The 71,903-nt window shown below is 45.2% G+C and overlaps 2 protein-coding genes across 7 annotated transcripts in view; one reads left to right on the forward strand and one right to left on the reverse strand.

The window, feature by feature from the left end:
- Positions 1–1,087: 1,087 nt before the first annotated feature.
- LOC115320539 (presequence protease, mitochondrial) lies at positions 1,088–53,750 on the reverse strand. Its single transcript, XM_029980764.4, has 28 exons — positions 53,596–53,750; positions 53,203–53,296; positions 52,926–53,032; positions 50,968–51,119; positions 50,781–50,895; positions 48,152–48,248; positions 47,677–47,837; positions 44,970–45,096; positions 42,366–42,454; positions 42,151–42,279; positions 40,930–41,043; positions 35,603–35,699; positions 35,383–35,517; positions 32,832–32,970; positions 32,617–32,733; positions 31,675–31,804; positions 29,781–29,901; positions 29,253–29,329; positions 28,016–28,181; positions 25,910–26,010; positions 25,711–25,822; positions 23,600–23,712; positions 21,030–21,083; positions 19,784–19,855; positions 19,315–19,429; positions 11,819–11,952; positions 9,979–10,071; positions 1,088–2,345 (listed from the first exon to the last, which is right to left on the reverse strand). The coding sequence occupies exons 1-28, from the start codon at positions 53,637–53,639 to the stop codon at positions 1,211–1,213; spliced, it is 4,140 nt and encodes a 1,379-aa protein (XP_029836624.2). The 5' UTR covers positions 53,640–53,750; the 3' UTR covers positions 1,088–1,210.
- Positions 53,751–55,437: 1,687 nt separating this feature from the next.
- Positions 55,438–71,903, forward strand: part of LOC8041312 (rap guanine nucleotide exchange factor) — a 397,988-nt gene continuing 381,522 nt past the window's right edge. For all 6 annotated transcript variants that reach the window (XM_042292313.1, XM_042292316.1, XM_042292315.1 and 3 more), the window contains exon 1: positions 55,438–55,574. The gene's annotated coding sequence lies outside the window, so the exon portion shown is untranslated. The remainder of the gene's footprint in view (positions 55,575–71,903) is intronic.

Consider the following 71,903-nt stretch of genomic DNA (forward strand, 5'->3'; position numbering starts at 1 on the left):
TTTACAAAGATTGGAGCTACGAATAATAAATATTAGTTATAATGTCGTTTTACCTACTTGCATATATATCACACTAAAAAAATATAGACGCTCTCTTTTGAATACTTTGAGATTGAGCGATTCAAAAACGCCGCACACAACGATCGTCAAGACCTTGTCGTTCTTTCCCGCTTCTTCGAGATTTTTTTTTTTTTTTCTTAGAAACTAAACATGTCAGGACATTAAATTAATGATTGTTCTTCTTGAAACATGCGTCACGAAATATAAAATTTCGAGACAAAATAAAAAAAAATACGACTGCACCTCGTTGCCTGAATCCAAATGACACCAACCCTATGTGTTCGTTTTTTTTTTTTTTTTTTTTTTTTAACAAATTACGTTTGCGAGGGGATGACACTACAATTTTCGATATTGCTCATGGACGCAAATTTTAAGGCCACGGGAATAAAAAAAGTCCCTTTTCTACAACGTGAATATTTGTAAGTATAACTGCTCTACTTGAAACGGTCAGACCTAGTTAATTTAAGCTCTTATTTCAAGTAAGATAACATTACAAATTTGGCCTTTTGCGCAATTTTTTCATAGGCTTTTTCTCGACAATTCTTTAACACATCTTAGAAATATGTTTTAGGCCGAAACGTTTTGTAAAGTAATTCATGCTTTGTTCACTTTTAACAAAAAGTTAGATCTCAATTATGTGTTTTCTGCATTGCGCCCGGAACTTTTCAAAATAAGTCAAAATTATGCAAGTTTAGTGCGGCAATTAAACAAAAATAATCATCCTCGATTTTTTCGAAATTTCCCTTGATGATTCCTTGAAAACGTGTAATTCAGAATCAGCCAAAAATATGTTGCATTACATTGTTTCAAGTTTAAAAAAAATTACGTTTTGTTAGGTATGTGCTGCGGTCAATTACCGTTGGAGGCTTTCCGTTTCAAGGGACCCTTATTCTGAAGGTTATCTGCAGTCTGACACTTGCGGTTCTTTCAAATGTTCAACACTACAACTGCTCGATATTCGAAATCCGGTCAGAAGAAACAGGACTAGGTACGACCTCCCCGAACCCAAGAACTAGCCACCACAATATTGGGCTTCATATCAGATTTATTGAAATACTGACTAAAGTTGTTTTAAATTTGATTATTTAGTAAAAAAGAAAAAAAGATGCATATACCGCAAATGACTATCATTATTCTATCGGCTCTTCATCTACGCTTGTTCCGCGATGCTTGCTTCTGTGTCCACCGAGTCGGTTGAGAACAGCCTCATCTTAACGGTGCGTGCAAACAAGGTCTCGCCGTCTTTCTCCGTTGCCTTGAGGGCATCTTCGTGAGAACGGAACTCGACGATCACCTTCCCGTTCGGTTTGCCGTCTTTTCCTACGATTTTGACCACTTTCGTGGGCTGAACGGGCCACAAGAGGTTGGAAACTGCGTTCTTGGAGAGCGGCATCCCGCTTGCCAGAACTCTGTGGCCCTTGGAATGCAGCAGCGATTCTGCGTCATCCTCGTTCACGGCACCGACGTGTCGCCTCGCGGTACCGGTACTCTTGTCAACACCGCTGTTCTTGGGACGAAACGCTCCGGCGCTTATCGCCGAAGTATCGCTTTTGTCTATCGGAAGGTTAGCGTACGACGCCAAGCTAAGAATGTCTCCCTTGACAAGCCTGTCCACAGAGTCTTCAGCCACGGGGCAGAATTCGACCTCCCTGGAGCCAATGTTTCGATTCCGTATCGTCAGAGCCCTGCGGGCATCGTCGGCGCTGGCGAACTCGACGTAAGCAAAGCCGAGGTTGCTGCCAGATTCCAGCAAAGGTAGGGTGACGTTCGACACTTTGGAGCGCGAGAAAAATGCCCTGATGTTGTCCTCCGAGGCCTCCCAGGGAAGCCCACGGAGGTGGAGGACCTTGGTCGATGACGACGCCGGTTCGGGCTTCTGGGACATGACGTAGTAACGAACGTCGGCGGTGTTGGAGGGGAACGCTTCGATGTAGCGACCGAAGATGGTGTGCTCCTTCCAGGGATACTCCAGTGCCTTGTTGTAGTCTTCCTGGGATTCGAGTTCGACGAACGCTACTCCCGTGAGTCGATATCCCTTGCTTTGGAGGAGGACGCCTTCGGAGCCGCCGCTGACTTTGAAGCCCGCACCGGTGAACAGTTGCACTACGTCCGATGAGGCGACCTTCCGCGGTAGGCCCCTGATCCTTAGGATAAAACGGCCGTCCTGGATTTTAGGCGGTTCCTCGCTGTAGCGCCGGTCACCTTTCTTGAAGACTCGGGTGGTCATCGTCGTCTGCGATGCTGGCGATTCTTCCGTCGGCTCCTCCAGAGAAGTGCTGTTGCCGCTGTAAGAATCAAACCAAACGGTTTTTCAAATGACTCGCAATAATACTTTCGTACCTCTCGAATCCTTACAAGAGAGCCTCCGTTTCCATCTGAAAGAAAAGCTAACAAGAGCATCTCAATTAAAATAAAAACATTCACGATTAAATTCACGTTAACAAAACTTTTAAGAGAGAAAAAAAAAAAAAATCTTCGAGCAGAACTAGCAGGGCTAGCTGAGCTTAAAACATAAAAGAACCTCTCGTACACGTAAACTTACTAAACAATCAAACAACCTTCCTCGTGCCCACGTGTACGAATGGACCAACGGGTGCCATGTTCAAGACGAACAGTTTCTTCAAAAGTCAGGAGCTATTAAAACTCCTCTCTCTCTATCTCTCTCTTACATCATCGTTTAACACGAGTAGACTTTTCTAACATGCATGTGACTGCGCAACACAGCATGAATTTGTTGTTTGCCTACTTCCTATACTTGGAGGGGTAAAAAAAAAAAAGAAGGAAACGCGAAAAAATTGACGTTGCCACGAATAAAAGGCTTTCCTGGGATTCACAAAGACTGTTGGCTCTGTTCAAACAAGATTATGCCCGCAAGCCCGAACATATTTTTTTGTGTGTGTGTTTGCTAATTGATATATATATATATATATATATATATATATATTACTCTTCAACACGTGTAGAGAATTAATAAAAAGATTTGCAAAAAAACATTATTTGAAGAGAAGCAAAAACATTCTGAGTGCCCAAGAACGGTACACTCGATTTTTGAAGCCTTTGTGTCCTGTTTGGTGACACCTACTACACAAACTACAAATATCAGAAATCTCAAATGTTTTCCACTAATATTAGATCATTGGAACTATTTATTTAAATATGTAGAGCATTGTAGAGGTTATATATTTTGCGTCAATAATGCGCAAACATGGCTTTTTTGACGTTTTGCCTCTATAGTCGGTTACAAGTCAAGAAGGTAGGAGAAGCTCCTCCCACAAGTGTGATGCGCCCGTTTCAAATCTCTCCGCAGTCGAAAGAAGAGTTCACTGGAAACGCTCCTTGTTCCACTTCAATGATTCCCACTTGTCTCCGATCCAACTTTTTTAGAAAGCGACCTTTGTATTCATCGGAGAGGGAACCGAGCCCCTGAAAGCAGCCTTTGTATCCATCGGGGGGGAAGCTAATCCCCGAAAGTCGTATTTGTTTCCGTCGGTGGGGGAGAACTCTAATCTCCCTCTCGTGGCTTCCACAATGCTAAGTCAAAGTCGAAAGATAAAGCAAATATGTACAGAAAGGCAAGACCCTCCTCGCGCGTTGTCCGCGACGTCACGGAAACGGTGGGACGCTATTGGATGCAAAGGTGGCGGAGGGATATCTGATTCCCTTTGAGGGGCATTTGCCGCTACCTTCTTGACCTGTAACTGACTATAGATTTCTGAGCCGTTATCATGAAAAAGTTGAATAGCTACAACAGTTTAACTTAGGTCATATATTCTTATTAAAACATTCTTTCGAATAATATATAAATCATTACTTTATCTCAAAAATGTTTATGTCGCGCCAAACTTGTCGTAAAGTACGAAGCTAAAAAATTTCATGGAGCGAAAAACAAAAACATGTATATATATTTTTTTTTCTTCAAGGTTACAGCGCGGAAAACGGTACCTTTCACGGCGGCATTTCTGCCCAATGCCACAGATGCGATTATCTTTTGATTCCGTTATTTTGACTAGATATATGTTTTGTGCTGTATTCGGGCACCGGGTTCAAGTTTAAGTATTCTTCTAATTAAAAAAATACCCGCGTTGCTTCTCCCTTTAATTAATGTAACCAATAAACCTGTTTTGCCCCTTAAAAATACAAGTTCTAGGAGCTTTAGCTGAACTTTATCCACAAAAGCAGGACGAAAACAATTGTAATTGCTACTACATCTTTTAGAGCGCAGCTCTTAAGGCCGGTTCAGACACTTGCGTTTGAGTGCGTTTGACTGCGTTGCGTCGAGAACCGAAAGCGAGTCACCGGCACATCTGTGCTTCGTATGAAGCATGCAATCCAATTCAAGGAATCATCTTAGCACGCGATATAAGCAGCAGGGATGTCCTGGTTTCTCGCTGCCGCAACGCAGTCAAACGCAACTGTCTGAACCGGGCTTTAGGCGCCCGTTCCCGGCCTGAGAGGCGTCGGCGTCGCCGTAACCGCGCGGTGCATTATGGGACATTTCCCATGATGCAACGCGCGGGGAGGAGGGAGGGGGATACCATAAATGTCCCATAATGCACCGCGCGGGGAGGAGGAGGGGAGGGGGAGGAAGAGAAGGGAAGAGGGAAGGAGGGGGAGGAGGAGCTTGAAGGATAAAGGGAGGACGAGGAGGGTGGAGGGGAGGAGGAGTAGCAGGGAGAATGAGGAGGTCAGAAGGAGGAAGGCGGCGCTCCCCTTGGTACCTACCTTCCTTCCTCCTCCTCAAGAGCTGCGCTCTAATTCGGCTTACAGGGTGTTGTAAACGTGTCATTTTTTTTTCTACAGAAAGAAGTAGAAAGGTAAGTACAGTGGTGCAAATTATATGTGAATATTTACACCTATATTCGCGATAAAGTGGGAATGTTTGAGCCCAAACTTGTTACTATACTATTCATGACGGTTGTACGTTCGGCTGATCAAGGTAAACCTATGACTTCACTGGCAGACTTTCAGTAAGACGTCTGTTAAGATTAAAAATATTTGTAACTATTGACCTCAATAAAATAAACATTCAAAAAATAATGAGTAAAAATATTGGGCACACTAGTTGCCTACGTCGGCAGAAGGGCGTCTTGAGAGGTCCGTCTTTTGTCCCTCTTCATACCAGACTGACGAATTCCGCGAAGCACTCACCTGTGCTGCAATAATTATAACAAGTGCTAGATTATCGGTGAACTCCAACTGTGGCTACAAATGGGAAATGCACGAACTTGAGGATTTTGCCCGATCCTCTTCGAGGGATGGACATCCATATCTTACACACTGCGAACATTTTTCTGCTATGCTGTCAACGTTTCGTGTTCACTAGTAATATAATCACCACATAATACACTACATAAGCTACAAGTCGTTGCCATGGCTGCAGATGGTCTGTCAAGACGCAACTACACGGGACTGGCAACCCCTTCGTTTGTTTATGACCGCAGTGCGCGTGTTGTCTTGTCTCACGATCACAAGACTCCACGACCTCCCGAAAGCATGACTGGAGAGAGAAAGAAGGAGAGATAGTACATTATTAGCCTTTCTATGAAGCAAGGTACAGAGAAAGTTTAAGCACGTGGCAATCAGGTTCTTTGAAAAGATAAGTACACCAGGAGAAAACAGGCGATAACTACATGTGCTGTGCGGACCATGTCGTCTATGGTTCCCTAAAGCCCCTCTTTAGGTTCACCAGGGGGCCACCCCCGCCTTGGGTGGGGTTGATTTCTGTCTGAGCTGCCGCAATTCTCATTTAGCGCTAATTAGGTCGGTGCCGCTAACATAGCGCGCGTCGCCTTTAGAATTCGCGACATTTCGCTTTCGACCCTGGCGTTGACTCCTGGGGAGTATATTGTCAAAATCCTAATACATAACGTAAAAAAAATTAATTGCAAAAATTAATTATGCATTTTTAAATGCTCCTTTCCCGCCCAAATAATTTTTCTTTATTGCAAAAATAAAAATTTGCATCGCCGAATGCTTATACTCAGCCTAACTGTTACCTCAAAAGATATTTTATGAAAATTTCAATGAAAAATGGGACCTGTTTTTGCCCATTTTGGTAACTGGCGCCATTCCACACGTCCATCGGCCACCATTTTCCCCTTGAAAATGTAAGAATATCACATATAACTTTTGAATAAGATAACGGTTAGTCCTGAGGCTTTTGAATCTGGTTCGGATCACCAACGCTACATTTGGGCGCGGAAAATGAGCGTTTGGAGACGCATAATTTATTTCTAAAAGTAAAAAAAAAAAAAAAAAAAAAGGTTTTTTTTTAATATGTATTAGGTTTTGTTTACTGGACACTGGATGGATGTCTTGACATTAAGGTCGGATTTTCAAGTGTTTTACTCGAGCTCACTTTAGGTGCTGCATTTTAACAGAATGAGATACCATGATACTGACTCCTGAGGTTACTTGAAGTGGGGTCCTTTAAATGCAATACTAAAACTGTCAATTTACTCAGTATTATCTACTACAACTAGCCTGTTTCTTCACAGAATATAATAGATTGTTATCTTGAATTTATTGAATAAGTGCAAGTCTCCTAGCCCACGAACTGGTGATTGGTCAACTGAGAATTTGTACTGCGGCAGCAATTTACCGACCGAAAATAAACCGACGAGTGGTTCAATAAAAGAAAAACATGTAATCACCTATAAATGCTATACCATAAAAAATAAAAAAAGAGTATTAGGCTGTTGCATCTGAGCATCTTAGCAGTTCTCAGCAGCCTCTTGAATGTAGTGCTCCAACTCAGCTTTAAAAAGCAATTGCAGGATTGTTTTTTAAAGCTCAGTTTCAAGATGCAGGTAGCAACTTGATCAAGCTATTGCTCAGAATCGTGTTTATAGTAATATACTCACTGCATTGAAGAGTAGAAGATGTTCAGTTGCCACTCCTCAACAAATTAAAATGTGTAATGCGAGAAAACATGCATATAACAATACCCACTGAAGCTCATTTGCCCAAAGCTGTTAAAGTTTCTCTAAAACTAGGTTATAGCAACTTCATCTGAAATGTATTGAAGCTACAAATACAGTTACATTCCTACATATGTATCTAGTTACAATTAGTTACCCACAAAAAGTAACCAAGTTATGTTGCAATTACTTTTAAAATATCTCGTTATATCCTGGTGTGCTGAAACTGCTCAACAGTTCAATCTTTAGCATGGAAAAGTTACTGGAAAAATTCTGTCTTAAATCTGCACTCTGCTCATGGTAGGGTCTGAGGCAGCTACAACACATACTGATGTTGAGACTACATAGATGTGAATTTGTGTACTTGTCAACATAATTTTGGAACATATATTACAACTCGTTCCAAAAATGTAACTAAAGTTAGTTATAGTTATTGAAATTTTATTTTAACTTTGAAACTATTTATTTACTGAAATATTGACTTAAACCATTAGCTACATTATAGCGTTCCATTTGTCCAGCGCATGCAGTCATCGTCTGCAATAGGGCCTTTTGTAAGCAACAGGAGTGTTGTGAAGTCAGCATTTGCTCATTGTGGCTCTAGTTTAGTTTCACTTGATGACTTTCACCTGCAATTTTAACTGAAAATTGCCGAAAAGGGAATACTATGCATTACAGCCACGCAAGTGCCGTCTTTCAGTTCCTAGCTAGTAGCACAATAGCCACATGAACCGCTATTAACCGTAGTGCTCCTCCACTGCAGAACAGTGCACGTCAGAAAAGCACCCCTTACAAAGAAAGGAAAGCTCGCCAGTAAGGAGCATTTGCACACGGTGAGTAACAGATCGATTTTTAGCATTTGAATGAGCTATGTAACTTGGGTTTCTTGTGTAATTGGGCTGATCAGCAAATAGATTACAAATTTTTTGAGGGTAAACATATACCATAAGATAGCTTGCAAGTGCCCACTCAAAACTGAGAGATAATCACGGAACATGCGGGATGGATGCTTGTTCAGTCATCAATTTTACATATAAACGTACTGTGCATATTTTCTGAGATCTTGAAATATGGGAATGGGCGCTTATTGTGAAGTGGGCGGATCCGCGGTATTCTACAGTAGAAGGATGTACTTTAACAGAAAGTGATAAGAGGGCCTATCTAAAAAACCTCCAGCATCGATTTTCTGAAAAAGTGGTACAGCCAATTCCACTGTAAGGGCCCAGAGAGGATAGTTTTATCTAGGAAAGCTCATCTTTCAGTACTTCCGCGAGAATGCAGTTTCCTATTAGCTCTACACCTCTGGCAAACTCAAACCAGATACTTCGGAGAACCACGGTAGGGTATCATAAACCTCCCAGCAAGAAAAAAGACTCAACTGCCATAAGCCAGAAAAAGATCTACTGGTAAATCCTTAGGAAATGCGTTAGCACGACCGTTGGGAATCGCCACACACGTCCTCTTTTGGGAAATGCCAGTGCTGACCGCTTCACTTTTCCGTTTGGCTTTCTCTTTTGCTTCCCCTATTTCTTGCTGCCTCTTTTAGGCTTCGTTACAATTGTACACCCTTACACCGAATTTGATAACCATATGCCTAATAGTTACAATGATATAAAATATTTTCAACATATTGTGAGACAGTGACAAAGTAAAGGAGTTCAATGTTTGAATGCATTTTTCTCAGTTCCACTTTTTGCTGCAAATTTCATACGAAGGAATCTTTTGTTCGAAGGTGAAAGTATTCTGATACCACAATCAAGATGTTCCTGAACTGAAATTTACTCAGGAATCGGGCTATCTACTTTATTTTGTTTTAAGTTGAAGTTCACAGTGATAAAAAAATAAGTTTTCAAAAATTGACAGAGGACAGATGTGCATCTCATAGTTTGAGGTAATAACTCTTCCTGAAATATTTACATTTAAGCTATTAAAACTAGATAGCCCGAGGTCCCATATCCCCCACTTTATATTCAAGCAGTCAAAATGATGCTTAATAGCTTCATTTGCATATTGTAGATTTTTTAATGAAAAGTGACATATAATCGTATGCAGGTATGTAAATTTGTCCTAGAGAGCTGAAAGTTTGCACAGTAAACCTAAATCTAAAGCTAAATCTCCCCTGGAAATTGCATTCCGATCACTTGAGTAGTTCAAAAGTTTGACCTCTAGCCAGTGTCCCCCCTTAATTTTTTCTGGCTTCTGTCGCACGCAGACCCACATCAGCATGTTGCTTCTTGCACCGCATCTCGGCCAGCCAAGCTAGGCGTCGCTTCCGCTCCTGTCTCATACGCCCGCCTTGCACGCTTAGCAGTGGCATCCTCTGCCTGACGCTGCTTTTGCTGTTCACCGGTTTCCCGTGTGTGCATTGGCTTTTACCCCACAACGTCGCCTCCCTCTCGCCAGTGTCCTTCACTAATTTCATCCTCTCTACGTGGCGCACTTCCCTTTCTACTATTTTGTCCGCAGACGGACGGCGTCAGCTATTTCCTGTCATGTGGGTAATAATGCTAACAAATTAAAGTATGAAACTGCAGATGTTACACAAATGTTTATATGTTGACTTCGGCGTCGCAACACAAATTAAAATAGTCACAAAGGCGAGACTTACGAAAATGCATTTATTTGCCCATGTGCTAGAGGCAAACTGATGACACCAATTGTAAACTAAGTCCATAATCCACTTGGAGCCTAGAAACAGCTGGGTGGTATAAGATGATGCTAATAAATAAGGATAGAAACAATACAACAATGCTTTTACTATAACTAAAAATCCTTCATAACAAGTCTGGCATAACATCAGTGTAAATACTATATATGTGCAGATCTGTAAAATGCCTCCTAAAAGTTCACTTTCACTGTCATGCTACGCTCATTAAGCAAGAGACACTTTTGCCTGCTCATTTCATCAGAAATATGTTGAGATTGAAACATACCCAACTGTCCCTTTGGTAAAAAAAAGGTACAAAAAGACAAACAAAATATGCTGTCTAACACCTACTCTCGATGGACTAGCCACTGTTTCCCGGTTTCCGTGAAGCCGTTTTCGGGACCTATGACAGCTACACTGGACCTGCAGGATTCGCTCACGCTCCTGGAAAAGAACAAAAAATAAAAGAAAACATGAAGGCAAGGCTTGTGTTGACCAGAAAAATCTGCCTTTTCTCTCTTCCCTTCCATTTCTTCGTTGACCTCTATTTCTTCCATAGTGTAGCCTTCTTTTGGCATCTGAACTAAACAATTAGCCCTGTGCCAAGAATTAGGGTGTGCGAATACTCGAATATACGAATCGAATAGAAAGTTCCCGAATAATTCGATTCGTGAATCAAATTCCTAGTATTTAATTACTCGAATATTCAATATATTCGGCCAAAGACGCGCGGTCGGCGCGGAGCTGACAAAAAAGCAGTTTTTTCTCCCGATGTAAGCGCCTGTGATGTTAGACAGAACATGCGAAAAACAGCTCATGGTCCTACCATTCCACAAAAATCTAACGCACAGGTTAGAAAAAAGAAAAGTAACGAATGCCACCAACTTTATAGCATGCGGATTTACTCACGATCGTGACACAATTTTCCCTTGAATCACAACCGAAACATCCCATTTGCGCCGCTTCAAGAGAGGAATTGTCAGGAGGCCGGAATACCGCGCCATGCCTAATTATTTTCACGAGTAAAGCCCCTCGTTTCAAATTCAAGCACCGATGTAAAACACACTTGCCGCACTCACAGAAATTGGCAACTGCACGATCACAGAAAGAAAACCACGATAACCACGCCGATGAAACCAGCAGAGTTATCGTTGTGGTTCTTTTGGAACCGCAAGCCGCAAATTCTGATTCAGAACAAAACGGAACGAACAAATAGTGTGCCTAGATTTGAGAGGGTTTCCAACCGTTCGATAGCCACGTTTGAATTACGAACTGCGAGAAGGTGACGAAAAGACGAAAGCGTCGATCGGGATTGGGCAGGCAGGGCAGGGAGGGCAGGCGTCGTCGCCCTTCTGTTTGCTCGCCTTTTTTCACGCGACAACACAACACATGCGCACTTACGACCAATCTGCGCTGGAGCCGTCTCCGTGGTTTCAGTTTCGCTTGCTCCCTCTTTTAAATCAAGGCTCTCTAAAACAGGATAGGTAGACGGAAAAATGGATGCATAGCGGCAGTTGGACGGTGTCTTGCGCCACCTAAAAAAGTTTTTTTTCTTACTTCAGATTATATTGTTTAAGCCTGTTTACTCAGATTTAAGACCTATCTGGTTATTTATGTGAAATAAAATCCTGGGTGCTATTTTTCTTTCTTAAAATGGAAACCAAATATCACAAAATGCCCCTTTTTGGAGATATACAAATACCTAGTTATCAAAAAAAGGTTGTGGTGTTAGGTTGTGCTTTTAACAAGAAAAAAAGACATGCGTGGCTGTAACTTTGGTCATTTTGTGACGTTTAGGGTAGATAGATTATATTGAGCCATAAGATTGGATCTTTAGTGTCCAACAGCAACTGCTTTTATTTTTTTTTAATTTTTTTTTCACCGAAATTTTTTTTACATTTTAGCTTTTGTTTTATACAAGATGCATATTCTGCAACAGGCACATACTCTGCACATATAAGAATCTCATTCGCAGCACATTTTGAAAAATTCCTACAGATAAAATCACTATTCGATATTTGATTCAATATTTGGCTTTTTGTCTTGATTCAATTCGGTATTCGATTCGAAAACTACTATTCGGTATTCGCACACCCCTACCAAGAATGCAATTCTTTGTTTGTCGACGAATTCCAGTGCACTGAATTGTTCTTGTTTATTACAAGACTGATACATAAACACCATGGCTTACCTTCTGATGGCATCGATGACTTGGTCTTTGGTGTTGTTGAAGAGCTGTTGCCTGTGCTGCTCCTTCATCTGATCGGTGATTCCGTGCAGGAAGGTACCCAAGCCACGGGAGCCTGGGGCAATAGGACTGTCCACCTGCAGAGGACACTTGCACACTTACAAACAGTAATTATACAATTCTAAGAGTCCACCTTTTTCCAGACAAGGCGGCATGCAAAGAACAACCCTGTTTGGGGGAGGACCTTACAGTTGAGGTATGCTTAGCTTACAGTGACGTAAAATCTGTTATCTTTTTTAGCCTCGTGCAGCAAGAACAAGCAGATGCTAAGAATCACATAAATACTGCGATTAACAAAAAAAAATGGCAACAGCAACAGCATTCTTCTGTTGGCAAGATTGAATTCTTTTTCACTGGCTTTTCGTGTCAGTAGGTATGAGTTATACCGCTGAGTCTCAGTAATTTGATCGCTTCATTTTAATTTTTGGTTAGTTTGAAACATGAGTACAGTTCCACCAATTGTGCATGCACGCGTAGGGAAAAAAATGCATCTGTGTTCCAGAAGTCCGGTAATGAAAAAGCCTCGCGATTATGCTGACCACGCCTAGTTTATCGCTTATCTGCTCTTTACACGGTTACAGTGGCACGGTCAGAAATACAGTGAACATAGAAAACTAGCGGTGCTAAGCTGCCAGGTCAACCAAGCCAAGCACGGCAGCGTGTATGCACCTTGGCACCATTCCTTCAGAAGTTTATGAAAGCAATCAATAGCAGGCAACATAGTCATGCAGCACACATGGCTAACAAAACTGGGCTAGAGCAATTGTCTTGGGGATGTTTTGTAATCAAATACATTGATGTCAACAAACATGTCAAGGCCTGTGGTCTGCCTTCAGACAGCAAAATTGTGCAAGTGTAAGGCCAAGAAACCACTACATCGCTTTTCAAGCCAAATGCCGCTGACATGGACACTGCACTGAGCATCGCAGAGCACTTAATCTTTGGAGAAGAAAACACCAAAGCGCCCTAAGAAGAATTCTCAATTTGCGGAGCACAGTTACTGTGGCCCATGTCCCTCAGAGGAAGCAAACAAAGGTGAACAGCCCGTTCACCCAAGTGAGTACTGAATAAAATAAACTCATGGTCTCAGTGCATTTGATTAAGATTTCACTGCCCCTACAAGCTCCAAACAATTGAGAGTCATCTCTAATGACCCATGAAAAAGCTGAGAGAAAAGCTTGTAAAAGCTTTTGACAAAAAACATTCTTTGGTCAGATGTTCGACATTTCGTGAAGCCCAGATAAAAGCAGGGACACGAGGCTCGACACTGATTGGTTGAGAGATGGGAGAGGAGGAGTGAGGTGCTCGACGCTGACTGGTTGACGCAAAGGCCACGGGACCAGAGGGGTGGGCGAGAAGGAGCTCGACCATCTGTGCGCAGTGAGGGAGAGGAGCTCACGAGTACGGAAGGCACTGGGAGATCGTCAGGTTTATCAGCCCCATTAACGGTAGTATAGTTTCATTCTAGGAACAACTATCAAGTGCACACAGGGCATATGTTACACTATCTGATGAAGAGCACCGTGAACGTAGGCGTCTGGCAACTCAGAGTATCAAACACTTGTGACGCTAGAATGTTTCATGTATGCAATGCAATTGCCTAGCAATTTGCCATAAATTTTTTGTGTTAAGGGGGATTTGCCCGTGATTTATTTGCAGCCTTTTCCTCCTAGATGACGCAGAAAATTTCCGGAACAAGCGAGTTGCATGCTCGCAGCTGCACATGCAGGTCGGGTGCTCGTGGTGGGCGATCGGGCCACGGGCTGTTCACCGCCGATGTAGGCGAGCTAGATTTTGTCGGCCCGTCGTCCGCCACTACTGCCTGGGGCCAACGCCCAGAACGGGGCACAAGCAATATAATAATCAAAGAAATGGCTCTGATTTACGACCGGCTCAGAAGTTGGAACCAGTTTCGAACAATTCAAACATGTTTTGCGAACACCCCATTAGCCGATGTTGTTGTGCATTGGTTGTGTGCACTTGGGTTGTCAGCTTTCGCAAATGTGTTAATTGTTTAAAAATTAAAACAGCGCAAGGACACGGACAAGAACAGCAAGAACAGCAAGGCGCTGTTAAAAATTAAAACAGCGGCTTGTTCGTCTACCTCTTGTTCTTGTCCGTGTCCTTGCGCTGTTTAAATTTTTAATCATGAAATACCAACTAGCCCAAACTTCCACGTTAGTGTTAATTGTGTGCAGATGAAGGCGCAACTGACGTTTTGACATCATGTATTGGGTTTCGTGGCGTCGCTTGTTTCGTCTAATGAAATTTGGTTTCCTACGAATACGCTGCGGCGTGTTGTAATAAATGTTTTTAGCGCAAATTTTGCTGTTAATTTTTGCTCCACTGAGTTCAGCTGTTATATGTGAGCCTGTAACGAGTAGCGTCACAGTTTGCACGAGTCACGCTCGCAGGTAGAAAAGAGCTCCTGACCGTGGTGCCATTCTCAGTGCTTGTTCGCACGGCGCATGCTTTGCTCGCTTTCAGAGTCGACAAACACGTATGTGTTGAGCTGTGAAGATCGCATGCTGAATAGTGCATAGAGCGGGTTCGTTGCTCACTTTTCGAAACGACGAAAAATCACAACGGTCTGGGCTACGATTTCGTAAACATAGAGGGCGGTGTATAAGCATTTCTCAGCATCTGCTCACGAACACTAAAAAAGCGTTAAAAAAACAAGAAAAAAATTGTGCATCACATTTAGCGTTTTATTAAAATGCTAAAAATGGTTTCCTCTCTTTTTTTTTTAATTATTTTTATTTCACATTTATTGCACGGGCACTTGTAGCATTGGTGGGATAATCAAAGAAAGTTGTGCTTCATTTGTACACTAAACTTTCGTTAGTTCGACCTCGGTTAATTCGACTCGCCGCTAGTAGCAGCTAGAGCGCGCGCTCAGCCAGCGCGTGCTTTAGCTACTACAAGCGGCGAGCTTCCTCGCGCCACACGCGTCGAGCAAGCAACAATAGCGGTGATAGCTTTCAGCGCACCGAGAGGTGTAATGCCGAAGCTTGGGAAGCGCCGAGCGAGGGGTTTATACACATGGAAGTAGGCCACACAGCCTCGCCCCTAGGCTCACTTCCAGGCGACGCAGCCTGTACCGCGAGCCACACGCTCCTCTGTTCGCATTTCATTTTTCCCTGATAGTACTAGCGAGCCCCCCAAAAAGCCAGGAAGCCAAACCAGTGCTGTGAGCTGAAGTCTCAATCTAAAATTCACGTTTGGCATTTCTTACAAGTACCGACTACCACTGTTGGCGAATGCAAGCGACACATACCACGAAACCAGGAGCAAGAGCCGCATCGCGGCTCCCTTTCAGAGGCCACTCCATAGCCGCTTATTTTAGTGCTGCGCCGCCATTTTCTTCCAAGTGTCGCACTAGGCACAAACTCGCGCATTGGCGCATTTCATGATTTTATGCCACTGGCAAGGCGAACGCGTCAAGGGACTTTTTACTGGGGGCGTGTGACTCTTTGGTATGATCTAGAAGCTCGCAAAGTGCAAGGTTACGTGGCACGATCTAACCGTGGCGCCAGCTGTGGTCACTCTAAAATTGAAGGTGAAGCTCGTCGCATGGCGGCGAGACACAGCACGTTGCCATTGTATCACTATGTCATAGTACATGCGTCGCCTCTCATTGGTCCTATTTTTTCTGTGGCGCAGCAGACAAAAATCTCGCACAGATCATTCTCCAGCAAAATGGCAAAACTGATGTCGGTGGTATCAAACATAGGACTCATGCAGCGAGTCACCACCCGTCCAAGCTCGTGAAAACAACAACAAATGCTCTGGCTTGGGGCATTTGGTGCTGACGTCGCCATCTTGCTGAACACATTGAAAGTAAATCTAGCAGAAGCTGCCCTGTCAAACTTATTTGCACAAATACGCAAATGTCAAGACATTTAGGTTTCCCATCAGGATCCTAAAATCAAAAGAGGAGACACCTCTAGTAAGTACTACTATTCATTCTGTCGGTTTTGTCATCTAAGTAATTTTAATTTCAAAATTGCCTCAAAAGGTGCTCAAAACAGTCAAAAAAGTCATATTTCTAGATTTTTTTTATTAAAAATCTTTAGTGCTCTTGCAGAAAAATCGAAAAGTAGCAAGACTTTCATTACATCTTCATTTGAGCATCAAAAATAATCAATACTCCGGTACATTCCTGAAACTAAGGTTTATGTAGTGAAATTCGCCCATTGACTGATGAGCAGGTGAATACTCCTTAAACTAAAAAAAAAGCCCTCCAAAATATCTTTTCCCCTTAGTTTTTTTTTTTTTTATTGTTGAAAAAAAAAAATATTTAGGTTCATGTTTGTGCTCATTCCTGATGATTGAGACCAAGCAACCTTTCTGCACCTGAGGTTTAATATCATACTTTGCTGTAGCTTTTTTCTTATCTTTTGTGACACATGGCACGTGCTGGCCACATGATATGGTAGAAAGTTTTGTAAGGAGCATGCAGTAAGCGGCGCAAACCCTCAGAAATTGTGAGTTGAGACTAGGGATGCCGCGAACTTTTTTCGAATCGAAGTTTCGATGATCGAATCAAGCGGTTCGAAAGGTTCAAAAGATTTTGATTTTTCGAATTTTCTATATCGTAAAATTCGACGGAAGTCGAATTTTCGAACTTGTTAAGCTAAGAAGTTCGACGCTTTTCGAACCGTCGAACTTATTACGCTAAAAATTCGATCTTTTTCGAACTTTCGAACTTATTGCGCTGCAAGGTTCGATGCTTGTCGCACTTTCGAACTTGACTGACCAAAAAATTCGATGAATTTCAAACTTTCGAACTTATCTATCAAGAGAATTCGAAAAGTTTCGAACGTTCGAATTCTGAAAAGTCAGAAGTTCGACAAACTTCGAACTTTTAGGGTAAAAGTTCGACGTTCGTCGAACTTCGAAAGACCGGCGGACGGTTTCATTTGATTTCAGGTAGTGGTGTACATTCGTAATTTTTTTTTCTCGAACTTTTACACGCGGTGCTGCGTTCCTTACGAAAGACAATGTCGTTTATTTCAATGTTCTGGCATGCTTAGGTTTAAAGAAATAAATCCCCGAAGGGGCGAGGAAGGACGACGGGTTTTTGACGATTATTGTTTGTGCCAGATTTGAAGCACGCTGCAGCCGGAGCTATTTATGGTAGATATGTTATACTTTTTTAAGAATGATCTATGTATAGCCTAGGTAAGTGCCGTCTTAAGATGTGATTATTGTTATTCAACGTGAGTTTCGAAGAAATGTCCAAACATGTATCTGCATGCAATTATGACCTAAACTTGATATTTATTTTCGTCTAAGTTGTTTGAGGTACCGCATTTAAATTAACACCACAGACAGTACATATCATTGCCATCTGCAGAATACAAAATAATATATTCATTGTTTTTTCACGTTAAGGAATAAATTAACTCATGGGAGAAGATTTCTAATAGAGTTCAAGTTCAGCACGTCATTAAAAGAAAACTTTTTTTTTTCGCTTCACGTTCCTGGGACGTGTTTCTTTTAGCCTGTATACATTTTGGTAAAAGAAACTTGTTTCGAAGTTCTGAACCTCTGAATATGCAAGAATAGAACACTTCCGACGAATTCTTGATAGTTTTTTTTTTTTCCTGCTTTTTATTCCCGCATTTATTCTTTTTTTTTTTTTTTTTGTTACTATCGGCACAGGTGTTTAGGTCGAAAAGACAGCTTTGAACTTCCGAACCACTAAGCATGTGACGAGCAGTGCCATCTGACAACGAGTTTCTAACAATGAACATCTACGCAACCTTCTATGCAGTGTCAGATTAAAATAAGCTCGACCACGCCCTCTTTCCCCGTATTGTTTTCTTTAACAGTCCGAAATACCTGCAAGGGGAAGAAGGAGGCTGAAGCACCCCCCCCCCCTCCCCCTTCGCTGCCCTCTTTCCCCCGTTTTTCCTCTTTCGACGCCACTTGTATGGTAGAACGCTCCTCGACCTCGAGTTGTGTCGGCTTTTGTGCTTTTTGCGAGGCGATTCCTCCGTCCCAGAAAATAAACCTCCAGGAAAATTATAAACTTCACCGGATCGGATTACTACCAGCGTGCAAGGGGTGGCGAGCTAGTTTGCCAGGTCGCATCAAGGTTTTTCTGAGCCTCAACCTCCTGCTCGCCCCTGGCCGTTTCGAACTGGATGAGTCTCGTAAAACAGTGTGTTCGTGCAATCACTACTGCGTGATGCAGGTTGAAGACCCCCCCCCCAGGGCTGGCGGTCACAATTCTGCACTGGCAAATATTCTAGCACGTCCGGGACACTCGTCGCCTCATTTAATTGCCTGACCAACTTCGCAGAATCTAGATATCACACCCTAACTTTTCTAAACTTGATTTTGTGAAAACCAGTGAGTCGTGAAAACGTTATTTGAAACTGAAACTGTGGAAAAACTTGAAAATCGGACTTCGAACTTTGAAAACATGGATTAGAAAGAAATTCAAAATCTTCGAAGTTTTTTTGTTTTTTTTTTGAACTTAACGTTAAAAAAGAATCGAAACCTTCGAACTTTATGCAAGAAGAAATTCAAAATCTTCGAATTGTTCGAACCTCATGTCTATAAAAATTCGAAGCGTTCGAAGTTTTCGAATTTTTTTACAAACAATTTCGAAATCTTCGAATTTATCGAACCTGAAGTAAAAAAATATTCGAAATATTCGATATCGAAATTTTAGAAACCGTGAAAGCTTCGAAATTTTCGAATTCGAAACACCGCTGTGGTCAAAAGTTGCGAATTTTTCGAAATCGAACCTCGGTCGGTACGAAAATATCGAAATTTTTCGAAATCGAACCTCAGTTCGCTTCGCAAATATCGAAACCTTTCGAAATCGAACCTAGGGTGGTTCGCGACATCCCTAGTTGAGACAAGGGCAACCAGATGCACTTAGGTACTATTTGCACTTCCCAGCGATGCAGCTACAGTCTCGCGTACTCCAAGCAAACAACTCCCAAAGGCATTGCAACAGGCATTGTTTCAATGCAACACGTTTGTCCAACTTTTTCTGCCAGATCGAAATGCTGACTAGAGCAAAAAGTTCAAAACTAGTAAAACATAATTCATGCCTAGATGTTGGAACCAGACTGTCACCAACACAGCAAGTTTGTAATAATTTCCTAAATACATCTGGCGGGATATGCATTTATGTGCAGCAAACTGTTTGGTCTGCACAGATACTCGATTCATCTTGAAACAAGAGGCATCTGTTTTGTCTACTTCAGCAAGACTAGCATCATGTCCCAAACTTGCTACAAAAGCCAGGCGTAAGAACAGCAGCGATGTGAGATTCATTGTTTGCATTTTGACTAGCAAACATGGCAGGTGAACCGGGCACTTTATTTGAGTGGCAGCCCCCCACGTTCACAGAAATGAGCGAAGAGTTGGCAGACCTTGCAAGACTGCCTGATGAGAACAGGGAACAAAATGCTTGCCTTTGCAAAGCAGGACAGTTTGGCCTCTTCGAGATCCTTTTCCGTGAACTCGCCTCTCTCCAGCCAGGACACAGAGTCGGAAAAGGTGGCCAGCGTTCTTTCCAAGTTGGGATCCCTGTGCCCCACCATAACAGACGCAAGTTGTACATGTGTCGTGACACCGTAAGAACTTGAAGTGGGTTCGGTGCCCGCTTGCATTTTACTCGTAAATGACAGCAATGAGCACCAAATCTGAGCACATCAGCTCGTGCTGCATACATATAGATTCCAGCAAGCCACAATTAGTTTTGATAACAGCCTTTTCGCCATACTGAAGAAATGCAGGAAGCTGCACTATCAAGCAATTGGACCAACTGAGCTGGCACTCTTCAACACATCCGATGGGGTAACTTTAAACTATATGCAATATCATAGCAAAAAAGACAAAACTACAAGTAAATTCTGCTTTAAAAAGAAGACTGCAAGTCACCTGTACGAGTAGAAGCTGAAGCATCCACCAGGACGAACGATGGCTCCTGCTCCATACGCACCACCTTTCTCTCTGCAGACAGCCATAAGATGGACTGTATATAATACTTGCATAATCAAATATATACATATAGTCAAGCAATTCCGATGTGATCTAACCAGACATGCTAGGGAAGTTTGGCTGCAGAACTCTAGAACTGTGTATAGGAAGACTCTTTTCAGACTAATCCTATTCACCGACACAAAGAAGCAGCAGTATCTCGTGAGCCAAGATATCTTTAGCTGAACACAGGCTGGCTGCTGCCTTTTATTAGTACCAGGCGTGATCAAATGAAACTTGTTTGTGCCACGTCACGTAGACCAACACAAGAGGAGCCAAATGACGTTTTGATTATTGTAATAAGAGCAGACCAAAGTACAAGCGGGCAAGCGTTCATTCTTCTTGCATGTCTGGTTTTTGTTTGACACCAGTGAACAGATGGCCGGTGTGACTAGGAGTCCGTCGAAGGTTGGTCAGCGAAGGGTGATTCAGTTCTTTACAGCGGAACAGTGTTGACCAGTCAACATTCCTTGCAGAATGTGGGCAATGTATAGTGACAAATGTGTGTCAAAGAACAGTCACCGACGGGATGCAAATGTTTCACAAAGGACATGAAGAAGTGGAAGATCTCCCGTAGCTAGGCCAGGCGTCCAGTTGCGGAAGGCGGATGGTATCCACCACTTCCCCCCGCAGTTGGGTGCGTGTCTAAACGCGTACAGCAACCTCTTATAAAAAAACCTGGTGCACTCTTGCTTCCTCATGTATTGCTCCGTTTAATTCTGCCCCACCTGGCGATGTACCTTTAAGGACGTATAACAGAGGTGCACAAAAAGAATCTCATTTGACCACACCTTATATAGATACACCAGCCATAATCGTTGAATATTGTAATCCAGTCTTCCTCGTTTAAGCTTGTAGCTAACCAGAAGAGCACAGCAAAGGGGTTAGCACTGGACTGTTATTGAATGCTGATTTCTTTCATGCAACGAGCAACTCCAAATAAAGAAAATGTGCTATCATCACCATTCTCAGCACTGGTGACTCTTGTCTGAGTGTAAATGCGGCAAAGCACCTCAGACTTAAACATCTGTGATGCACGTCTATACAGTTTCACCAAGAAAAGCCACATCCTAGTGTCCTTGGAATTAGGAATGCGTCACTTTAACTGTAGAGCTATTTGCCTGGTTATTCAGATTGTGGAACTCACCTCACTTCCCGCAAAAGGTACTTGTGTGACAGCAATTGGGATGCAATCGAAAGGCTAGAAAAACAAATCTCTTATGAACTGAATGCTATAGAACATTCTTCTGATAAAATATATTTAAGAGCAGCAGGCAGCATTCAAAAGCCACCCTTTTTTTTTGTTCAAGAATACGCCATATTATTTAGAAGGCTTTATCAGGGTTCTCATTTCCAGCAAAGTAATTTCAAGGGGCAAGGGAAATGACATGCCCACTACATTCAAAATAAATAATTATAGATGAACAGGAAAGTGCAATGCTCCCAAACGCTTCTGCAGGCAACAATAACTTGCCCAGCTTTCAGGGTGTGCATGTGCTTTACCTGAGGCTATACAAGTTTCTTCTACTTCAATGTTTTCTTCTCTTTCTACTTAGATTGTAAGCAGACTTGATTGATATAGGAGAGTATTGCTGCTGGGGTCGAATCAATATTTATGGTTATTTCACATGCTTAAGCAAAATCGTTCAGCCTTTCCACTCTCGTGAAGAAGGAAGACCAGCAGAGCTGTACTCGATACACTGTGTGCTTCTTCTTCATCGTCTGTTTTTCGCGCTGTTTCCTTTGATGAATTCCCACCAACGCGCCCAACTATACATTCTTCTATTATAGCTGGAAAGGTTGCCGCCATCTACGAGCGATGGCGGGAATCATACTGGTTGTGTGCTTGCCGCCGTTGCTTATAGATGGTGGTAGCTGTCCGGATAGGTTTGTGTCGACATACACGGACACAATCCTGGGGAACCTAGCCCTTAACAGTTCCGCTGTAAAAACCTAACAAATATTTCCCAGATTATGCTCTTCAGCAGCCGAGGGCACGAACAGGTTATCAAATGTACCTCAAGTAGGGTTGTGTGAATACTATTTGAATAGTAATTTCAAATAATACACCAACCTGGCATTCGCTTCGAAATGAACTTTGATATTCCTGCTTGCTTAAGTGTTAACTCGGCGGGTTATCCCTGCCGAGTGCACCTCTCAGCGAGCACCTGCACACTGCGACGAAGCAATACACATGAAGCTCAAGGGCTCTGAGGGTATTGCTCCCCTGCAGTGCACAGGTGCTCGACGAGAAATGCACTCAACGGGGCTAGCCCATTGCAATTATGCAAGCGTAGTGGTGTATGTTAGCTGACATAACCCGACACAAGGAAGAAAAAAGGAGACACATAAAAGGGAGATACCATAGAGATGTCGGGTGTTGTCCCTTCCTTTTAAAGTCACCGACCGTTTTTTCGGACTCCAATAATTCGGACTTGTTCGATATTTGGACCTAAAGGCGGAACCGTGACTTACCCCACAGAAATAGTGTGTATTCAAGACCAATGTTTCGGACAGCTTGAAGTCTGAAAGTTTGATTATTCGGACAAAATCGCCCCGAGCGATCAGCGGTAAACACAAAGAAACCGCCATTTTGAATTTTGTGTTGGCTGCCAATGGATTAACTTGGTTTGGCAGCACTACTTGAGCACTTCTGAGTCCTACTGCTAGGTGACGCTATGGCAGCCCTTTTTTCCCCATTTAGCGGCATGTCATCATCATCATTATTATCATTTTGCTTTGTTTTTCGTTCCTTCGCGTCGCCAGTCACCATTTTGCGCTCGTGGATTTGCGCCTCTGATCTCGTTCAGGCAACGCCGGCTTGGACGTCATGGCCCCATCTGTTGTTCTGCTACTCCACCATAACGCTAAAAAAGAAGGCAGCGATTCTAAAGCTAACAGAAAATCGCCAAACGGAAACGGAGGCGTAACCTAAAACAAGGCACGTAGGCGTAACCTGAAACAAGGCGCTGTTCACGGCATTTTTAAGCCCACTTGGGAGTAATAAAGGCAAGTTTTTCAATCTGCTGATTTTTCGGACTACTCTATTATTCGGACATTCTTTCGGTCCCAGTGAAGTCCGAATAATCGGTCGGCGACTGTACATGTCTTCCTTTTTTGTCCCTGTTTGGGTAAAGTTATGTCAACTTTTCACTAGCTTGCCTGCACGCTTTCTTTTTTTTTTTTTTTTCAGTATACGTTAGGCAGCAATGTCTTGACAACCCACGTTCATCATTCGTGCTTCTTTCTTTGTTGTCATATCTGAATTTGAAGAAAGAATATTCGCACATAGCAAGCACATTTATAAATACCCTTGATTAGAATAGCTACGAAAATATTTGGTGTTTCCACGCCACATTTCATAACTAGTATCGTTATATTAAAATTAATTGAGCTTAGAAGTGGACTGTGGAAGGTTGGGAACACTCACAAGTTCAGCTGAACCTTCATTTAAACACGGTGTGTATGTTAGTGAAAGGCCTTGGAGAAACTCTCCTATATTCAATTAGAAAATATTTGGCCGAAACTACTACTATTCGTTTTCAACTCAAAATCCACTACTACTACTCGCATTCGCACAAGCCTAACCTCAAGGGGTTTCTCCAACCCTAGACACCTATGCAGCACACACAAGGCACACCTAGAGATGTGCAGGAGTACATTGGCAAACGTGAGAAAGAACTTCAAAATAGCACTAGGACGAGAAGCGAGAAATACCTCGAATAATCCGGATGCACATAGGGCACGGCATTGAAGCTTCTGGCACAGTAGTTGACAGAGAATGGAAACACAAAATGGATTTTGCGGTCTTTGGCATAAAAGTCCGACTCCTGAATAAAACGAAAAAGAGAGCGAAAAGCGAGACAATGTGCATTAAAATCGGCATGTACGTATCATTATGTGCTGACAGTCTTAATCGAAGCTGTAAATTAATATAAAAGTGTTTAAACTAATGTAGTTAGTTATAGTTTCACTAAGTAGTACTTTCCAAGTTATAATAAAGTTTATACAACATGTAACCATAATGCCAAGTTAATGACACATGAGCAACTTGTAGCTCAGTTCAATTAATTACTTGTTGGAATTATCTTAATAAATACGCATAGAGTAATCCCTTGTTATAACGGAATCGCTTTTTTCAAACTACCGCTTTTATCAAAACGTAATGTGGTCACGACCAAAATGCATATATTTTTTTTACTGGATTATTCTAAGTGTATCGGCGGGCGACCACGCTTATTATGAAGGCCACGGTGCCGAAAGCATGCAAGCCTACACGGGTACACACGGAGACCCTTGCGTTCCTTCCCCCCTTCTCCACGAGGCAAATGGCAAACTGGGAAAACGGCAAATAAGAAAACAGAGTAAACGGGTGATGGATAGCAGAGCATGCGAAGCCCCGCTTTCGATGCCGATGCCCCGACACGGGGACGCAGGCAGGGAGCAGCGGCGCAGCAGAAGCAGTGTCCATATTCTGACGCTACTCACGGCATCCGACTCTCTGTCCGGCGCTACTCACGGCTCTGCCCAACGTCGTAATCGGGTCAAGGGAGATATGAAGGCCGGAGGAAATCATCCCTTCGGGAGCCCTCGATGCGCGCCTGCAGAGTACTACACACACACGTGCGTCGTATGAGAGATTGGGAGTGTTTACCAAAAGTCCCTTAGATCTGCGAGGTTGAGAAAAGTGGCCAGCATAAGTCATAAAGAGGCACAAGAATTCGACATTCCAGCATCGGCTGTTCAAAACTGTCCAACATTTTGCAGAACAAGCAAGGTATTGGATGAGTTTGAGAAGTTTCTCATGCAAGAGAGCGTGCCCGTGACTTGAAGATGAAAAATAGCCAACTGCTTTGCGACCGTCAAATTTTCTCTCGCGAGCGTGCTTACCGACCCGGAGCACAGTTTCCGGAGCCGAAACGATTTCTACAGGAGTGTGTGAAGACATGTTGGCAAAGCCACCGAGGATAACTTTGATTCGTTCATGCTTGTAGATGCGAACGTTCCTGTTGTTGCTCCTGCCACGAGTTCTGCGATCGCACACTTTGCGTGCGGCCAGGGTAAACACAAAGCGACGTCGGAGAGGTACCTCGGGAAACGCCGACGACTGCGGAGACGCGAAACATCCTACGGCTGCTTCAAAACAAAGTAGCGTGCAGTGGCGGTGACTGTGTTCTTGCAATGCCTGGAGCAGTTTGAGGAGAACTGATGCCCGAATGAAATTATCGGCAAATTCCACTTAATTATTTTTTTACTCGGTAAAGTTGCTACAAGATCTTCATAACCAAGGTTTGTTTGATCAAACATATGATCAGAGTTTACCGTAGTGTTCCCGTCCAACTTCAAGGCCACTGGCACTGTTTTTTTGCCTCTATCGCTTTTATCAAACTACCACTTATATTGAATTTTTTGTTGTCCCGTTGACTTCGTTATAACGAGGGATTACTGTAGGTATTTACACCTGCTTAGTCTCAAAATCAGTGCAACATTTTGTTACTGCCCCAAACGGTGTCGTAAGCATAGTCCTGAATCCAAACAGAGCTATGCCAAATATTGTTCCTGGATTGAAAACTGAACCATTGATCAGCCGTCATGGCGAACCCCGACATCCTGGAATATTTTAGATGGCATCAGAATGCAGTCAGTTTTTATGAGTAACTGCAATTATAAATACATTTTTAAAATTGTATTTGTGATTTAGTTACATATTCAACTTGATTGTCTTTAAAGAGTAACTTTTACTGCTCTAGCTCTAACGTGCACGCATGCATTCTCGTTGGCATAGAAACAACCTTAAAAATAAGAGCACCATAACAAAAAAATCTCACGTCAACAAACTCTGGGCACGGAACAGTGCAACTTCCAGGCACAGACTCGAGCAATTTATCCAGTTGGTTCTCCGCAGAAGACAGCCCGGAGGGGCTTGCATTCAGAGAACACCTGAAATGGAGTTGGCGGTGAGTCGGACTACAGTGGCCTTGTGGCGTTGCTCGCAAACACCCCCGTGTAAAATAAAAGAGCCGTCACCTGATAGACTCCTTGTTGAGTAGAGCACAGGCAAGTTCCTTGAGTTGGGGGAGCAGAAACTTGCGACTAGGAGCTTCGGCCAGCGTCTTCATTTGCACAATCTGCAGAGCAGTGTAAGACCGGGAGGTTTCAGGACCCACTACTTCCACCCTCGCAAGGAAATCGCCACATGTCACTACCGACAAGTGTATAATCAGTGTTCCACATTGAGGCAAAAGCTATGATGACATCCTTTGCCTTCCAACAGAGGACAGTGGCCTTTCATTCAAATCTTCGAAAAGTCGCTTCTAAAGTTTTGATTCGGGTAACAAAGGGGTTCTCAAACTTCGCTATCTCAAGCAACCCATCCCTGCCGTGAATGGCAACCGAGGTACCTCTCCTGATCTTGACATTGATGCAATAAAATGGTGCAAAAGCCTACACAATTTGTAAAGAGTAATGCACACACTAGGGCCTGTTTGGGTAATAGTTACGCATCAATACATAGCTCAAATCCGATAAAATGATGCTCAAAGAGGAAAATACTCCACCTAGGGGTCGGGATGGTCAAGGAAAATTGGGAGTTCAGGGAACTACTGAAGACGTTCCGGGTAAAACCTGGGTTCCTGGTAAAGCAGTTTGAGAGACCATGATGTAACACATTTGGTTGATTTTTACAGTAGAGCTGTTAAGGGCTAGGTTCCCCAGGATCGTGTCCGGTATGTCGACACAAACCTACCTGGACAGCTACAGCCATCTATAAGTAGGGTTGTTCGTTTTCGGGTTTTATGATTTTTTTAAATCGGGGAGTATAAAAATCGGGTGATATTTTTCAAGCCGATATTTGGGGAGGAATCGGGTTTTTGGTAGAAACATTCCGAAATTCGGGTTTTTTCGGGTTAAATTTACAAATAAACTCAATAATACATTTTTTTTTTTTTTTTTTTATCAGAGCGTATTTTAAGCTTTTTAACGCTAAAGCATTAAAATTAGGGGTCTGTTTGAAGCTGGTAATCCGGGGGACATCGGGGCTTTCCAGCTCCGATTTTCATCAATGGAAGCACCGCCCACGGAATCCTCCTCTCCCTCAGGCATCAACAAAAACCCCGAACATTCGAGGGATAATCGTCTTCGATCACATAATTCGCTATGGAATAAACCTGTTAAGTTTTCCCGATCTGTTTACGCGAATGACTAGCTCGGACGTTGTTCGTGAGAAAGGTTGGACGCCAGCGAGATAGCCATGCTACTTGAGAGACCCTGCTGGGCGTTGACACCTCAGCGGCCGAAGGGGGATTGATAGTGCATTTCACAAGCTACGTGCAGCAGGGTCGAAGCTACGTGGCGCGCCGAGGCGGTTCCACCTGCACAGCGGGGGGACAGGAAATGTCCCTCCGAGGCGCCAACACCTATTGTCGCTTTTCCTCAGCAGGCCTCCGTAGAATGTCACATTGAGCTAGGCGCGCTCGTTGGTCGGTTGGTTGAGAGTCGTGTAGCGTCCACAGTGCTGCAAGCAGCTTGCGAAATGAACTATAGGTCACTGTTGTCCCGAGGTAGGGTAGCTAGCGTGTGTGCACCGCAAAGTCCGTGAGGCATAAAAAAAAAAAAAATTAGTTAGTTTTTGTGGTTTCGTAATTCAGGGAGAAATCGGGTTTAACCCGATTCTCCTGAAACATGTTTGGGGTGTAAAAATAGGGTAAAATCAGGTTTTACCCGGAAACAGACAACCCTATCTATAAGCGACGGCGGCAAGTGCACAACCAGTATGGTTTCCGCCGTCGCTAGTAGATGGCGCCAATCTTTCCAGATATAATAGAAGAATGGATTGTTGGGCACGTTGGTGGGAATTCATCGTAGGAAACAGCACGAAAAAAAACGGACGACGACGAAGAAGAAGCACACAGTGTATCGAGTACAGCTCCGCTGGTCTTCCTTCTTCACGAGTAAAAAGACTGAACGTTTTTAGCATCCTGCCTTCACAGCTGAAGTTGCCTTCCAGCAACGTTTTAGAGCAGTCTAGCAGTTTACAATGTTCATCAAAGTGCCACAATAAAATGCCTAAATGTTTTCTCAGGAAGGCAAGGCGCATTCACAGCTGAACACGATACGCAATAATGAGAAGCTTACGTGTGAAACGCCAGAGAACTCTTCCTGAAGTTGCGAAGAGGCGCTGAGGTAGCTTCCAGACTGCAACATTGCATAGTGGTGGCCGGCGTCAGACAGGGACTGGGCAAGGCTCGCAGCACACATCTGGATGAGCTGCGAAAGGCGTTCTTCGTCTTCCAATGTCAGCCTGGGTGATGAAATGGGGCTTGGTTAATTCACGACATATAATCTTTCAAAAAGGCTTGAGGTACACCTAAGCACTTCTTTTGAGTTGTGAATGCAAAAGCATGCAAGCCGCTCGTCCGCTCCATTTTTCGTCTGCTGTGTACTTATCGTCGTCGGTCAGCGTGCGTGCTCCCCTGGGCACGCTGACCTTGGATGCTCCGTGTTAACGGCGCGCCATAAGGTGAGCGGTCGTGGAAACTGACGAGCGCAGCGGCCAATGAGAGCCCCGTCGACGCGCGCCAGCCAATGGAACTGAAGGCGAAATCCATCAACTTAACTCCGCTCCTATTGGGATCGTGGAAACTAGGTGCCGTTTTCGCACTTCAAACTGATGACGTCGGCTCGCTCCACGGGACAGTTAATGCTTTCGTATTAAAAGTATTTCCAACTTGATTAACCTGTTTCATCATTTGTTTTCTTTGCCCTGGTGGCTGCTCGGTAATACGCCGGCCTATGGATGACCATTCTGTAGGTTGACTCTAGCAGAGATTAGCACAATCTGATGACAGCTGACTATAACTCTGGTTTTGTTTGCAAGTTCAGAACTCCCAGTCACCCTAAATTAAGTCGCAGTGCTTTGCTAAAAAATTAAGCTAAACACCGTTCCTTACCAAAGGACCGTTCATCAGCAGCAAAGAGCATGGAATGTAAACACTTGCTGTTTCCATCAACATTTTTGTTGTGTTCCAAGCATTTTCTTTGAATGAATAAAGTGATTCCTAGATCAAGATTGGCATCCCTTCTCAATGTCCAAAATACAAGTGCATTTACTCCTAATATTAACTCTGAAGCACACGAGGGCAGACACCATTCCGGTCTAGCCACCTGCTGGCTGCTGAAGTGCCGTCCCAATAGCGACACAGTTTTCTAAAGTTCAACAAAATGTTCCTTTGAACATGTAGGTAACGATCATAATTCTTCAATACACATTATACATGATCAAATTTAATGTAGTCCCACTAAAACATTTCGTAAGTGGATCAACACAATCTATTTGCTGAAGAGAAATAAAGAGAAACCTAAAAAAACTTGCCCAAGAAAGAGTTCTTTCCAGAGGGCAAACATAGCTTCTGTGTTGGCTTCAAGACAATGGGACGACAGCAAGATCCCCTGCAAAACAAAGAAACAAAGATGAAACATCCGATTTCATGCTTCCTTAAGGAGAGAATTTCATCAGATTTGACTTTGACGTATAATTTTGGGCACAGAACTATGCATAATACTGAAACAACACTTTTTTAATATTGAGAAACCATTCTCAAAACATGGGGAATGAGCAACAATGTTTTGCTTCAGGCTAGGAGAGCAACTGAAGGCTTCTTGGGATGGCGAGTGGTGGTGCGAAACCAAGGCTGCTTAGACCTCAGCAACCTAACCCAGAAATGCTTCAACCAAATAAGACACGGCACGCTGGAACCTAACGAAAGGTGGCAGAAGCAACTCCTCTCACTTTTCTTTAGAAAGCATCTACCATATCGAATGTGCGACAAGTCTTTCCTCCAAACTTGCATACAGCAGTCAATGAAAACTGGGATTCCTCAGAAAAGGGCTTTAGACTTACCTGTTCAAAGTGTCCAGCTTCATTTGGATGGTTTGCGACATGGACCGAGACCCCCAACCCTCCTGTTCTGAGCTCTACCTCTTGTGAAAACTTTCTGTAGTCTTTGTCCACAGTGCCCATTCTGAACAGACAACAAAACATGAATCAGCCACTACCCAGCCCTGTGGTCAAGTTGGCTACATTAACCCTTTGAGTGTCATGCCTGAGTATACTCGGGCGTGCTCTCACGTGGTTTCAGTTTCGGTTTGCTCCCTGCTCCTCTCAATTTGGCTGTCATTTTGTTAACGTGTATCGGCATGTATGAGCAAGCAATGAAAACAAATGTTTTATCTTGTAGCATCCCTTTCTGATGGCATGTAACTTTTTTAAATTTTTATTTAGGTCATTTTTGTTTTGGTATGCTCCTTCGATGCTACAGAATGGTGAACCTATGCCATTCAACCTCGCGCTTCATGGCAAACACCGTGATCTAGACATTACGAATGAACTTGGTATTCTATGACTGTGAAAGCAAGAAAGCTAGAGTTCCGAATAAACAAAGGTCGAGTAAGGCCGCTCGAAAGAGCGAACCCGGGATGCGAGGTCGAGGTGCGACTGCAGAGCACAAGGTGTTGAAAAGTGCAATATCAGAAATATGTCATAGGTTGGAAATATGCAGACATCTATTAACTTCACGCCCATAAAATATTGTTTTTTATAAATAAAAAATATTGTTTGCAGAGCATGCTACAACGTGACCAAGACCAAAACTTACGTTTGACAAGCGGTACAAGAAAATCCAGCACTCAAAGGGTTAGCTTATCATCAATAAGAAATTGAGAAAGAATATAAATGTCTCAAAAAGTTAACCTTGAAGAGACACGGACAGGGTATTTATGCTAGTGAAGGTTTTTATTTGTATCCAAAATATGAAAGCCCAAATACGCAGAACACAATTTGCGGCTCAATATTCGCTTTCTTGCCGCCCAAAAACCACCGATTGAGAACTGGCTGGTTTGAGTCAAGCTCACTCTCTTCTGCATGGTCACGTGCTGTTCTCTATGGTTTAGGCACACACACCAAATATAAACAGTCCTAGATCATCGAAGGAACACACTCAATATTAAAAATAGAAAGAAATATACCCATTTTTTGTGGCTTCTAAAAAACTGCAATACGCTGATTAAAAAAAAAAATTTGCGCTGAGAACCAGAAGCACTCTAAGCATGCTCTGCATAATGCTCAACATGGCATCGTATCAAAGGAGTTCCGAGCTGGACGGCTGAACGAAGTGGACTAAGCGATGGCGGCGGACGACGGGCGTGGGACCCCTACTTCAGAACTGTTGTTTGCGATATCGGCGAACCTGTCTAGCTTAGAGAAAAAAATCGTTTACCGATCAAACCAATTAGGATCTATTCCGTACGACACGCCCGACGACCAGGCTGATTCGCACAAAGACATCGCCGAGTCGTCGCCCCTTCTCCTGGTTGAAGGCATCGCTCGTTCAACAAACACAAATTAGTAAGAGCTTGAAAAACGTGCAAACGTCAAGCACAACATGCTCGACTTTTGCGTTTGTTGTGCGACGTGCACGTTTTTTGTATGCTTCGCACAACCATAAAAATTAAGGAAAAAAAAAAGTAGAAAACGTGGTTGGGTGTAACCACGTGACTTCCGACAACTCTCTCCTCCTCTATATATCTCCTTCATCCCCAGACAGTTTCAGTTTTGGTTCCGAGCAGTTGCGTTTTTTTACTTAAAAATATATGTGACGCTGTAGCAAAACACTGATTGGGTAATCTTCTGACACCATACTAAATTGCCTGGCAAAAAACCTTTTCTGGGGGTGTCAGTGTCGCTTTAAGTCAGAACCTTGCATGTAGTATAACATACCAAGGAGGAAAATACATACTTCGTTGCCACTTCACAGAAGAGAGGGATCATTCGTTTCAATGCAGGAGAAAGTTGTGAAGCATTGAGCACTGCTCGGAAATAAGTCACTCCGTTTGTCGCCTGCTCAGTAGTTTGGACATCAACTCCACCTGGAATGAGTGAAACCAAGGTTATGTAAAGAGGCGTGTTGACATGGCTGAATTCTTCAACGATAAAATAGCCTTTTATTCAAATCTGCCTGGTGGCTCTTCTCCTTTAGTGTCAATATGGGTTGAAACAGCACAAGTAACCTTACGAAACCTGTCAGAGTAAAGTCATATAGAACCTGGCCCTTGTATTACCAAAAGCAAGTGGAACTGTTTTATTCCATAGCCATTTCAGGCTCCAAAATAAAAATAAACAAGGCAATATTAGCGATTTTACTCTCCTCGCTGTAAAAAGTCTGAGCAGATCCCATCAATCCTGACCTGACATCTAAGAAGTCACACCCCCAGTTTGTTTTGCAGTCTTCTTAGCTCTAAACATTAATCTTCACAGACCACTGCATATATCATCTTAGCGCATGCTGTATTTTTATGCATATTGTCACAACACTAAAGAAAAAAAAAGAAAAAGAGTCGCAGGCGTTGCTGTTAGGCAGAAAAACAGGATGAAATCTAAAGAGTGACCCCGTGCAGCATGCAGACAGACAAGTCTTGTGCTGTGCATGCCGACTGAACTGTGTCAGTGTACAGTCTAAGCTCGTTATAACAGACCTTGATTTTGACCAAGATTTTGGCCTGCTGTAAAAGGAGCATGTTGTATGCAGATATGAAGTTGAGTTAATGGTATGTAGACGAAAACTAACCAAACTTCACAAATCTATATGTTATATCCAAATGTCTGTTGTAACCAGGTCTGTTATAATGAGCTTAGACTGTACATCCAATGCAAAGATTAAAAAAGCTCTAGCCATCCTTACTCATCTTGAGGTGATTCAGTTTTGTGAACTCAATTGTAGGAGAGACATCTGAGAGCAGAAGCCGCGGCAGGCATTCTTCGTCCTCGACCTTCATCTGGTGCTTCAGTAGCTCCAAGCCTGTCAGCAAGGAAAGAAGTGGCACTCACAATCAATCTGCATCTCAGGATTTGGAAGAAACGAGACACATTACGCAGCATACGAAAAATCTTTGATACCCTCACTGTAGACAGACTCCCTCTGTGAAACATCGAGCTGATCAATCCTCTTGTTGATGTTGTTTTCCTCTTCGGATTGAATCCTGGACTCGTGCTTGCTGTCTGGATTCATAACCAAAGTCAGTTTGTGCCTATTGGCCTGAAACAAAAATGAAACAAATTAAAGATAGAAGTGTGCAAGTGCCAGGTTCGGAACAGAATGCATTAGTAGTTTATGTGAGCAACCATCCAAATCTGTATGTCTCATTCACAAGAAGAGCAATCAGATAGATTTGTGTGCAAATACAGAATGAATAAAAATTAAACTCATAGTTCCTGCATATCATAGATCCAGAAATTGAGGTAAAATTTGCCCAAATTGCCTTTTCTTCTTTTCTTTATTTTCACACAACTGCTGAATCTACATTTGGAAGTCATCAAATGCACAGGTCTGGACACAGTCAATTTAAAAAGAACTTGTCAAAAAGTTTTGTCGGTTGGATGAATCGAGCCTAAGCGAGTTTCAACGTTAAACAAATAATCAGCACTGCATTCATCAAACATAATTGCAACCAAGCCCTTTCTATTGCATGGCACAGTACGAAAAAATGCACAGTAGCTAGGCAAGTAAAAACTAACATAGTGACAATACAGATACAGTAAAGGTAAGTTATAGTGCAGTGCAATACCGACACTGCAACAAATTGTTTCTCGGTAAAGTCAAGATTATAAGTAGGCTCATATTAGGAAGGTAAAGTAGGGGACACATGAGCGACGAAGACGGGCGTCGCGTGGCAGCGTGCGTCAATATCCATAGTAACTCGTACAGGCGTCCCTACGTCACTGTGACGTACGCGCCTCACGGTGCAGCGCCGCTCCAATCTGGTTCGTCCAGATATTTGTGCGCGGAGCGCCTAGCGGCAATAAAGCAAATAATGTGACCGTTCGTATGGTCTGTTCGGTATGGGTTCAGTGCTATATGTGTGGCTTGAACGCTCCCCTGAGAACGTTCTAGTCATCTGCAAAGTTTTTTCAAGTCCCATGAAAGACACGGAAGGCATTGTGAAATCACTATCTCAATTAGAACCAGGCAGGTCTTCACAAACAACAGGGCGGTACGATGACGAGCGAGATTGGTTTGGTGGTTTGAGACTTGAGTTCAAGGTGGGGAATATGTGTGCCGGAATATTACTGCCACAGCCCATGAAAGTGTTAACACGAGGGGTGCAGAAAAGATGCCGAGACGGTGCGCTTTGTACCAGGGAGACATTTGGCGGCGTCAAATTTGTCGAGCAAGCCATTCGATGCCGCTGGGAGACGAAGAAAAGTGTTATGAGTTTCGGAATTTTTCTGCTGGGTTAGTAATTGTGTTCGTAGGAAATTTACTCCCATGCACAATGTTTTTACGATGTCCGGGGATAACGCTTTGTCACTGCACATTTCAATGCCATGGTGAAAACACCTGATAATTATTGCATTCGGTGTAACTTCCTCGGCATAAAGTCAATAAAACATCTCAGTGTCTTTTCAAACGAAAGCACCAAGTTTTCATGAAAGCTGGTCGTGTCTCATACAAGCGATTCGCGCTAGCCTTTTCTGTTCAATCTGGGCCTCTATGCCTAGAACTTTTCTTCAGGACTGACATGCCGTGCACCTCCAGCAGTCTCAGCTAAGTTAGACACGTTGCATTTCGACTTGTAAATAAACAATTAAACAGTCTACACAAAAAATAATTGTAACGATTTCAATATTTCTTTTTAATGTCAGCTTGATCGGGTAGAAAAGAAAAGCAATCACGGCGTTGCTAGTGTTGTGAACATACCTTTTGTGGTATGTTCACAACATTACTATTTTAATAGTAACATTGCTAAACGCGTCGCCGAGCAAGCGCGTGCGTGGCCGAATGGTTACCGCGCTTGACTGTCGAACCGGAAGGTCTAGGCTAGATTCTAGTCAGCAGAATGTCCTTTCATTTATTCTTTCAACTTGGCGTTATCGTAAGTTCGAGAACATTCACGTCTGATTGAGTTCCGAATGTTCTATGTGCCGAAAGTTCTATGCCGAATGTTCCAGAAACCCACGAGGGTACATAAGGGACTCACTATGGCGAGCGAAGTCAGTCTCGCTCCAGCGCTCAATCCTGCTGTTTCGCCGACATTGACGCCTGCGACACTAACTAACTATTTTTTGTTTTTGGCACAAGTTCACCCCATTAAACGTTTAGTTTCTTCAGTTATTCTTCGCCTCACTATTTGTCATTCATGACAATATAATGGTAGCACAAGAACATACGCGCCAGTTTTATTTGTTTTATTTTTAATCTGAATACTTTCATTTATGTTTTGGGCATTAATTGAGCGTTTTAAAGCGAAGTACTGCAAGTCACTCTACGTTTGCTGCCAATGGTGGCCCAGCAACTATGTGTGTCGCGCGACCACTGCACTATGGGCTTTTGCGTGCATTTGTCTTGAATCCACAAATAGTGCTGCGTATCGCCAGGTGGTGCGTCATGCAGCACGCCGTACAGCACCCAGTTTCACCACTCAGGTGTCCCCTGCTTAATGATGCTGACCTTGAAATAGTGCTCCACTTTCTCTTGGAAAAACCTGGGGTTGGCTTCGAGTTGATCCCTCAGCCATTTGACGTGCCGGTTCACTTGCAAGGACTTCACAGGGTCCCCGCCATGGTTCCAGATTTCCACAGTTGCCTGTAAAACACATTAGAGTGACGTTAGCAGTGAGCACAACATTGTTTATGCAATTTACAAGGAAGGTCAACAGGTATATCCTTACGTAATTCAGGCTCATGCCAAAGTTGGAAGTCTGGTGCTTGAGCGACAGCTCAACAGAATGCAGGGCCGCCTCAATGCGTTCCTGGGGGAACCCGTCTCTGCAGCATGAAAAAGAATAACTATAAGGGCCGTGTGTTTCTATGCTTATTCCTTTCTGAAAAAAGCAGGTGTTACAGCCGAGCAGATATGCGACATTGGTACTTTAGTATTAGGTACAGTTTACTCAAACATGTTATAGGGGAGCAAAAATTATTATCGCTTTGAAGTTGGTGGCCCAAACCAGCATGTTCCATAATACTAGCGGTTTCGATGACAGCACTTCTATTGTGACCTCAAAGCAAGAAACACTAGCGGTTGCCTGTTTTTGCTAACAGTGTCGTGCTCTGTTAGCGGAATTGGACATAAACGTGACTGACTAAGCCAGTGGTCTCAAACTCATTTGAGCGTGGGGGCCAGATATCCAACACCTGAAATGACGAGGGCCAATATGACGAGGGGGGGGGGGGGAGGGGGGAAGACCTCGTATTTTATGCCTTTTGTAAACTCGGAGTCGTTCCAGGGACATCTTTAAATTTGATTTGCTTATAAGACCACTTCAAGCCTTAACCTGATGTGATAAGAATAAAAATGACACTGCTCCGCATTTTTAACAGAACAAGTACACTGTCGTTCCCATTGTTCAATTCACCCAGGAATTGACCAAGCTCAACATGTCTCTAAAAACAATCAGTTAATATGACAGTTGTTTTCCTGGCGATTTTTACTACAACAGACGAACAAATACTTGTCTTCTGATGGGGTTATATTTTTGAAGGCGAGAATTCCGAGCTCGTAGCTTTATCTTTGCCAGTTACTCCTGCTGATCGAGAGTTTGTGCAGCCGAAATGCATTTTTCAACGAATAGCTTGCGCTTGCAGCCTAGTAGTGGAGTTATTGCATGTTACAGAAAGCTGGGAAGCAAAACGTAAAGTGAAACAAAGGTCAAATGAACACAAGTAGGTATAAACTATGAGATTATGTTAAAAGAGCATGGCTGCTTTTCGAGCAAAAATGAATCGGCGAGATAAGATAGCGCATGCCATTTCTAGCGCTCGAGACATTGGGACCGGGACTCGTAGCCGGTTGCCTGCGGGCAATGTCCCAGCGAGTCGCGGGCCGCGTGTTTGAGACCCCTGGACTAAGCACTGGTACATGGAAGACTGTGCCGTTAGGCACAAAAAGAGCCTTTGTGGGATGTTGTTTATTTCAGCTGTCCAACAATGCCTGTCTGCAAAGCATTTCATACGCTCTCGAAGGGTTGTTGTAACAACGCAAGACACTGTAGGCTGTATAGAGAGCCTGTAACCGTATTACAGAGTTTTCGATTGCTCGATTAAATGATTTATGGGCCCCGTTTGCTATACGAGTTGCAAGGAGGTTACGAATACGTTGAGCGTCTATGAGCACGGGCGTCGGCAGGATATTTTACTTGGTGGGGGCACAACGATTGCACGTGACGCTCTCTTTGTTTTTTTTTTGTTTTCCTTCTTAAATTGGGGGGGGGGGGGGGGGGGGCATTTTTGCACTGTACAGAAATATGAAATTGCCAAATTGAACAAGAAATTGTATATATTCATGAGTCACAACCAACATATTCCCACAACATTTTTACTGCATATTATACTAGTAGATATCTAAGCAAATGTTTACATAAACATTCTTAAGTTTCTGGTTCTAATTGTTTATGTAAAAAGGCCCACTGGTAAGGTTATGACAACTCTCGGTTTAACCCCCGCAGCCTGGAAGCAAAAATTTTGTGGATGGTGAACGGGGCATGAGCACTTCAGAATTAACGGGCTATCATCGCTGATTAAGGAACCACCGGTAATTTAGTAATTTATCCGATTTGGCAATATGGCTATACAATAAGTTAAAAAATACTGTACAATGCTTATCCATATACTGTCAAAACATGGGGAGAATGGCTTCCTCCGCATCATTAAGAGAAGCAAATGAAATAAGGCAAGCAAGCTTGTATAAAACGTTCCAAGTCTTTAAATAAAAAAAGTCCGAGGACACCTAAGCACTTTTTACGAGTTGTGAATGTGTAACAATGAATGTCGTTCCTCTGCTCCCGTAGTTCGTCTCTCGCGTAGTGATGTCGACTGCCACGTTTCGCAGGCAGAAGGCCGGGTACGCGCCTTCGTAAAGTGGCCGCGCTGAGCTTGACCGTGTGGCCTCACTGGAAACTGCCCGGACGGGTTCTAGCTCTGTCGCCACCGCTCCCTCCTCTTACTTGTGGCCGCACCACTGCGTGCACTGCGCCGCCATGGAGAAGGCTTCTCTGGTAGCGTTTTTTGGAACTACGCCGCACGAGAGCCCATGGGAGCCTCATTCCTTGATGATGCGCGCCAGCCAATGGGAGCATAATCCATCAGAAATGGGCTTCACTTGGGAAAGGAGATTTTAGGTGCCGTTTGGCCAAGATTGGCGCGGTTTCAAAGCTGATGACGTCAGTTCGCTCCATGGGACAGTTAATGCTTTTGCATTAATAGCTAAGTTCAAAGACCCGATCGACCATACTACACGTGCACTTCATGATATTTTAGTTTCCCTGATGAAGTCATTCTTTTCCTAATATTCAAAATATTAAAAGTGAGAAAGCTAGATAACTCCAAAATAAATGTGCAAGCTTAGAAGCTACACAAATACGAAAAACTCATTATTTCACTTTCGACAACCCGAAAAGTCATCAGTAAATTTTTGAGTGCTTTTTATACAGATGTCGCTAATTATCTCTTTTTCTTCGATAGGACAAAAATCTGCAGTTAAGCTCTAGATAGATAAAGTGGGCCACATCTGTTTTATTTCAGAATTTGATAAGTCGATTTTAGAGTTCTGTCTGCTATCTCTTTTTGGGTCTTGTACTTAACTGTTCAAATTTGCTTTACTTGAAAATATCCACCCTATTTAAAAGCGACTAGCTGTATCTGTAACAGGTGACTTAAAAATGGGTCCCATATCAGCCGGATTTTGGAGGGCAGAGGTGGCTTAGGAGTCAGGAGTGACTGGGACAAAAATTGCCTTAATAGATTCCGGCTGATAGTCAGATCAGCCTAAATAGATTCTGGCACAAGTCAGAAGCGGCTGCTTTCTTCGTCCTACAAAATGAAGTGCCGTGATCACCGCCCTTTTTACATATAAACGAGTTCCTGATATCCATCGCTATTTTTTCTGACCAATGTTAGCGAGCAACAATATTATACAAAGCATAGGAATGGGCGAAATCTTCTCAGCCATTTGCACAGGAAGACACCGATGGAGAAAAAATCCGGACCAGGCAAAAGTGAGGTTTGTTGCAAACTTTCGGAAACGACGACAACAAGAAATGTGTACGGCTGGGAGAGTGGACTGGGCGGTTAAGGTCAGTTGCATTAAAGACTTGGAGGAAGCATGGTTTTGCGGAACTGCATTGTCCAACGCGGATGTCCTCCCACCTGATCCTAATGCACACCACCGCCCCCTCCCAACCTCCTCGAGGGATCATGTTCACCACCGCTCATGGCTGGCTCTTCCGTGAATCGTCTCAACAACACGCGATTCCTTACTGAGGGTAGAGAGCCTCATCCTTGAGGCGAACACTGCGCGCCCTTTGGTGCGTCAGCTACACGACATTTGCCACAGCTTTTGCGAAGGAAACCCAAACCCCCGCGTCCTCAGCAGACAGGGCGCAGAGTTGGAGAGAACACAAGAGGAATGGCCCATTAAAATGTCAAGTGGTGCCAGGCTACCGAAGTTCTGAAAAAGGGGTATGTTCGGTCTTTGCCCCGTGATTGCTATCATTATTTCTGTTTTCCCTAAGCACAACTTTTCCCAAGTTTCCTACTAAGGACCTTAGTAGGAAACTTGGGAAAAGTTGTGCTTAGGAAAAACAGAAATAATGATGTTATATAATAATGATAATATTTTCGTGTGCCTGGAGCATGGCTCCAGGCACACGAAGATACTGCGGGAATGTCTTCACGGAGAAGCGGACGCAAATGTAAGAGTATGCGAAAATGAAAGGGCCCGGAAGGAACTTGAGAAGTTGTTCTTCGGGCCGTTTCACCAACTTCTACTCGGAGTTGAAGTATGGGCTTCATCACTACAGTAGGCTCGCGATAATTCAAACTCAGATATTTCATACTCCTGGTTAATTCAAAGAAATTTTATTATGGTTGTCCGGCTATGTTTTTAATATATTCATAAGCCGATCAATTCGAACGGCGTTTTCATGTTCATCAGGCCAACTTCTTGGCCTGATGAACAAACTAATTTTGTTATGAGATGTCATGTGCTGGCTAAACAGTCAATAAACAACATACTTGAGGTATAGATGAACTTACACGTCATACATTTCACAAATGTTTCATATGAGCATAGCTGCTTATGATCAGTAGGCCTATGTAGAGGAAATCATCAAATATGTGCCTTGTATGTGTAGCCATTCATATGGCAAAGCAAAAGTCAATCTGCATCATATTTAAATAAATTTCTGATAATTCAAACAAAATTTGTGGCTTATTGAAGTTTAGAATGAACGAGTCTACTGTATTGAGTGCTCATTGCAGGGATTGCGGTGTTCTCAGAAACAGGTGCGCCCCCACCCGCTAAGGCAAAATTGGGGCTTGGTTTATTTTTCTTTTAAAAATCTATCATGGAACACGGGGCAAGACATCTCCCTGTTTTCATGTTCTGATAGTTAGATTCTATTTTGTTTTTAAATCACTTTAGGTTGTTTTTCTGCTTGTTAGCAAACCAAAGGTCGCCCCACTTGCTTGGAGGGGGAGGGGGGGGGGGGGGGGGGGACAGTCTGGCTTGGGAATGGCAGCTGCCCCTTTTGCACCCCCTCCGCCGACGTCCGTGTCTGCGAGCGTCTTTGCCTTTCCACTCGCTTTCCTCCTCGCTACGCACGCAACAACACAGCATGTGCGCACTAACGACCAATTGTTGCGAGAGGTGACCACAATGAAAGTGCAAACTAAGACAGACCCTCTCTTCAATCCAGGCTCTCTTAGGCTATGTCGCCTTGGGAGCAACATGTTGTGATCACTAGAGCCACCTCTCATAGAGAGATTGCTTGTTAAGCCGCTGGAATTTTACGGCATCAAACAGTTCTACAGCACATGACATATAATATTACTACAAACGCTCGGACTCTAGTTTTTGGCAGAGCCTGCTGTAAAAGCAGAAAATGTGTCAAGCGCCAGCCAGGCGGCAATGACGCCCCTTCTCGAGGTAAATTGCATCACTTGTGCAAACTGCCTTTCGGGATTACTGATGGTAGTTGTAGCTATGGAGACAGATTACCTGATGACTTCGTCGAATGTTTTGTCAATGATGTCGGTCACCTTATCGACATCTTTCTCGCTCACACCATACAGACCGACCGAGAAGAAGGCCTGTTTCAAATTGTTGTCGTAGCTGAAAAAGGAATGACACAGCCTTTTGAATAAGTCGGCACAATCAAGAGATTCCTTACGGTAAAAATACCAGGTCCGGCCTGATGAAAGCCCAGTGTTAAAATTCTGAGTTAACCCAGTGGTTAGTAAATCTTGAATAAAAAGCCAAAGATAAAATTGTTAAGAAAAAAAAAATGCTTTTGTATTCGAGAACAATAACAACAAAGAAAACTGTTACTTTAATATCTTCAGAGATGCCCCACCCCTGAAAGATAAACCACCCTTATTTTTGCCATGATTTGCTATTTTTTTCAAGAACACCAGAAGATAGCCCAGTTTTAGTGATTGCAGGGCCCTGGCCAATGATAGTGACTTCGGCAGAAATAGTGGTACTTAGCCACACCAGGAGATAAATGAACACTGCCAACTTTGAAGGGCAGTCGTCTCCCTGCGATTACAAGTATCGCATGTCACAAAATCTAAAACTAGAATTTTGTCAACTTTTTTTTGTGGCACGCCGAAAGTTAGCCTACTCCTTATTTTCACCGGATTTGCTTTCAACTTAAAGTGGGCTATCTTTCAGGATATTACAGTAAATCATCATTATTTAGCCTCCAGGATCAGAAATATCAAATTATTTATCCTTTTTGTGCACGAGGTAGCCGTAGAAGCTTAGAAAATAGCACTTTCTAGTGCGGTCAGTAAGAGGAAAAAATCTCAGAGGGGACCTGACACCCCCTCTAAGCCTCTCATGAGTGGTGGAAAATAGATTGGCCTATCACTCCCTGGGTTTCCTCTGTGTTAGATTTGCCAGACTGTCTTTGCACATGCTTTTGTCATTGTTTATGCATGTATGATTGCTTCATGGCCTTGCCTAACTTTCATGGTCGTTCCCAATACCGTTCATTTGAGCAACAAGGCTATGTTCCCAAATATTTACTTTGTACTTGCACCATAAATTTTCGCTGCTGATAGTATAATATTCCAAATAGTCACTCTCACCAAGCTGAATAAAAATATTAATCTTCAATGAGGGGGAGAAGACTCCTTTGGAAACTGTACACGCAAACTTCTATAGCTGTTACACATCAATCTCCCCCTTATTAAACAGTGTGCTCAACAGACACACCCTAGGGACGGAGCATAGTCTGCGCCAATCCCAGCTTGGAGCAGGCTCTTGTAAAAGGGTGCGTTGGGGCCATTCACAAGGAGGTGACTCAGGATGGACAGTGTGAACGTTTCTTCCGTGTTGGTGATGCTGAAACCCAAAGAGCATTATTGTTTCAAATATTCCCGAGCGAAAACCTTATTTTTCAAACAGAAGCAAAAGGAAGGTGAGCATACTCGTTCATCGCATAAGTCACCGCAACCGTCGACTGCTTGTCAGGGTTGGCTGCAAGAGGGTCTGGTGCACAGGTGATTGTTGCTTTTCTCTACGAGGGTAAGAAAAAAAAGAAGATACGGGATGTTATTAGTCATTGTGTATGAAAAAAGAAACTCCTACCGTATTTGTTCCAAACTAGGTCTACCCTGTTATAAACAAAGCCCACACATATTTTCCTGCAATGCCCAAAGAAAGCCAGTCATTATTATTTATGGAAGAAGTGAACTGAGTGACAACACATTGATACCATTTGGGGTTTGAAAATAGGATCTGTGCCGAACGTCACGCACTGCTACCCACAGTAGGTCGCATCCTTAAATCCAAACACTATCTCTCGCTCTCTCTCCAATTGACAAGCACCATTCTGACATTCTGAAGTCTCACTGGTGGGCATCAGCAAGCTCTGAGGGAAAGCAGACGTGTGAGCTTCGCTCATTACGGTTGACTTATATTCTAGTAGATAAGGCACCTTGAATTCTACAAGCTTCCCTTTGAGTGCAAGACAATATTTGTGGCATGAGTAGGTATAGTAATAACGCAAAAGGCAGTGCCTACAAAAAAACTGGAAGCATGACACAAACCTGATTGTGTTGGAAAGACAGTCTGAAAACCTTGGCAAATAAATAAAAAGTCATACCGTAAAATACCGGGCAAGTGCCCACTCAAAATTTAGAGATAATCGCGAAAAAATGGGGGATGGACGCTTGTTCGGTGATCAATTTTAAATATAAATGTACTGTGCATATTTTCTCAGATCTTAAAAATTTGGGTATGGGCGCTTAATGTGGAATGGGCGGATGCGCGCCATCCTACGGTAGGCAATTCTGCACCGCCGAATTAGGGGACATGAATGTGCCAGAGGTGTCGATTCCAGGCTTCTTGAAATGAAATCCTGTGTTAAATATCCAAGCTTGAAGTGCAAGACCATATCTTTTACTTTGCATGTGTGTAGAATGAAACTCACAAACAAAAAAATTGCCGACCTAATCTACCCCTTTTGTGTTCTAACAGACCTGCTTATGCATATCATAAAATATGATAAATACCAGACAGAATCTTTTGAGATATCCAAACCGAAAATCTCAGGACAGCCTCAGCAGGGCTTTAGAAGAGTACAACAAGCTGCTGTAAGGGCACATCTCAGTCATTGCTTCAACTGATCATATCCTTGTATTAAAGTAACTTCAACTTTTTGTGTGAACCGCAATAATACACTAGTCTCGAGATCCCACCCAGTTAATTTTTTACAACAGTGGCACATATGTTTTTACGGAAACTACTGAACCAGAAGCAAAATCAGAAAACCAGCGCAGACGAATGTGACACAAGAAACTTCGAAGGTCGGTTAGGTTGCTTCACTTTCCCGGCTAGGCATTCTAATGCTTCTTCAAATTAACATATTTTTCTATGTTCCAGAGGTCACAAAATGTGTATTTCATTGGGCACTATCTGTTTTATTAGTGAGGATATCCCACAGACAGCTTATTACTCCTTGGATATCAGAGTTCTGTGTCATCACAGCATGTGACTGAGAAGAATGACAGGAAGACCCACTGGCGGATTCTTAGGGAATGCGTTAGCATAACCCCTGGAGATGCCACACACGTCCCCTTTTGGAAAACGCTAACGCTGACCCCTTCACTTTTCTCGTTTCGCTTTCTCTTTTGCTTCCTCTATTTTTTTTATGCCTCTTTTTGGCATGCCACATGCTAATGGATTCCCTAAGAATCCACCAATGGATCTTCCTGTAATTTTTTTCACCCATTTTCTGTACCCTGCCTGTCAGAGTATGTTGACGTCTATGGGTACAGTCGTCCATATCACTCGTAGAAAGAACCCTATCCATACCACTCGTGGAAGGAACTGCATCCATATCACTCGTGGAGGGAACCACATCCACACATCACAGCCCACGCACCACTACTACGGAAACCAGAGCGAAGAACGCCCGGCAACGGCAGAGCAGAAACTGAGCATGCCTGTATTCCACAGCGCCGCGGCACAACGCCTCTTAGATAACAAAGCCGCAGTGCTGAATGGGATTGCATCATCAGAGAAGGCCAACACTGGGCAAAGGTTGAACACAACAGTTGCGTCAAAGATCAGCTCAAACTTGACTCGAAGCTGAGCACTGTCGCAGCACTCATTTCCAATCTGTGTCCAGCGTTATCCTTCTCTGATGACACTATCTCATTCAATACTGGTACGGCTTTGTTACCTAGGAGGTGTTGCGCTGCACCACTTCCTCCCTGGCTCAGCACCAGCCGTGCACGAGACTCATGAAAACGAAAGGACTCATTTTCACGAAAACCTGGCAGTGTCTGTCAACGCTGGGGAGAGAGGGAGAGGTTGATGCGTGCTGATGTCAGCACTTCGAACCAATGAGAGCGCCGCACGCGACACCCTCTCTCCCCTCCTTAGCCCTCTCTCCCCTTTGGTGACAAACGAAAGACAGAGCCGGGTTTTCATCAAAACAAGCAAATCTAGTGCTAATGCATTAAAAGAGGGGGAGAAAAGCCAGTTCTCAACAACCAGTTGCAGAATAATGCAAACGAAAAGCTTACCGGTTCATCCCACCTTGGCTGCAGTGGGATGCTGTGAACCTCAGCACTCTTGGAGAACTTCGAGAGGGCCAATTCATCAATCAGTGACAGCGTGGGCTCAATTGGAAAGTCACCATATGTTAGGAATCTGAAAGATATGTCAAAAATAAGGAATGGACTCAACGGTAAGAAGAACCACAAAACGATCATGCTGTGCAACACAGATAATACAAACATGGCATGAGTCTTTTCTCTCAACATCTTCGTATGGTTACTTGATAAGCACCCAATTTGGTTGGCCAATTTTGTGTTACACATGGTAGTTTTGGTGGCAGACTTTTAGTTGTGCAAGAATATGGAAAAAATTGGCATTCATGTTTTTATTTGCCCATAAATAGTTTAAAATATAGTGTGGCATTTTGTGATTTGTAAAAGTGTAGGAAAATTGCCTTAAAGGGGCCCTGCAATCACACTTAAGTGTCCACCTTTTTTTTGCAGTTTCCACGTTCCTCAGTGTTCGGGCAAGCCAGCGAGCATGGAGAGAGTAACTAAATATCAGTGCGTCATATTTTAACCAGACGACATGGAAACCTCCTCCACCTATGGGGGCGACCCGCAATACCGAAAGCGCACGATATGTGACGTCTTTGGTCCTGGGCTTACTACTGGTCAGAGCCACTAAAAGCTTCTTCTTAGTTGAAATACAAAATATAAGTGGCGCAAACCGTTTCAATTGTGTAGTGGGATCAGGCACCAACCATCCGCGAGCGTAAAATGCAGCGGCGCTGCGGTTGTATGGACTGGAGGATCCGACCGGTTCCGAGCATTCCCAAGGCCTTCGGCGAGCAGCTTTGGTTTGTGGTTTGGCCTTTTGGCAGCATGGCAGCGCGAAGCGGCTCCTGTTCTGAACTGATCTTTACATCGTGTTTCCTGTCGTTTGTGGCCAATGAAGTGTCATGCCGAATAGTGTTTAATCGCGCAGCAAGTGCAATGCGAACCACCCAGGCTGCCTGCTTGATATAGCCTAGCCAGAACATGGTTTATGGTGCCCTCTCGAGCCGTCGACACGGAGTGCGGCAGCCGTGACCGCTCGCTGAGTTCACTACCCCTCCTCTAGTACACAGCCACTCAAGCAACCAAGGACGTCATGAAGGAGGTTATTTTTTGCTTGTTTTTGTAATTTTAATTTGCCTATAACTTTTAAAATAAAGCAAAATTCGAGAAAAGTTTTATTAAGTTACTACGTTCAGTGCGATCAGGTTTGGTGCAAATTAAAAACCAGTAAAAAAAGTCCTTGCAGGGCCCCTTTAAAAGAGACACTGACAAGGTATTTATGCTCGCCAAGGTTTTTATTTGAACATGACCTATAAAAGCCCAACTACCTACCCAGAACACAAGCTGCAGCTCAAAATTAATTTTTCTTTCGGTCCAAAAACAGCCGGTCGAGAATTGGCTGGTTTCAGCCGAACTCACTCTCTTCTCTACGGTATCAAGGCATTCAAACTATGTGTACCAAACATATTCAAAGTCGTGGGTCATCTAAGGCACGCATTCAATATCAGAACAGAAAAGAATATGAACTTGATTTTAGTATGCCTCCAAAAAGCTGCAAATATGTTGATAAAAAAAAAATGTTGCAAAGATCACAGGAAGTACATGGACAACACGATGGCGGCGCACGACGGATTAACATTGCGACAGGCGTGGGACCGCTACTTCAGAAATGTAGTTTGTGGTATCGGCAGCTAATCTTTAAGTGCAGAATATTGAGCGGAAGGGATACAAGTGTGAAACAACTGCAAGACAAACGGTGCACGCTTCACACGCTAAAGTAGAGAAAAAAAATACAATCAGGTGTAGTTAAGTGACTCCTGGCATCTCCCTTCTCCTCGGTACATAGCGGCCATGAGCTGCCGTGCTCATGTTTTGGTTTCAGTTTCGAGCAGTTGAGTTTTATTTTTATTTTTTTTACTTTATTAAAGATATAGCATGTCACTCTTTAGCAAAATATTGATTGGGTACTTTCTGACACCATAGTAAATCGTGTCATTGAGCAAGAGGCGTATTTACTGAGAACATAAAGCAAATACCGAAATGTCCATGACATCCAAGAGACGTCATGCTGGCCTTTGTAAAATGCTATTTGAAATGCTGCTATTCACCGTGTGACATCAAGTTCAAGTTATTTTTGTTTGGCAAGCTTGTAGCAAAGATTTCTGCCTGCCAATGTGATTTCACCGAGACTGTAGTGGAGTGAATTTTTTATGAAGAAAGGGAGCAGGCTGAGTAGTATTCTTTAGAGCAGCAGCTCTCAAACTGTGATCAATGGACCCCAGAAGCCCTCAAGAGGGATCACAGGGATCTGCGCCAAGTGAAAAAATTGTTCTTAAAGAAAAGCCCTCCTGTGTCATTGCACAAGACCTCCAATGCAGAATGCATTGGGGGTCACTGAACGTCCCCCAAGTGGGTCAGGGTGTCTGTGACAGCCAAAAGTTTGAGAATCGCTGCTTTAAAAGAAAAGAGTCAGAAATTTTTTAAGTAGAATTGATTTCCTGGATAAGCAAACCTTTTTAGTTGGAAATTCAGAAAGCAATCTAGCATACAACAATTGAGTCCTCTAAAAGTGGACAGCGTCCGCCTGAAGTAGATAAACTGAAATTGTTGCTGGCTGGTGTGCAGCCAGCAACGTGGACCCAGGAAATTGACTCCATGCAAGAGTGAGCCATACCTGGCGTTGCTGGGATGATAGTGTGTGCTGTGGAATTCCCTCAGTTGCTCCCAGGTCAGGTCAGGAATCGCTAATGGATGGCCGCCACTGACATGGCTATAAACTCCACTGGAGCAAAGTTTGTTTACTACAGCCTGGTTGAAGTTGCTGCTTGGGTTTGACTGCAAAAAGGGCGTCCACACAGAACTCTGGGTATATACAAAAATGGTCAACGTGCAGGTGAGCTGATGCGTATTAATCATGATGTTTAAATCCTGAGACTGGGAAGGAAACTTGAAGGTATAAAAGCGTGTATAAAATAAATTTTGTAAGCTGAGTTTGAAATATTTGTCTGACACCTCTTCTGGTTCTGCTAATATATCTTCAAGTTTTCTTTTCAGTCTCAGGATTTAAACATGATGATCAGAGTTTATGTCTTCCATTAGGTGTGCAACACGCTCCTGCGCTGGAGATGCGAGGAAAATAGGATTCTTACAAAAACGCCCTTCATTTCGTTGTAGACAACTCCCTTGATGGTGATTGGAGAGGACTTGTCATTGACGTCAGCATGCTCAAACCTCCAGCCCTCTTGCCTATCCAGAAGAAAGCAAGCGATGATAAAAATGGTTATAGATATGGCGATCCATAATTTCAGTTAAGTGTGTATTACAGGTTTAAAGAATGTAAGAGAATACTAAAAGCTAGCTCGAATAAATTAAAGGGGAGCTTTAGCGAAAATATTGATGGTCATAGATTTTTATAAGATTTTCACCATGTACTGAATATTGCCGCGCGGGCAGCCGGCCAGGTAGGCAGCGCGCGCGTGGCCTAATGGTTATCGCGGTTGTCTCCCACGCGGAAAGCTAGGGTTCGATTCCTGGGAGCGACGTGTCTTTTGTTTATTCCTGCAATTTAGTGTTCTGGAAAATTCGAGAATCATGTTGCTTGTTCCAGGCCCGAATGTTCTACGCGTCGAACATTCTACGCCGATTATGCCAGAAGCTCATGCACGTACATAAGGGGCTCCGCATGGCGAACCGGACTCAGTCTCGCCCTAGCGTTCGAACCTGCTGTTACGCCGACTTCGACGCCCGCGACGCTCTGTTATTCTTCTTTGTGTTCTCTTTATTTTGGGCACAAGTTTGCCCCATTAAACGTTTAGTTTTCTTCAGTTATCATCGCCTCATCAATTGTCAATCGTGACAATATTCACTCGCATGGCTACGAAATATTCAATCAAAATATTAATTTTGTGTCAAGAAAATGCATTTTTTATTGTTTGCGTACACCTATGAATCACTTGCTGCCGCTCTATTGGCAACTACCAGCAGGGGCGCTCGTGACATCAAATGTTGCATACGAGAGCAGACGACCCCTTCCCCACTCTACAGCATTGCGAGTTGTAGTGATAGTGTGCATTTGTGGTTTTGCGAATTGCGTCTCGTTTAGGCTGTTTGCAGCATGCGATGGAAGGTGGGGGGAATTGGTGAGTGGCTGTGGGATGCAATAACACCACAAAGAAATGCAGCAGAGAGATATCTTATCAATTTTCGACCGAGAAGGCTCAGCGACGAAAGTGTGTCCGAGCAGTCTGACCCGAACGGCGAATCGTCTGCAGTCTCTTGCTGGAAATCTTCAAACATTTGCTAGTCATTGCTTGATTAAGACAAGCTTGATGAATCATAGCCAATTATTTCTCAAGGACAATCGCGACGACCTTCTGACTGCTTCCGACATTGGGCAAAACAGGCCCAAACTGCCCATGTGCTGATGTTTATAAAACATCTGACTTCACAACAAGATGCCAGACCAGTAAAGTTGCAGGTTAAATTCGGTTTCAGTCATATTGTATTTCTAAAATTAAAAAGTATTTAAACATTTTTGGGAAATTTTATTTGCTGCATTAAAGGGATGGTGAACTGAAATTCGGATTTCGGAAAACAATGCAGGAGCTGTAGGCGGGACACTACGATCCCTACAATGCTACTCGTAAGGCGACATCTCGAATGGACAGCCGTATTTTTGAAAAAAGAGGTAGAGATTGAACGAGGCCAACGAGGTACGTGACGTCAAGATATCTCGTTTCCTGTTTTCTTCGCTTCGCCCCCTCAAGGCGGCGAGGGGGAAAAGACGCAAGGACGTCCCCCGTCCTTCTTGGGGAAACAAGACATAAAGATATCTGTCGAATGTGCCTCCTTTTCTTTTTTTTTTGAAAAATATAGTCATCTGTTGGAAATATCGCTGTATGAGTGATGTTTTGGTGTTTGTAGCATCCCGTTGCACGCTTTTGCTGCCGTGTTTTGAGGAATCCAGATTTCGATGCAGCATCCCTTTAAGCTCAGTTTTTGTGCTCTTTCAGAAGATATCCTTTGTTGAGAACTTTCAAGGTGTTGCCAGAACTCCCCTTCAAGGTATGAAAATAGAACATTTATTTTCCTGTTTGGAACACTGACCAAGACGACTGCATCATTGAACTTGTTGGCAGCAAACCATAACATTGAATATTTCAAACTATTGCAGCACCTTATGTCGGTTAGTTGTGATGAACAGTCAAAGGTAGCAGGGTCACTCATGAAGAAGGCTCAAATTTTTTGGTGTGCCTGCCACTCACTATAAACATACCACGAAGTCTGCTTACACTACCTTGATTAATATACGAACAGCTGAAAAGAGGCTTTCCTTCCCTTCTTTTTTCACCTTGTTCTTTTCAGCTTCCAAGTAGATCTTCGAATTTCAGTATGTACTTTTGTTAAGTGAACTATGGCTCTCTATGACTAGAATATATGCTAGCTCCGAAGTATGACAAACTTTTGCAAGTCAACGAAGAGCCCTAATCAAAAGTCAAATTTGGGGGTTTTACGTGCCAAACCTACGACGGGCATCTGGCACGCCCCAGCGGAGGACTGAGGATTAATTTCGACCACCTGGGGATCTTTTGACGTGCAACCGAAAGCTCGGTTACACGGCGCCTTCTCCGCAATAAGCCTCCGTCATATTGCGGGCACCTCGGTCGGGATTCGAACCCGCCACCTGGGGAAACGACGAGCCCTGGTGTATGCAAAGCAACGTTAGTGACGTTCACATTGGGTTTTGGAAAGAAACTGAGGACATCTGGAAAAACATACTTGAAGTCCAGCTTCAAGAGCTGAGGAAAGAAGACTGCATCCAAATACACACGAAGAAGATTCTCGTAGTCCTTCTGGTTTTGTGTGGAGAAAGGGTAGAAGGTGACATCACATCCTAGAAAAGATTGGCTGATGATAAGATCAAGCTGCCCGAATTCAAAGATACAAGAAACTGAGCTTTCCTTACCGGTCATTGCATTCATGAATGTGGCTAAGGAACGGTTGTTCATTTTCATGAAGGGGTCCCTGCATGGATACCTTTGAGACCCAGACAGGGAAAGGTGCTCTAAGATGTGAGCCACTCCTGTGTCATCTTTTGGATGTGTGGAAAATGCCACACTGAAAGAAAAAAGAAAAAAAAAAAAGAAAAGAACCAAAGATTAGCTACTACGGTGGGCCCATACAAAAAGAGGAGAGTTCGTGACAATCTTCTAGTTAGGTAAATAATCTCTCTTGCTACTACCAGTGGACCCATTTTTTCCAGCGTCTCAACCACTTCAATGGCTCTAAGGTGGTTGCTGGTCTAGAGATTCCCCTGCAGCTAGAGGTTCTCATTTTGTTTAGTGTCCACAATGTCATAAAAGGTTTATTACTGTGCAGGCACCATGTAACTGACACTTGATCCGCATGTCAAAAACGCCCAAGCAGTTGAAGTTAATTCTCAGTGTTTCACCGAGACGTCAGAACACCGAGCCCTTATTGGCTGATTGAAAACAAAAAAAGGGGGTAGACCTCAAGGCACTTAGCATTGAGGTTGACCCACTATCCTTTCAGTCAAAGCCAATCAGAGCTCGGCGTCGTTCTGACGTCACCATAATTCCTGTGCAAGAAGCAGACTTGCTCTCCGCATAGGGAGTATTCACTGGCGGCCATAGCTGTGTGTGCGACTGCTGAGCGCGTGCTGACAGCGAGCTTCTACAGTTCTTTTGTACCATATATTCAACACCATCAAGATTGCCGGTCTAGCAGCCTATTAATGCAAGCTCATTCTGAACATGCACTCTAAACATCGCCCTCAAATGTGGTGTCCAGTGAATATCGCCTGTACATGCCTTGCACCTACGTCACATGATGACGTCGAACACCGGTATCCACCATGCTGGTGGTTGACTTGACGGCCCTTCGCAGCGAGAGCAATGGTAAACTGCGCCGTGCTCGGCTGAAGCAATTGCTACTTATCCTGACGATCGTCCGATCGTTTCGTCGGCATGCCCCGCGAGACAAAGTAGCCGTGAAGTTAGCGAAAGTATGAGCGGCAGGAAGGGGATGCGGCCACGGATTACCAAGTTCGCGGGACGCATTTTATAACAGCGGGCGACGGCACTTTTCTACTGTTGTTTACGTTCACCCACGCCTTTGCATCGGCTGTTGCCCGTTCGTGGTGTAGATGGCCTTTGCCTTTCGTTACATAACGCCGTTTCCACGCTTCGAGCGCACCTTCGGGGCTCCCAACTGAGTAAGGGCGATTGTCAGGAAGCGAGCCCGGCCAGACGGCGATTGGTCGCCGGGGGCCCCCGTGTGCAAGCTCGCCGACACGCCGCCACCAGAGGATCGGTTCGTGCTGTCCGCGAGACAGTAGCCTTTGCAAGGAGCGAAAGTGTGCAGGCGAGCCGGTTAGGAAAAATATTATTGTAAACCCTCCATTATTTGATTTGTCCTTGTCTCAAGGTTTAGATTATGATGGTAGCCTTGCGTTGTTTACCAGTATTTCGCAAAATCGTAACAATTTTTCTAGAAGCAACTCCCAGAGCCGCTCGTCAAATGTTGAAGCACGCAATTCCACTTTTCTTTTCTTTTTGTTTTTGCGACACGGCAGTTGTTTTTTTTTGTTTTTAAAACTTCGGCGGCGGCATATCGAAACTTTCTGCTCCCAGCGCAATCGCACCAATGCCGAAAAATTCTGCACGTACTGGCTAAGCGTCATCATCGTAAGCTCGGCACGTTTTTCCAAGTTCAGATGTAACACAACTGGTACCTTTGTTGAAAATATGGTGCATGTCAGCGCATCTCCCGGCAGTTAGCAGCATCCTACGCCTTGGTAAGCGCAACCGTGCGGTGTGAAGTCAACCACAAGTATGGTGCAGGGCCCCATTCTTCCCTAGCGTGATGTCACTTGCAAGGCATGTGTATGACTTCTATCCGTACCTGAACAAGTTGTTGCGGTCATCACGGGCAATGTGTAGAAAATCGGCCCCAGTGTTCTCATGGACTAGTCGGACCGCTGCAAGATGGAGCTCCGTGACTTCTTCAACCTGCATGTGTTGAGCACTAATCAGCATGAACGTCATCCAGGAAAGGTGATGCCAAGATGGGGATAAGAGAGAGGCATGCGGCTTTGAGCACTAATCAGCACGAGCCTTATCCAAGGAAGGTGATGCAAAGATGGGGGGGATTGGAGAGGGGCATGCGGCTATTTCCATACCTGGCGAACGGTGTACCCGCCTATCTTGTCTCCTTGTTTGTATTGTAGAGCATGCTTTACTGCCGCAGAATGACTCCATCGCTCCGTGTTAGTCCTAAAGGCAAAAATATATGCACGAAATTGAGATTCAAGCAAATGAGCTCGTGCGCGGAGGTCGCACTGCACCGAAAAGACAGAATATTTTTAACACGAAGTTTGTATACAATAGTTACCTCAACAGCTGTGAGAAGCTTAATTTGTAGTTACATATATATAGTTATTGATAATAACATATAGCTCAAAGATTGTGATGAAGAGGTCACTCCTTTTCTTTCTTCCGAGTCGTAGAGATTACGAACATAGTGACTGCCTGCGGCGTGTTGCTGTTTCGTCTAGGAATATTTCGAGGCTTACCTGGCTTGAAGCCGTCTGAACGTAGGACAGAGTCTCCTGTACATTACACACGTTTAAAACCACTTTCTGCTCCAGTGTACACACAAATTAGGCTGGCCGATTGCAGCAAACTACCGCGAAACTCATACAAGCACATGTGCGGCGACAGTGGCGACAGCCAGCGATCAGCAATCTCAACTAGTGATGGGACGAATCTTTATCCGAATCGAGATTCGGAGCCGAATCTGAAGATTCGGAAAGATTCGGAAAAGTAGCCGATTCTCGAGAGATTCGGAAAAGTTCGAAAAAATTCGGAGCGTTGCCATGGTGTCCAGATCACGTTGATGAGTGTTTCAACTTTTCGTGATATTAAATTCCCTAAATTCCACAAAGTGCACAAAATATTGTTGTAATATAACATCATAGTAATAAATAAAATGTTCCGCTGTGTTTATAATATTTCGGATGTTTGTCGAGAACGGTAACCAGACATCGCGGGAAAATTGGTTTCGGTTCCGGATTACGACCAAAATAGGCATGCTTGGTGCACGTGGAAATACAAGCGCATGTTTTCATCGCCCCGGTCCCGGCGGTTCGGCCAGTTCGAACTTCAGTGACAGTCGGTTGTGGGACAGGCGGTTTGACGAGAGTTTGTTGGGCACCAGGAACCTCCGGCGTTGTCGGCGGGGTCATGGCAGTGACCACCGCGGCTGCCTTTGCGGCGAAACGCAAGCGCGATAAGTTCCTCGTGGATTTCGTCAGGCTTGGCGTGGTCGCCCCTGACCGGCAGTATTCGGCGGACGTGCAGCCGGTGCAGCGGCGGGTCGACGGAACGCGAGGTGATGTTTACGCGAAGATCACGTTCTCGTACTCCGGGGTTCCCGGAGACCGAAGACGTCCACCGTGCTCGTCCGAGGTTCGCAGCAGTCCCCCCCGGAAGAGATCGATGCCGTACGTGCGTGGTTCAAACCACGACCGGGTTCAAACACATTTCGTGCCTATAATTACGGTCATAGTAGCACACCCCACACAAGTAAGTATGTTCGATTCGATTATCTTCAACGTGTGTCCACTCCGGTATTGTTATCGGAACACGGGAAACAATCTAAAACTCCTTGCGCTGTACTATTCTCCTGTACTGCATTTGTACCTTTCTGTTTAATGATACGGTATCTGAATTAGTTGGTGTTTGTTTCTGAACAATAAAGTTGCGGTGGACACCCCTGTGTTGTTTCTTTTTCATCAAATAAAGTTAACGTATACAAAACTTGCTGCCGAGAACGGAGAAACAAACGACAGTGCGACGTTTTTCTTTGTCGGTACGCGGTCGAAGTTGGGATGAGCAACACTTTTCATCGCTCTCGCGGCGCCTGCCACACCGATCAGCTCAGCTGGACCTGGGCGCCTGCCAGGGTTTAGATTAAGAGTACAGTACATACCATACGTTGAAGTAAATAAGAGAAATCTGGTTATATGCAGTAACAGTACCTAAAAAAAGAAACACAGCTGATCGCGTTCGCGAGGTTTACGAAAGTGTTCACGCCGCCGTCTGCAACCAGCGACGAACCTGACGAATCTCCGAATCTGCCGAATATTCGTCGCGGGAAGTTCGGAAATTTCCGAATCTGTCCGAATCCGAATCTCTGGTGATTCGTCCCATCACTGATCTCAACAGTGCTAGGGAAATGAAAACATTTTGTCGCTAGATAGGGAATGTTTTGCGTTTCGCTAGGGATGATAGTGTTCACCATGGAGTGAGTGAACGAGTCGGCGAGGTGGCGCCGCTCTGGCCGCTGTCGTCCGCGAGGGGGAACCACCTTACCCCTTGTACTGCTGTAGTATCGGGTAGAGCCTCAGCAGTGCTTCGCGCGGCGTGAGGTAGCGAGCGCAACGCGAAACCGGACCAAGTTTTTGAGCGCTTGGCGGCACGGCTGTCGATCGCTTCTCATTTGAAAGCAAACTGTGGACTCTCCGAACGGATTGTGGAGGAGGAAACGTCGGTGAGTCGATTTAATTCTCAATCCGCGATCAACGTGCGAGTGTGGAGCGAGGTCGTGGTTTTTTCGCTCGGCGTGCTAGCGTGTTTCCGCGCGGAGAAAGCTACCTGGGCCGCGTCTCCGTTTGGGACGGTTGTGTGTTGTACAAAGACGGGTCCCCCCTCCCCTCCTGCGCGTCGTTTTTCCCCCTCTCACGTCGAATTCGTGGGCCACCTGCTCAGGTAAACGCAGCCGGCTTTTCTCCCGAGCCCGAAGTCGAGCATAGCTATGGAGAAGGCGTTGATCGCCGCGGCTAGATTTTACAGCGAAAAAACGGTCGCCCAAACGGCTGCTGCTGCTGGCGTCTCCGTGTCTTCGGGTAGCAAGCAGCCCTTGAACGCGATGCGATAGCTCTTCGCCGGTTTCTCTTTTCAGTCTGGAAGCGTTGAGACACGTGCTCGTCGTCGCAATTTTTCTGTGCCCAGCCGGATCCTTTTTCAAATATGGTCACGCTAGTCGATTGTCTGAAAAATGGCATTGTAATCGTCGTCCGCGTATGGCGTGGTTCTATTGATGCTGTCACGAAAATCCACCTTCATCTCTATACCGGCATCGTCCTTTCCTTGCTGCAGATTTTGAGTGATCGTGAAAGCTAACCGCGAGTGGAATACAAAAACCCAGAAAACGCGAGAACGTTTCACGGCCTTTATCAAGACCAAGGTGCCGCTTTTTACAAGTTCCGTCCGAACTGAGAAAAGACGAAGCTCCTTTCACGGTAGCCCCCCGTCTTTGTATGGAAACGGCATTCATCCAATCGGTCAGTGGGATCGAACTCGTCGCACCAGGATATAAACGTGCATTTGCGGCTTTTGTCGATGTTCACTCATCCAACTCATCCACGTTGTTAGGCGGGCTGTCCCCTAGCTGCACCAGGACGTTTTTTGAGATATGTTCCCAATCATTTGTTTTACTTTTGTTCGTGCGCTTTTCATAGTGTTTTTATTTTATTTGTTTCTTCTATCTATTTTTGCATTTAGTGGCGCGTATGATTGTAGCGCCTTTTTTTGACCCTATCACTAGATAGACGCCTATTTCGTAACTCATGCCGTCCTTCTCTTTTGCGGTCCCCTTTTTTACGTCCACGTCGCGCACTGCACTATGTCATCTGCACAGCTGGTTGCGCCAGTCGTTTGATGCGCTGCCATCTGTGGGCTTCCCCGAGTCGTGCTAATTTTGTTGCAATCACTTTTAAAAGCTCCCGCGTGTCACTTTCCTATATATTTCGTCTCATCCTACGATGGACTAAAGGAAAAACTACAGAGAGCCAGATCCAATCACGAGCCACTTAGAAGTTGCGTGGTATTTCGCTTCGATGCACCTATCGGTGCCCGCGTCTCGGATCACTAGTGGGGATGGGCGTACAGTAATTCGAATCGAAGAGCACTGAGTGACTCATCAATTTTAAATTGCAAAGCAAGCCACGACATACCGGCTATCAGGCTCTGTGTAGTCTCGAAGCTACACTCTGAAAAAAGTCTGTGAGTATACTTTCCCGCGCAGCACTCGGAGAGCCAATCACCGCAACTCACGGAGGCAGCTCAGCGAATGACGATGCGGAAACATATGTTTAGACCAAAAAACGCACTCTGAGTTGTGACATCAAACAATGCAAGCGTGACGTTTTGCATTGTTTAATGTCACAACTCAGACTGCGTTTTTTTTGGTCTAAACATATGTTTCGCCATCGTCGTTCGCTGAGCTGCCTCCGTGAGTTGCCGTGATTGGCCCTTCGAGTGCTGTGCGTGAAAGTATACGCACAGATTTTTTTTATAGTGTATAGAAATGATGCAGCGCTTTTTGGATTCGGAGCATTATTCGTCCACTTCTAATCAAAGTTAAGCATGTCATAGTTTAGCGTGGAACGTGATCGGGCCTACACTCTAAAAAAAGTCTGTGCGTCTACTTTCACGCACACCACACGAAGAGCCAATCACCGCAACTTACGGAGGCAGCTCAGCGAATGATGATGCCAAAACATATGTTTAGACCAAAAAACGCAGTCCGAGTTGTGACATTAAGTAATGCAAGCTTGACGTTTTACATTGCTTCATGTCAAAACTCAGACTGTGTTTTTTGGTCTAAACATATGTTTTGGCATCGTCATTCGCTGAGCTGCCTCCGTAAGTTGCGATGATTGGCTTTCCGAGTGTTGTGCGTGAAAGTAGACTTACAGGCATTTTTTTTAGAGTGTAGCGGCCCGTGGGCTTTGGTCCATCGTTGGATGAGACAAGGTAGGGAACACGTACAAAAGGAACCAAAAAAATATGTTGTACCTTTTTTTCTTTTTTCAGTTAGAGCATAATATGAGGTTTTGCGGGGAAGCAGACTCACTGGATTTCTCAACAGTGATAGGCTCCTTGTATTTCTCGCGCAGCGATTGGCCATCAGATGCTCCAGTGGCGTAGCCAGAAATTGTTTTCAGGGGGTGTTTTCTTTTGGTGCTGCCTACTCTACGGAAACAGTTTCAGCTAGCGTTGTCTCTGTAATCCAGGCACGTCGCCAGGATTTTGTTTCGGGCTTGGGGGGGGGGGGGGGGGGGGGGGGGGTGCATGACGAAATGCTTTATGAGGCGGAGGGGGGGAAAGGAGGTCCCAGCAAAATGGAAGGTTTCGGGGGGGGGGGGGGGGGAGGGGGGGGGGGAGCCCAGGCTCCATGCCCCCCCCCCCCCCCCCCCGAGAGACCGGCCTTCTCTAATCCCTTGTGGGGATTGTGATCCCTCAACATTCTGTCGCGTCAGCGTTTTGGCGCGCCGTGGCGGCCGCGCTGGCGTAGCGAGAGGTGGCGCTGCTTACCACTGTGAGTGGCTTCCTCCTCTCCCCCCTTGGGGCGATTTCCGTAACGGACCCCCGCACAAAGGAGATCGACGTGTCGCTCCTTGATTGGCCACTTCGCCCCCGCCGTTATCTTAAAACCAGCGGACAGCAGTCTCGCTTCCCTCTTCTTCCTGGGATTCGGCGGCGGCGACAACGGGGAACCTTCCGGCGCATCGGTGAGCGTTTATCCCGTCCTTTGTACCTTTGTGAACGACCGTTCGGCCGTGGGCAATCTCCACACCGACGGCGTCCACCAGCTTATAGACGCTGTGTTGTTGTTATTTTGTTTCATTGTAAATAAACAGAGTTTATCACCGTTACCAACGTGACTGGTGTCTGTTTGCGCTCAACGAGCAGCATGCCGACTTCGCGAACCCGCTGGTCGCTTGGCAAGATGGGCTTTGATGCTGCAAAAATACGACTACGTCGTGCGGTACCGGAAAGGCAGCACAAACGTGGTGGCGGACGCATTGTCACGAGCCCCCGTAGACTGCACACAAATTTCCGCAAAGACCCAGGCCGAGCCAACGACATCCACATTGTCAGGCGAAGCCGTGACTCAGTCCCAAAGGGAGGCAGCACATCTGACCACCCCGGACGAGACGATCAACCACCTAGACGCAGTGAGCGCCGTGGGAATCGTGTTCAGCAAAGAAGAGCTTCTGAAAGCCCAGCAGAATGATCCGTTTTGTCGAAAGGTGATCGACGGACTCGCGGAAGAGTCGGACGCCGTGGAGGCGGGCGGTGCGACCGCCGGGCGCAACACTACTGGTATTGTAGTAGGCGCCGAGTGCCGGGACGTATCTGGTATTGGTGCGGGCACGGAGGATTCATATCTGCTGAGCAATGACGGGCTTTTGCTGAGGTACATACCCTCCGAGAACGACTCCGACGAGGCGTTCAAGGTAGTGGTACCCCGCAGTCTGAGAAACGCAGTTTTGCGCTACTATCACGACTCGCACTTGGCCGGACACGCGAGCGGCTCCAAGACTTACACAAAGTTATGTCGCATCGCCACCTGGCCGGGCATGAAACGGGACGTTTTCCGTTATGCCCGCACCTGCCACTCTTGCCAGAGCTTCAAACCAAGAGGCGGCAAACCCCCGGGCCTAATGCAACCGATTCCGAGCCAGCAATCATGGTCTCTGGCAGCCTGCGACGTGGTCGGCCCCCTACCGAGGAGCCCTAAAGGACACCAGTATCTACTGGTTGTAACTGACCACTTCAGCAAATGGACGGAACTTTTTCCGCTCCGTAAGCTGACAGCCCGAGCGATCACGGAGAAGCTCATGGAGGTTTTCACCCGTTTTGGATTCCCCGAAGCTCTTTTGACTGATCGAGCGAGCTACTTCGTCGGGAAGGTATTCGTGGACGCGTGCAAGGCCCTTGGCATAAAGCACAGAACAACCACGCCGTACCACCCGCAGTCGAACATCACGGAGCGATGTAACAGAAACATCAAACCAATGCTGGCCGCCTTCGCGGAAAGGCACCGTGACTGGGACGCATATATCCCCGAGATAGGGTTCGCACTTCGGACCACTCTCAACCGTTCGACGGGCTTCACCCCCGCGTTCCTCACATTCGGGAGAGAGCTTCCGAACCCCATGGACCGTGTCCTAGGGACGAGCGCCGGGGTGGACAACGCGCAGCCGACGCAAACGGACCACGCGCGGCAGCTACAAACTCGGATGACGGAAGCCTTCTCGGAGGCGCGTCGCAATCTCGGGGTAGCGCGAGCGAAACAAAAAGCTCAGTACGACCGCTCGCATCGAGATCTCCGCTACAAAGTGGGCGATCTCGTCCTCAGACGCAACCATGTTCTGAGTGATGCCAGCAAAGGCTTCTCGGCTGCTTTGGCTCCGAAGTGGTGTGGCCCGTACCGAGTGCAGGAACTTCTCTCCCCACTCGTGTACAAGCTGACAAACTTGCAATCAAGAAAAGTCGGTGGGCCGGTACATGTGTGCGATCTGAAACCCTACCATGAGAGGGAAAACGGGGCCAACGAGCAAACTCAGCCCCCGCAAAAACATGCACCCGCAGCGCGAGATAACGCCGACGATGAACAACAGGCGTCTCGCTACAATCTGCGTAGACGGAGGAACTATTATCCGAAGTTTTCGTAGAGGCAGCCCCATTAAGTGGCGAAATGTCACATTAAGGGAAGTGCAAAGCACAATACACCTGCTGCCTTCGCGAACGCGCCAGACACCATTGTTTACTGGCAAGCAGTGACCTACATACGTCACCTCAGCGTTCGCTCCCGGATGAACCCGTAGGGGAATCCTCCAAACACGGCTTCCGAGGGAAAGGGTACGCGTAACTGCCATTGGTCAGTTATTGCCACCTACGCTCACGTGTGCCACATGTCAACGCAAGAGCGCGGTGCGAGCGTCGTCACAAGCGGTCGGAGACCAAGTGGTCATTCTACCGCAGCACGCTCCGCACCTACGAAGAGGACCTCCAGCCTTTGCTTCGCGCCGTTCGTGAGCTGCTGTCTCCTGGCTACGGCAGTTCAGCGGCGTCCAGGGACCACAGCTGCGCGTGACTCGTCAGGCGGCCCCGCTACCCCAGCCGGCCGCGGGCCAAACCAGTAACCCGTCGTTTTCGTGGGCCGTCGGGATCGTCATCCGGTCAGGGACTGCCGCTCATCATCTTCGGGACCCGCGCCGCGGTCGGAAAGCTCGCCAGCCAGGGACCAGCTGTTCCCGTTCGTCCCGTAACAAGTCCCAAGGGCCCCGGGACCTGGCGCAGTTCGCCCAGCAGGGCTCGTAGGGCACGCACTACATCGGCAGCCGAGGGAATATCCACCGGAACCTGGTCGCCCGCAACATGCTCGTCGACCAACACGGCTGCTACAAGGTCGCCGACTTCGGCCTCTCCAGGAGCATTACGGACTCCGAGTCCGACGTCTACCACCAGAGGTCCAAGCGCGCCCTCCCAGTGCGGTGGACGGCTCCGAAGTGCTTGCACCTTCGGGTGTTCACCTCCAAGTTCGACGTCTGGGCGTTCGGCGGAATGCTGCTGTGGGACAATCGTCACTTTGGGCTCGACGCCCTACCCCGGCCCGGGCGCTCAGGAGGTGACTTGCTACGTGCGCGACCGTCACGGGATGACGCAGCCGACCGACTGCCGCTGGGAGCTGTGCCGCTGGTGAGCTACCGCTGGACGAAGTTTTGGACCATGAACGTATAGCCGGGCTGTTTCCCGTGTAGTTGCAGCAGCTGGCGGCCTTTTTTTCTTTTTTTTATTATTTTAGTCTAGTTGTTGTGTGTTCGTGTTGGTCCACCCGCGGGTGACTATTGGCTAAGGAGGGGGGAGTGTGGGGATTGTGATCCCTCAACATTCTGTCGCGTCAGCGTTTTGGCGCGCCGTGGCGGCCGCGCTGGCGTAGCGAGAGGTGGCGCTGCTTACCACTGTGAGTGGCTTCCTCCTCTCCCCCCTTGGGGCGATTTCCGTAACGGACCCCCGCACAAAGGAGATCGACGTGTCGCTCCTTGATTGGCCACTTCGCCCCCGCCGTTATCTTAAAACCAGCGGACAGCAGTCTCGCTTCCCTCTTCTTCCTGGGATTCGGCGGCGGCGACAACGGGGAACCTTCCGGCGCATCGGTGAGCGTTTATCCCGTCCTTTGTACCTTTGTGAACGACCGTTCGGCCGTGGGCAATCTCCACACCGACGGCGTCCACCAGCTTATAGACGCTGTGTTGTTGTTATTTTGTTTCATTGTAAATAAACAGAGTTTATCACCGTTACCAACGTGACTGGTGTCTGTTTGCGCTCAACGAGCAGCATGCCACGCGAGTACGAACCCGCTTCGCGGTAGAGCGTCTCGCCGCGAACGTGGTACTCCCAAAGGCAGTGGCCCCAAGGAGAACCACACCCTACATAAAAAAAAAGCGCACACGGAACTTTATATATAGACGCTTTGCAGCAGCTGTGCATGGGCGCCGCCATAACCAACCTTCAGTTTTTGTTTCTTCTTATTACATTTACTTCACTTCATCATAACCACAGCAGAACAGGTTTTTGCTATTTTAGGTTGTACTGCGTCCTTCTCCACAGCATCGGCCTCTGTGGAGGCTTGTCAACGCTCGCTTCAGTGGCTCGGCATATGGGAAAGACAAGAGAAGGTCAGCAATGGCGGCTGTAATTTTGCGCGTGTGTAAAGCGTCTATATATTATGGCTAGGCGAACACATTAACGCATGACTGCCCAAAGAGCACACATACAATAAATAAAAGTTCTATGTAAAGGTTTTGCTCTTCACAAGAAGTGTGAGCGACCGGATAGGTTCGGAATATGCAGCTTGTGCAGCCGAGGCGCCTGCTGACAAAGGAGGTTCTGATTATAGCCTTCACTTCATTTAGAGAGTAATCATACATCAAATGTGCCCGTGCTCTCCATGAAACGAAAACCAGCGTAGAGCTAATTCACAGAGTAGCGTTTGATACCGCGAGATGCGACAGCGAGTTCCCGGGGCATCCGGTAACTACTTGCCACTGGACAGGTGAAACGCGGTCCTCGTGGTTCCTCCTGCTTGTATCTCGGCTTGTGTGACTCGTAAAAGTAAGGGAGCCATAGCTTTTCACTCTGTCTCGCAACTCCATTCACTCATAACCTGACAGTGCGGTGCAAGCTATGTGCTCAGTTTGACCAGTTGTGCGTCTATCTTTCGCCACGAGATCACGCTCCCGCCCCGTAAATCCACGCGCAGAGGGGTCAGCTGACCAAAGGGAAGCGGTCGATTGGTCTTTCGGGAGCGTAGCGATCCACCGCACTGTCATCTTAGGTACCTACGGGCAAAAGTCACCTTTACCTCCGGCCCTCGCGGTCACCCACAAGCATGCTTGCATCCGTTGCTTGGCACCCGCTTTAGGAAGCTCCAGCGAGCTCGCGGTGGGAACTCGGGCACTAATCCGGGCGAGTTCAGGGACAGATCAAGACTCAAGCGTTTGCCCCACTGTCCAGGAACCACAACATTTCTGGTGTTTCTCTCTTCTGTCCATGGAAAACTTCCGTTTCTTCTTCCAAATTGAGAGGATAATTGCCGGGATAATCTTTATGCGCCTGCACAAAAGAAACAAATAACTTTTCCAATTACTTCAAATTTTCAAAACGATTTTTTTTTTTTTTTTGCCAGTATGGATACGGTGGGTCTTTCGTACTCTCATTATCGTATTATGAATGAATGAATGTTTATTTTTCCGGAATCAACCGAAATGGAGACAGGGACTAAAGGCTCGAAGCCTGACAAAGGTCTTTGTCCCCAAAGCAGCGCTTTCCAGCAGCACACAGTTTACAAAGTTAACGCTTAGTAATAAGCGTTATATTCATTTTTTGAATATACCAGAAAAACAACTAGTTATTACATACCAATTCAAATAATAAGGGGTTATCACTGCCCACCATGAGTGTCCTGAGATCCCCTTTTAAATTTACTAAAATTGTTATTAAAATCTGTGTGGTCTATAATGTTTTTCAGAACTTTACTGACTTGATATTCCATTGTTTGTGTTCCATAATTTGTACGGGTCTGAGGGGGCCGCCAATATGCGTGTCGAAGAGGGTATGCATGCGTTGCGTCACTTAAATCCGTCACATATAGTTTTTGTCTGTGAATCAGTTGTAATAATTAAAAATAATATATCTGATTGACCTTAAGAATGCCATATTTTTTAAAAAGTGGTGCAGTGTGCAGGTTTTGTATTTTAACTTTATAGTTTTCAAGTAAGCGCAACATTTTTTTTTTTTTTTTTGCAGTGTGAGCAACGAGTTATAGTTTGTGGTCAATGTCGTGCCCCACACTAGAAGACAATAACAGAGCCTAGAGTAAAAGAGCGAATAATATAAGTTTTTCTTTAGCCATGTTGGTATAAGGTTCCCTATTCTATATAGACATCCAACCGACCGTGAAAGCTCGGAACTTAATTTATTCACGTGTGTGTTCCAATTTGGCTCTTGATTAAACCAAACTCCCAAAAAGTTTTGTTCGTGGACTTGTTCTATATTTTCATACTTAAAATGTAATAGTATGTTGGTACTGTCGCGTTTGTTTTTAGGTGCAAATAGTATATACTTCGTTTTTTTCGTATTTCAATTTAGCTTGTTTGCTTGAAGCCATGTAGCTAGGTAGGCAAGATAGCTATCAGCAAGATAGAATCACCAAATTATAAACTATATTCGGTGACAAGTAGAACGAAGTGGACGCTCCTCCCATCTCTTTTTACTTTAGTAGAGCGAACGCTGGAGAGGAGGCGACCTCCTCTCCACCGTTCGCTCCGCTGAAGTGGAGAAGGGTGGGAGGAGCTTCCACTTCGTTCCTGACTTGTCACCGGCTATACTTCTCTTCTTAATCCACCAATGTTTGGTTAACAAACCTCTTCCTCACGGAGACTTGGGTCGAGGATTTCTCGGCAGGAAAGTTGTACAAAGGACGCGATTAGAAGTGAAATGGACAAATAGTATACGGTTCCAAGTAATTTTAGTATTTCCAAAAGTAATCAGATTACTCCCGCGATGACTTCCTAATAAATGTAATCGAATGATTACAATAAACAAAAAATTACTTCGAGATGAAAAACGCTTACAATTCACTTGATTTATTGTACCGAGTAGCGTACAAGTCTTCATACGATGTCTGCATCATGGGCGTACCAACCCGGGAGGGGGGGTGCAAGGGGGGCGCTTGCCCCCCCAGTCCTTAGAGTGTTTGTGTGTGTGTGTGGGGGGGGGGGGGGGGGGGGGTAAGGCATGTGTTTGCCCCCCCCCCCCCCCCCCCCCCCGAAAAAGCCGCCATTAGGCACAGCAATTGCTGTCCGTCGGCGCCCAAGAGATACCACGGGCACCACCCCCCGACCCGGGGGGGAGGGTCTGGTTTGTCCCCCCACTCAAGTTGGTACGCCACTGGTCTGCGTGCAGTTTTTTTTGTACGACCGGTGCAACGGGACCCATGCAACGAAGAAACACGGGTGACTGTCTGCAGAGTTTCTTTTGTACGGTGTATGGGGGCAGTGTGACTCCGGCGTAGAGCGTTCGGGCATCTCGTGTTGCCGTTTCCTAATATGCTAATTTCCCCCCTCGGGAGGATGTGACGTGGGCGCGGCGTATGTGTCACCGGGCGGAAACAATCGAGGCGTGTCACAACCAGTGGGACTGGCATCGCGGGGTTGCCTGCAGGTCGCATTTGAATGCCTCTCTGGGGCAGCGGCGCATTGCGCCACTCTCCGTGTCTGCCACGCCGCTCTGCAGCGCGGCTTGTATAGAGTTGTACGCGCAGTTACCCGTACTGGACGGCACGCTTTTCCCGCAGCCTATACTGAAGTGAAAACAGAAAGGGGCGCTTGCGTTTCGCTATGTCGATCAAATGTTAATTGTCTCCTCTGTTGTCGCTGGCAACTTAATAAAGGCAGTAGCGCGTTCGAGGCATTTTATTATCGCTTTGCGGTTGATAATATTGCGGTATTTTAGGCGATAAAAACGCCAAAAAAACTAAGCAAGAAGTGAGAACATTTTAGGACGTGCGCGCCCTGCGTTTCTTAATACATGGTTTAGCTTTTAGATAGATGGGTGATTATAATAGTAGTTTATTCCCGTCACGCGTAATGAACGGGGAGGACCGAGGGAAACGTGCCGCGTAAAGCGGCCTTTACGATCTCTCCTCTCCAGTACAATCCGCAGCAGTAGCGGAGAAACCGGCGTGAATCGCGCACTATTAACGTCAGGCAACAAGAAGAGAAAGCCCATTTCGAGTTCGGGAGGAACGAGACGTCTGCACCCGTGATTGCATGTGGAAGCCTCGCAGTATAGGACACGGACACTGCGGAGTGTGCGTGTCCTTCTGTACTGATTGTTTTGTTCTTCGTGCTGTTTTTATTTATTTATGTTCCGACTCGGTGCAACTGCAGACTTCGTAACAGTTATAGGCTGCATTTACATGGATGCGACCGTAGCGCATCGAGTCGAGATTTCATGATTTTGATTGGTAGCAGTTGGGTAAAAGAGGAAGAAGTAGGAAGACAGGCTGCGTGTCATTGGTCTTTGCTCGATTCGATGCGCTACGATCGCAGTCATGTAAACGTAGCCATAGTTGAGTTCTTTGCTGCTGTGCGCGCGCAGATGGCGAGCTGGGACATGATACATTCATCATACATCATACAAAAGGCAGTCTGCGAGCACGGATCACCGTAATATCCGTGGTTCGAATGTCGCTTGCCACATTTCTCCTTGAACTCATTGGGCATTCGAAACACGAATCTCGCGGTGACTCGATCCGTTGGAATCTGTATGCGGACTGTCTTTTGGGAACAGCGCTGATGCAGCGCTAACTTGAACGTTACATGATGTTACTTGAACGTTACATAATACATGATGAACGTTACTAATTCAGCGCTGTATCACTAAAATAGCGCGAAATCAGCGCTGCGTTAGCAAGGTTAGCGCTACTATACCAGCGCTCACTTATAGCGCTGTGTTGTGTGAACAGGTCTTTACACACAAAGCCATGATTGCCGTTCTTGGCTGGCGATAAACAGTAGCTTTTGAACCGGCTGAGGAATGTCTAGGAGTAATCATTTCCCGTACATCCCAATTAGAGACCAGAGAATTAGCTTATTACATTTTCGTACAATCACATCATCATATAGTTTCGTGCAAGAAATATGTTGTTTATGGAAACGGTCGGGACAACAAGGCGTTTGCTCCGTTCCGTCTCTGAGATAAAGCCGTACCCGATAAGCGAGTTGTTGTTACAGGTACGTGCTTGTCCAGTGACTCGAAATCCTTCGAAAGGCGTCCCTGATATCCACGACTACTGCACATCGGTCGTTGCTGTTGCCATTTTCACACTAACCGATTATTCGGGCGGTTTAAGTTGAACCGCTGCAGAACCCAGGGATCGTGGGTTTAATCCCCACCCCTGCCCGTTTCGATCTGGATGATCATCTATACCGGCGTGCGGTCTTGTATCACCGCTGCGTGGTGCATGTTAAAGACCCCAGGCAATAGTGGTTGTACTGTACTGGCTAAATTCCTTATCTACAGCTGAGACACCAGACGTCCACTGAGGCAGACTAACTTCCACACACGTTATAAGTCGAACCCCATGAATAACGTCACGTCCCCGGCCGGGCCCTGTGGGTACTGAGATATATAAGCCCCAATTAATAGATGAAGGAAAGTGTAAGTCTTTTCTAGTCCCACCCGTGTCTTATTCGTTCGGCGTTCCTCAACTCAACCGACACGCTTGCCAGTCTAACTATCAAAAAATAACCTGCGGTCATTTTTTAGGACCTTCGAAGTTCGTTAACGGCGCACACACTGCCTCGAACAATAAATAACAGCGCGCTTTGACTTCGGATTTTATATACGAGCTTGCTCTATCGAGCAGGGCTCACGGTGTACGAATCAGGTCTATGAGCAAGGACATATACACTCTAAAACCCAAGTCAGACTGCTTACGCGCGGTGTTCGGCAGACGGGATGACAGGAGAATTGGTCTGCGAACACGCGTCAAGCAGGTTCAAAGCCGGTTTCATACATAGGCTTCGAAGAATGGACAATTTTTATATATGACAAATGCGACAGGACCCGTCGTATGAGAGGAAAAAAACACGACTTGGGTACTCCGGCGATTTTTTGAGCTACCTCAACTAAGTATATTTTCTGACTCCCCGGGGTTTACCCGTTCCGGTATGCTATTTAGTATCGCGAAATTCATAATAGCTATTGCGTAATCGGCAAATGAAAATGATGCAAAAAGCAACATTCAAATATACGCGCACTTTTCAGTGCCGTGACGTCAGTGGCGGGCAGGCTTGCCAGTCGAGCAAGCAGTCTAAAAAATCGAATATGCCAATCATTTGTTCCGTGCAGGTGCGGAGGTACTGGAGCGAGCTTCCAAAGCATTCATTTGACACCATGAAACTGCTTCCAATCAGTTGGGAACAAATTCTACAGACCAAAGAGTGAACCCCTGCACTTCCACTGACGTCACTTTTTCGTTGTTGCCAGTAGAGACTTTCAGTGTGAAAAACGCGGTGAGGACCAAAATTGTAAATTCAATAACTTCGCAAGAAAAAATAATATTTTGACCTAATATTTGGGATTCTATTTTAGCGATGTAGGTTGTCGAGTTTAGCAAAATGTTAAGCAAATCGGGGACCATGAAGAAATTGCCGGAATACCCCTTTAAGCAGTGGCTGCATGCTACTTTTTGTATGATGTATTCGCAGTGCGAGCAATCTGAAGCGTCTGTCATTTCGCGAAGCACTTGGAAGAGCTAATCGCTGCAAGCTAGGGAAGGATTTCGGCCAATGACGAGGTCGATAATTTGTGAAATACCATGCTCAGTGTCACAGCGTAGACGATAATTTTTTGAAGGGAGGGACAATACCCAGAATGAAAAAATAAATAAAAAAGATTTCTGCAAAAAAGTTTATTTTTTTTTTTAAATACCATATTTACTTCCACCAACATCTAGGGGTATTCCCAGAAAGTTTCATTAGTTTACACTGCATAGTTAATTCCTGTTCAATTATTTTATGCCCACGGGTGCTAAAGAAAAGCTAGGGGTTAGAGCACTTTGACTGCGTTTTTCTCCGTTCCACCTTTTGGCAAAAATTTCACATTAGGAAAACTTTTTGTAGGCAATGCAACGGTGGAATCTTTTTTTTTCTTTTTTTTTACTTTGTGGATGTTTTTTTATAAAAGATGTTAAGATTTTGTCGACGACATAGAAGGCAACAAAAATTATTTGATATTTCACTGTGATGTTAGCATAAAATAAATTCCTTTTTGGAAATTTTGTTTTCACAGTTGCACTCTCCAGGCAGTCTGCTGCAGATCTAGAGTAGAAAAATGTCGGGTTTCACGTTAGTTTCCTAACGATAGTTTTCCCAAGCAAAGTCGGTGTGTTCCTGATAAAAACAACTAATTTATTTTACAATTCGTGTACGCAGATGAAACTTTGCACTGCATCCTGCCTTGCAACTGCCAGCATATACTGTAAATTTCATTCATATTAAGCCATAGGTCCAGAAATTGACCTTCGGGTAGTGTCGTCTCCCCCCCCCCCATAAGTTTAAACCTTTTTTTTTTTTTTCTAGTTGCGTTTTTTGCTGAGTGTTTACCGCAGATTGCAGCAATTGTATCTCCCTCATACTTCGCGGGAAAGTTGACACTCCAGATTTGGTAAGGGTGTTGTAAAGTCAAATCGAAGAACGTCCAGGACGCACTTGCTCTTGCAGTCGTATATCTAAACCCCGGTTCTGAACCTAGGCTCGTCGCCCCCACGGCCTGCAGGGTGTGTCAAGCTCTCGTCGGCGCCGGGCAAAAAAAAAAAATGCTGCTCGTCTCTGCCAACGCGCCGCGTGAGCGACAGCTGCACGGGCAATCGTGAGGCGCCGTTCGTAGAATGCTCTCCCCGCGCTGCTGTATTGTGTGTGGGTGGAAACCAAACCATGCAGCTGCTGCTTCTATGCGCCGAGACTCGATGCAACTTCATTTCCTCGATACGCTGCGTCTGGTTATCCACGGGACTGATGCATGGCGCAGCGTCGCGGTCAATGAACAAAAGGTCGGCTAATGACGGTTGAGGCAAGTGTACCTCTATATAGTATAGCGAGAGGCAAGTTTACCTCTATATAGTATAGCAAATTTAACTGCCCAGTACCAGTCTTGATCTTCGTAAGTTCTTGGGGAGGGCGCTATGTCGTCCTCTCAGAAATGCAGTTGAGAACCCGATACCTACTTCTAGCACCCATTTTTATTTTTTGCTTTCCTTCCTTTTTTTTACTTCATCAATGCAGTATTACATTAAACGAGTAATGACACAGTCGAGTGTTCTACACTATTGTATTGCGCATATTATAATGTTGCGGCATTTAGAACGGATAATATATTTTTGGTTGATTGGAAGTCGAAATGAATTATTTGTCGATCCAGTACCACGGTCGTCAGTACGAACAGACATAGCCATTCTATGCCATAGCCTTTAGGAAGATTATAGATGATCATGTATACGTGTATTGTATCGTTGTCAAAGTGGGGTGTTGTATACGCAGAATGGAACCGCGATTCGTACGTTTCATTCAATCGAGCGTCGCGGTGAGACGCTTTGCGCGATGCAAGGCTCGTTGCACGATTGTGTGCTTGTCTGGCGTATATAGGGTGCCTAGTCTGGCGGTCTTCACGCAGACTCTGTGGCCTAAATAAGCTTGTGTCGTCCTTCAAACAGGAAGTGCCTCGAAACGCATCGTTTCTCGTGCGGTTGCGTGTCTGAGCGGCGTATGTGCGTAGTTTATCGCCCGGACAGCAAAAAAGAACTAAAGGACGTTGAACAAAACCTCGTTCGTTACCTCGCTACTTACGCCTAGAGAACAAAACCTCGTTGTTTAAAGATGCGGGGCACGCGATATTTGTTTTGCTATTTTCCCCGGCCTTTTGGATGTGACAATCAACAAACATCTTGTTCCTTTGTGTGTGTGTGTGTACTTTTATGTATTTATTCGTTTTGGGAGAAAGAGCAGCTCTATAACGATCGTGTGAGCAAGGTGGTATACGGGCGTCGTCGTAAAACGTCGTTGAAAATTTCACCCAAGGACTGTACACGAACTCAGCTCGGTTACGTCACGGCGCGGTGGTGGCGCGTCGGGCGCACTTCCGGTCTGGAGCTGTGGGCGGAAGTCACCATGCGGGACGTGCTTTCCTGCGTTGTTTTGGAAGAAACCAGACGAAAACCTGCCTTCTCGTCGAAACGCCGTGGCTAGGGCTGTACCAAAGGAGTTGGGAAAGGCTTGGAGGTCAATTTTCACGTGTTTTCCGCCTGCTCAGTTCGTCCGAGGACGTGGATAGGGGCCGTGAAAAAGGAAAACCAGATGCCGTCGGACCACGATCGCGTATGCGGGAAGCACTTTGGTTTGAATTAACGGATAGGTGTGGTCGTCAGATTTATTTGTTTTGTTCCAACATGAACGCGGGAAAACCACCAAGTTTTACAGACCACCTGCGGACTGCGTTCAGTGCGTCAAGTCCAAACGGCCGCCAGATCGTTCGAACTGACGTCTGCTCTTTGAAATGTTTCTGTTTGTTGGCGTCTGCTCGTTCAAACGATGGCGGTCCGTAGACCAAGCGCGGACCCGGTAATTGCAATAAGAAGTAAGTGCATGCCTTTAGAGACTTTTACGTTTGAAGGTTGGTTGGGGTAAGTAAGTACAGGTAGATACAAAGGGATGTTGATCATTGTTACCAGTGCCTATCACTGACTTGTTATGCCTGAATCACTTGGGTCGATTCTGCTTGCGATTTTTTCTGTATCGTCGTCGACCATTCCAGCTACGGTTCGGGCTTTTGCAACCCGAGTGACGTTATGACTGAAAATAGCGAGTAAAATCTCATTATACGAATCAGGCTTTAGCGTCCATTCTACAGCGTCCACGCGGAATGAATCGCTACATATCAGATTATTCAGGCGAAGTTTTGC

The sequence above is a fragment of the Ixodes scapularis genome, unplaced genomic scaffold (genome assembly GCF_016920785.2).
Source record: "Ixodes scapularis isolate PalLabHiFi unplaced genomic scaffold, ASM1692078v2 PGA_scaffold3__209_contigs__length_174095766, whole genome shotgun sequence".
Taxonomy (NCBI): Eukaryota; Metazoa; Arthropoda; class Arachnida; order Ixodida; family Ixodidae; genus Ixodes; species Ixodes scapularis.

What these genes read in the sequence shown, in the direction of transcription:
- LOC115320539 (XM_029980764.4), bottom strand. Translation starts at nt 53,639, where the DNA reads ATGTACAGGAGACTCTGTCCTACGTTCAGACGGCTTCAAGCCAG. An exon ending in AGCCAAGGTGGGATGAACCG is followed by an intron (nt 42,455 to 44,969) that starts GTAAGCTTTTCG and finishes TTACCCTCGTAG; the next exon opens with AGAAAAGCAACAATCACCTG. An exon ending in TTCTGTGAAGTGGCAACGAA is followed by an intron (nt 29,902 to 31,674) that starts GTATGTATTTTC and finishes TTGTCTGTTCAG; the next exon opens with AATGGGCACTGTGGACAAAG.